The sequence below is a fragment of the Monodelphis domestica genome, chromosome 4 (assembly GCF_027887165.1).
Source record: "Monodelphis domestica isolate mMonDom1 chromosome 4, mMonDom1.pri, whole genome shotgun sequence".
In the NCBI taxonomy this organism is placed as follows: Eukaryota; Metazoa; Chordata; class Mammalia; order Didelphimorphia; family Didelphidae; genus Monodelphis; species Monodelphis domestica.
Window position 1 is genome coordinate 81,156,581 of NC_077230.1, and position 72,089 is coordinate 81,228,669.

General features: G+C 35.8%; 1 long non-coding RNA gene across 1 annotated transcript; it reads right to left on the reverse strand.

Annotated features, from left to right (window-relative positions):
• Positions 1–3,477: 3,477 nt before the first annotated feature.
• On the reverse strand, positions 3,478–20,700 carry LOC103095740 (uncharacterized). The gene is made up of 4 exons (XR_467197.3): positions 20,558–20,700; positions 10,521–10,633; positions 7,508–7,577; positions 3,478–7,142 (listed from the first exon to the last, which is right to left on the reverse strand). It is a non-coding gene; the product is annotated as an uncharacterized LOC103095740 (long non-coding RNA).
• Positions 20,701–72,089: the final 51,389 nt, after the last annotated feature.

Sequence of the window (72,089 nt, forward strand, 5' to 3'; positions counted from 1 at the left end):
CCTTCTTACTTTCCTATTGGGTAAGATTTAGATTTCTATACCCACAGGTGGATGTTATTCCCACTTTATGTCCATTCCAAAGAGAGTAAGGATTGGGCTTTTCCTACAAAACCCTCTCATCTTCTTATCTACTGTGTGATTCCTACATGCCTCCTCATGTGAGATAATTTACTTCCAACTTTCTTTTTTTTTCCTTTTCCTAATGAATTACACTTTCTTATTCCTTGATTTTTAATATGATCCCATCATACTCAACTTACTCCCTGCTGTTTATACAGGCTATTATTGATTACCCAATACTAATAAAGCTGTCAATTATCTTCAATATCTTAAACTCCTAGTACTTTGGTTATCTTTGGTACTTTGAGTATCATAGATATCATAAGCGTCTTAGTTATCACCTTCTTACTATTAATGTAATTGGTTTAACTTCATCATTTTCTTAGACTACCTTAAAGTACCTTGTGCCTTAAATATCTTTTGTAACATATGTACCTTATTTTTACTCATTTATTTTTAGATGTTTGCCATGTTTACATTATTCATTTTCTTTTCCTCCCCTCTTCCCCCCCCCCCCGCCCCAAAGCCAACAAGCAATTCCACTGGGTTGTACAGATGTTGTTACTTGATACCTATTTCCATATTATTTATTTTTGCTATACAGAGATTTTTTAAGGCCCAAACCCCAAATCACATACCCATACATACATGTGATAAGTGATGTCATATGTTTTGCTTTTGCATTTCTACTCCCACAGTTCTTTCTCTCAATCTGGATAGCATTCTTGTACATAAGTGCCTCAGTAGTTTCCTGGCTTGTTGCATTGCTATTAGTAGTAAAGTCCATTACATTGGATTGTCCCATGATGTTTCACTTTTTGTGCACAATGTTCTCCTGGTTCTGCTCATTTCATTCAGCATTTTGTCATGGAGTTTCTAGCAGGTCATATGGAAAGCCTCCAGACCATCAGTCCTTAACTGCACAATAATATTCCATCACCATCATATACCACAGTTTGTTCAGCCATTCCCCAATCGAGGGACACCCTCACATTTCCCAGTTTTTGCCACCACAAAGAGCTTGGCTGTGAATATTTTGTACACATATTTCCCTATTATCTTTTTGGGATACAAACCCAGCAGTGGATTGGCTGGATCAAAGTGTATGCACTCTTTTAAATCCCTTTGCACATAATTCCAAATTGCCTTCCAGAATGGTTAGATTAATTCACAACTCCACCAACAATGGTTAGTGTGTCAATATCCCCTCCAATATTTATGATTTTCCTTTACTGTCATATTGGCCAATCTGCTAGGTGTTATGTAATACCTCATCACTGTTTTGATTTGCATTTTTCTAATTAGGAGAGATTTAGAACACTTTTTCATGTGCTTATTGATAGTTTTGATTTCTTTATCTGAAAACTACCTATTCGTATCCCTTGACCATCTGTCAGTTGGGCAATGGCTTGATTTTTTGTATAATTGACTTAATTCCTTATAAATTTGAGAAATGAGACCTTTGTCAGAGGTTTTTGTTATAAATTTTTTCCCAATTGGTTTCTTCCCTTCTAATTTTGGTTTCATTGGTTTCGTTTGCACAGAAACTTTTTAATTTAATATAATCAAAATTATTCATTTTACATTTTGTAGTGTTTCCTATCTCCTATTTGGTCTTAAATTCTTTCATTTACTTTCCATGGATCTGACAGATATTCTATTCTGTGTTAACCTAACTTGTTTATGGTCTCCCTCTTTATATTAAAGTCTTACTCTGAGCCAGTCTTGGTATAGGGGGTAAGATATTGATCTAAGCCTAATTTCTCCCATACTGATTTCCAATTCCCCCAGCAGTTTTTGTCAAATAGGGTGTTCTTGTTTCAAAAGCTGGGATCTTTGGGTTAATTGGACACTCTCTTGTTACTATCATTTCCCCCAAGTTTATTCCATTGATCGACCCTTCTATCTCTAAGCCAGTACCATGTACTTTTGATGATCACTGCTTTATTGTATAGTTTGATATCTGGTAAAGCTAGGCCTCCATCCTTCACATTTTTTCATTATTCTTGATATTCTTGATCTTTTGTTTTCCCAGATGAACTTTGTCATGACTTTTTCTAATTATATAAAAAGAGTTTTGGTAGTTTGACAGGTAAGCACTGAATAAGTATATTAATTTAGTTAGGATTGTCATTTTTATTATATTAGCTCACCCTAATCATGAGCAATTGATATTTTTCCTATTGTTTAGTTATAGTTTTATTTGTGTAAAGAGTGTTTTGTAGTTGTGATCATATAATTCCTCGATTTGTCTTGTCAATTAGATTCCCAGGTATTTTATATTGTGTAGAGTAATTTTAAATGGAGTTTCTCTTTCTAACTCTTGCTACTGGATTTTGATGGAAACATATAGGAATGCTGATGATTCATGTGAGTTTATTTTGTACCTTGAAACTTTGTTAAAGTTTTAGATTGCTTTTAGGTATACCATAATTTCATCTGCAAAGAGTGATAGTTTAGCTTCCTCCTTGCCTACTTTGATCCCTTCAATTTCTTTTTCTTCTCTAATTGCTACTGCTAGCCTTTTGATTACAATATTAAATAGTAGTGGTGATAATGGGCATCCTTGTTTCACTACTGATCTTATTGGGAAGGCTTCTAACATCCCCATTGCAGATGATATTTGCTGATGGTTTTAAGTAACAAAGAAAATGGAAATGTCAAACAACTGACTGGAGTTTCTCTGATCCAGGACCATCATAAAGGAATAATATAATATATAAAAAATAAAATCTCATTGAAAATCACTTCACTTTTCTTGGTCTTAGCTTCCTCATCTGTAAAATTAGTGAATTTGGACTTTTCAATATCATATCCATTCATTAGGTAATTATTAATTACCTGCTTTTTGTCAGCATTGTGCAGGGTCCTGATGATACAAAGACAAAAATGAGATGGCCCTTCCCTTTAACCTTTGTTCTACTTGACAGATGTAACATGTTCAGAGAGAAGTAAATGAAAAATAAAAACAAAAAAATACAAAGTAATTTGGGGTACCTAGGTGGCACAGTGGATAGAGCACTGAACTTAAAATCAGAAATATTCATCTTCCTGACTTCAAATACAGTCTTAGACATTTACTAGCTGTGTGACCCTAGGCAAGTCACTTAACTCTGCCTCTGTTTCCTCATATATAAAATGAGCTGGAAAAAGAAATGACAAAACCACTCCAGTATCTTTTCTGAGAAAACCTCTACTGGGGCCACAAAGAGTAAGACATGACTGAAAAATGGTTAAAAAAAAAACAAAGATTTAGAAGAGAAGCACAAATAACTGGAAACTTTAAGAAAATTCACTTTAAGGAAGAACTGCTTGAGCTGAGCCTTTGCAGGAAATAGGGGTAACCAAAAGGTAGAGGGAAGAAGGGAGAACCTTTTAGGCATACAGAGGGAAGGAGGGAGAACCTTTTAGGCATACATTCCAGCTTTTGAAAGAAAAATCATAAAGAAAAGAGATAGGATGTTATGTTTGGGGAGCGACAAGTGGATGAGTTTATCTGGACAGTAATAGTACCTGAGGGAGCGAAATATGTCAAATTCTAAGGAGGTTTGATTGGTAAACATATAAATTTGTATTTTATCCTAAAGGCAATAGGGAATCACTGAAACTTTGAGATCATCAAAATGATCTTGTTAAAACTGTGCTTTAGTGTTGTCAGTTTGGAAGTCATGTGGAGAATGAATTGAATAGGTTAAAAGTTAAATATAGGAAGTCTGTCAAGAAGAAATCTCTAAATTCTCTTCCTTCTCTAAATATTATGATCCTGTGAATTCTTAGGCATAATTAAGTATGTTCCCTATTTAATTCTGGTTACTTTGTAAAATGTAGATACATGGCCATCTAATACCAACTCATTTGTAAAACATAGAAGCAAAGAAAGGTTAGTAATATCACTTCACAAAAGAAGGAAAAGCAGTTATGAAAAAAATAAGCCTGCAGAGACCTTGGCATTCAAGTCATCATAGCCAGATTACTCCCAAGAGCATTTATAAATGAAAGTAGAAGGAAAAATAAGCATGAAAATGTAACAGATTTGCTGGCATTTTATAATGATCTATTCTCATTGGCAATAATAGTGGAACCATCACATTTGTACTTTCGCACCTCAGTATTTGATGTCCTATTTGAGAAAGTAATGGCATTTAAATAGATGGAATTGTGAAAGAGGGCTTAAAGTATACACATATGGACAGAAGAAATCTGTGTGTGGAGGCCACACAGTTTTAATGGTACTCAGGAAACAATTCTTAAAATTGCTCAGAGGCAGAAATGTTAAAGGAATTAAGTAGACCCTATTCAATACTTTTGCCATTTTAACCCACAATATAGAAAGAATCGTTGATATTTCTTTGGTTACCTTTCAGGGGGCTAAAAGCACTGACTGTGTGAATATCAATCAAAAGTAAGAGCCCTTACTAAGAATGTTATCCAAATACTCCTATTTGATACTAATAACTGCATCTAATTTCAGAATATTTCAACACCATCTAATATGCTAGTCTCGATGAAACTATCTGAGCTAATTTGATAATAAGATGACTAGACTCAAGAACAGCACCATCTTGTCATTTTCCATGAAAGTCCTCAACATTCAAATATGGAGGTAAGTATTCCCTAGCAGTGACTAACAGAACTTCAAGACCCAACTACAATTCACATCCTAAAAGCAATGCAGTCATATGAGTAATTGATTGCATGAGTCCATTGGTAGGTTACATGTTACACGGGTGCTGCAGACAGAGATCTCTCTAGGGGCTGGGCAGGAATATTACACAATAAATCTCATCCAAATTATTCCTTAAATAGTCAATTAGCCTATACTAGTGGAAAGGGCTCTGGTTTAAGATTTCAACAACTAGAGGTCAAATACAAGTTCTCCCATTTGCTCCCTCTGGGATTATGGGGAAATCATTTCACCTCTGTGCACCACAGTTTGCTCTTCTCTAAAATAAAGGGATTGAATTGTATGACCTCAAAAATCCTTTCCAGCTCTAAATCTGTGATCTTATCTCATACAACCATCATTGACAAGGACTTCAATACCTAGTAAGGTGGACAATTCAATTTCTGACAGTTTTAATTACCAGGAAATTTTCCTTACCTTCACCCAAATTCACATATTCTTTTCTCATTACATATAAGGACACAGAAGTCCACAAAGTTATAGTGACTTGCCCAACATCACATATTGGAAGAGTAGCAGAGTGAGGATTCACCCAGGATGCCTGAAGAATCAATTATATTTCTCTCCTTCTGAGCTGAGAATACACTAGCCTGGAGGTCAACCTCTTTTATTTTTTTATCATAGGGATCATTTTTTTTTCTAATTTGCTATCTGGGATACCCCTAAATGAAAAGCTTCAAGTCTCTCATAATGCCATAAGTACATAATTAATTCAGTCACTGCTTCATTAGCATAACAAGATCTCATTAATTCAGACCAATGTCATGGAAAAAGCTTATTTCAGTTATTAAAGGAAAATCTGAATTATAGGAACTAAAGGGATACAATCTTATTCCTTTCAAATTTATACTATAACTAGCATGAGTGCTTTCAGAGATGGAAAAATAATTGTTTCTACTGATCATTCTGACAATCATTCACCAATGGTACATGGCTAAAGATCATGGAACATTCTCGCCTCAGAAACATTATAATTACAATTTACCGTAAGGATAATGGAGAAAGGTATGGTTGACATAAGTACCCAACAATGTCTTTCCAATTATGGTGGGAGTAATATTTACTGGCTTTTCTGCCATTAATAGTTTTCCCTTAAAAGTCAGGAAAGCTTTCCTTGGAACTTGATTATTCTGATGGACTAAGGCTTAAGAGATTAACATGGATTCTATTTCATGAAGATAATAAAAGAGGCAAGCCATGAAGAGTTAATATATTTCCAGTCAGATGGATGTCTGTGCCCAAGATTACCGATAAAACACATTTTCACGTGAATTGGTGATGCACATGTATGGAGTATTCTTTCCATGTTATGGCTAAGGAATTATTTTTGTTAACTGTTAGATGTTCTATATATACTTCACTTCATTCTCATCCCATACCTGAATAACGAGGTAACATCAATAATAAATTACTTGAAGCAGGACCTACTATAATATGGTGAAAAGAGCAATGGCTCTGCAGTCAAATGACTTGGATTCAAATCTTATCTCTGCTATTTAGTAATTATATGATCACGAGCAAGTTAATCAATATCCCTGAGACTTAGTTTCCTTATCCATAATAGGGAATATGACAATTGTTAGACTAGATGACCCCAGAATTCTTTTCTAGTACTAAGGCTATAATCTGATTTTGAGTTATATTAAAGACATTAAGGAGGGTGTATATATATAATGATGACAAGAGAATGTCAGAACTACAAGCAGTCCTATGAGGACCAAAAAATAAATAAATCCAACAAGAAACAAGTATTTATAATACACTTCCTATATGTCAAGCACTGAACTAATTCCTTACTTTACAAAGAAATTTTTAATGCTTTCAAAGAGCTTATATAGTAAGAGGGGAAAGAATTTGTAACTAAATAGCTATATACATGATATATACAGAATAAAGATGAACTGCCTCTCACATAGTAAGAGCATTTATATGATAATAGTAATAATGACAATGATGATGATACAAGGAAGTTAACTTTAGAAGAGGAGGCCCCATGGTGGGGGGAGGGGGTCTATGTAGTAATTGGTATCATATAGCAAAAGAAGAAGACAGTGTATTGGATTGATAATGTTTAAAAGATTTATAGTAAAAGAATTTTTGAGTATGAAAATGAATATAGCATATGAACAAAATGCGATGCAGAGGAATTATATTCCCCACTCTTACTAATGAAGGCATGGATTCTTCAAAGCATGAAAATGTCTTGACTATCATAAGCTAGAAATAATACATAAGCTTTTCCATGATGCTTGACCCCATTCACTCATCTAGTACAATTGTGTCAAATGCCCTTCCTGGTAATTCATCCTCTAATCTTCCAATTTCAGGCTTGCCCAGCATCAAAGTCCCTGTGTTCTGATTCCACTGTCCCTTTCTCCCAGGTAGAATGAAGAATAAACTGCAAGAATGGAAAAGAAAAACATATAATCTATTTCTTTAACTGCCTTCACTTGTATCTTTTCTTCTCTGCTTCACACAAAGAATGATGTACAATGTCCCTTCCTGGAACAGGTAAAGTCCTAATGATTCAGTCTCATCCAATCATAAAAGGTTTTCTGACACTTTGTTTTCTAAGACAGAAATGAAAATGCTACCTCCCCTCATCCATTTGACTTCTTTAGCTGGAGCAGAGTTTAAGCTGAATCTATTGATCTATGTTACGGTCGATTGGTTCCCCCATTCTACTACTGCCTGAAGAGGCAGCTTGGCGTAATGGATAGCGTATTAGACCTGGAGTCAGGGATGCTTCAGTCTGAATCTCACCTCAGGTACTTCACTTGGTTGTGTGATTCTGGACAAGTCATTTCACCTCTATGGACCTCAGTTTCTCCATCTGTAAAAGGAGGTTGGACTCAATGATATTTAAAGTTCTTTTTATCCCAGAACCAATGATTCCATGATCTCAGATTCCTCTACCTTAGAAAAGCATCTTCCAACCAAGCATCATTATAAACCACTGACCTCCTAGGATTCTTGTAAGAAATAAATACTTTTTGAAGGCCATCAAATCACCATCTATACTATGGACTAACTGCCACCAGGGGGCACATGGCATAATTCCTACCTCTTTGGAAGTCATAGCTGTGGAGGCCTTAGGAAAAAAAATGTTCTCGTCATCAAAGCTATTGCCATTGTAGGATGGTTCAACACCAAAAATGGATATCATTTTTTAAATTATATTTTATTTGATCATTTCCAAGCATTATTCATTAAAGAAATAGATCATTTTCTTTTCCTCCCCCCCACCCCCCATAGCCGACACGTAAATCCACTGGGCATTACATGTTTTCTTGATTTGAACCCATTGCTATGTTGATAACATTTGCATTAGAGTGTTCATTTAGAGTCTCTCCTCTGTCATGTCCCCTCAACCACTGTATTCAGGCAGTTGCTTTTCCTCGGTGTTTCCACTCCCATAGTTTATCCAAAAATGGATATCATTTTGCCCCTATAAATGTCATTAAAACTTTATGGACCCTGAGGCTTTTACGTAAGACTTGGAGCTGAAACATTTTCTCACTCATTAGAATAAGAGCTCCTTAATAACAAGAATTGTCTCTCCTTTTTTATTTGTGTCCCCAGGGATTAGCACACTATTTTATACATAATAAATGCCCTTTTTCATTTATTTGCTCATTCAAGACATTCATTGTCTTATGTTAGCACATAGAGATCATCAAGGCCACCTATGAGCTCTCGATGTAATGACAACCCTGTCTTGAGTCAAAAATCACAATGGACAAAACAAGTGAAGCATTTATCAAGGCAGAAAGTATTGGGTCTTGAATAAATCTAGGGATATAGTCTATTGTGTACAATGAACCTAATGGCCACTATAAATACAATCCAAGCTCAATGTCAGTGTGCACTAGCTAATGCCAGAGATTTAGGGAAATCCAATATTGGGGGATGATGATGAAGAAAACTGATGTTGTATTATATTATTTATTAGCAATATTTCTATGAATCCATTCATTCTCTCAAACTCCAGCCTCTGAAGGTCAGGGAACTTCTCAAGGGTGTCACTCAGGAAGGCAGGGAATCCTACTCTGTTTATCCAAAAACAAAATGCCATTTTTGAAATGCCAGTGAGTGGTGGGTCACTCTAGCAATAGAGCGACTGTAAATCAAGTAAGTAAGGAGGAGCTGAGATTTAAGCTCACCTCCTCATTAAACTGTCCATCAATCAGGACTGCCAGCAGACGTCCCAGTGATGTACTATCAGACCAATGAGAAAGAGGACATACTTCTGTATAAAAAGACTGTCAGACCTCACTGAGAGTCTTCACACAAAGGCACACACCACACGTGATTAATCTGTCTTTTATTAATAGAACACAGGCACGCACCTGTTAATAAACAATGTTATACTTAGGAAATGGCCTCATTTTATTTATTGGTTAAAATTCTGGGAACTGTAATACCCAGCAATAGGTGGAATCCATTTCTCTTTATTTCTGCAATGCAGGGCATAAATACCTAGAATATTTGACATGGAGGTCAGGTTGGCAAGTCATTACCCCCATAAACTCTGCCCACAAATGGAACCATTCTGCCAAAAGACTCTGTACTAGTATTGTTTGTCACATGCAGCTCATAGCCATAAGTGGTCTTTGCCACTTGGGGAGCCAAATGACCTTCAGTGGAGCTGAGATGTAGAGTGAACTTGCTGATCCAGGGCTAGTCCCCAGGCAAAGCTTCAGCAATCATGCTGAAAATCTCCATATCATTATTTCCCATCGCTTCTTTGACTTAGTCCAAAGGTAGGAGGCTTCTGATGATTATTGCTTCAAAAAGAGATTTCTCAAGTAGCTAGCGTTTCTTACATAGAAGAGAATACTGTAAAAGGGATATTAAATGGCCTCCATGGCTCATAGGGAGTGAGGATTTCCCAGTGCATCTCTACCACTCTTCAGGGGAGGGGTCGCCTAATGAGCTGACAAATTCCCAATTCAGCAGGTTACCTTTGGCAACAAACCCTGCACTACAAAGGTAGTGGAGGAATTGCTGCGAGTGTCACAGTATGATATGGCAGAGCCTTAGAGCTTCAACCAATTAGGGGTAACACATTTCTGTTAATGAAAAGGTGCTAGTGGTGATTGTAAATTAATATTTTCCGGTGGCTACACTTGTACTCAAGTGTCAGTATTGATAAAACTTGCCTTTCCCTCAGTTAATGTTAATGGATTCAGCAGCCCTATAAGCCTGATTATCTGTTAGCCAATTAAGATAAGCTTTGGATTTGTCCTAATAGCTGTATTTATTGTCATTGGGAATATTGATATGTTTCACGCTAGACAATGGCCAATATTTCATGTGCGTGGGAACAATCCAGCCACCGAGAAACTATTGTAGAGGGTAAAGGTGGCACTTTTCTACATAACAACAACAACAAAAATGCACATTCATCTTATAAAAAGATGATCCTGTCATTTCTTCCAAGAAGTTCAAGGCATTCTATAGAGGACATAGGATTCAGAGCTAGAAAAGTCCTTAGAAATCAAGTCCAGACACTTTATTTTTCCATATGAAGAAACTGAGGCTCAAAATTAAAACAGTAACACACCAAATAAGTTATATATTTGTTATATGAATATAGCAAATATATATATATATAAATAAGTTATATATATATGTTATCCTTATAGCATATTAAAGGACAAACACTTCATTTCAGTTTAGACAAGGAGTCACAAATCATCAAGTCACAAGATCTTGGACCTCAATTAGCCAATGTTAGTAAGACAGTCCATAAATTAGCGTTTTGTGTACTTACTTGAAAGGAGGCAGGATTTATATTATTCCATAGTGAATTCAGAGTTAACTTATGATGTGCCTCTGCTCAAATCTGCCAGTGGAGAATAGGCAGAGAAGTAACTATACGGTTTTCTGTGTGAGACAAAGGACAGAAGTAGTGGGGAGATTCATCAGAGAAATAGATCAGGGGAGAAATTCTGCTTTACAATATGCCATGGTATTTAGGCTGATGAAGGACTGACTGCCACTAAAAAAGGGATAGGTTGGTTTTGACATAGCTGAGGGCAGAGGAAACTTACCCCAGGGTCCTATGAGGTTTCAAATATTTTAAAGTGGAAGGAAGGGTAATGAGGTCATATCATCTATCACTGAGGGTGCCAAGAAAGGAAAGGGGGCAGCACACCATAGGTCACTTGTGGACATCATTTAAATTTCCCACATTGGAGCTAATATCTGATGGTCCTATAGGAATTGTGATTTGAAAGATATTGCTCTTCTTAAAACATCTTTCATACTGGTGAGGTAATAAATTCCTTCAATATCTCCCACATTTTTTTTTTCTGGATATAATCCATTGATTCTTTGGATCAGTGGTGGTAGTGGTGGTGATGGTTGAGTGAGTGTGTGTTTCTGTATTCAGAATTTCTGGGAAGTTTTTTTTTTCATACATTATGGTTCTTAGGGGGTGTTTTTTCTTTTTCTTTTGTTTTTGTTTTTGTTTTTGTAATTTACCTGATGTCTTCTTCTTGGAGGCTTATGATCCTTAAGTTGTTTATACCCATCCTGTCTAAAGGATCAATGCTTTTTTCTTTGTAGATTTCACATCTCTTTTAATATTATAGCTTCCTTGCTTCTCTTCTTGAATGCCCCTTTCCCCCCATTATTTTTGTAACCCTAAGCTATTATGCTTACTTTAAAGAGATTCACCAATGTATATTTGGATTTTTCTATTCTGAAAATTATTTCTGCAATGCAGAGCATAAATTCTTCCATTTGTTCCCATCTAACTCTTAATTTTTGAAAATTTCTTGAACTTGAATAACTATTTTAAAGTATCTTGCTGCAGTTTCATTTTGTCCTTGGAACTGAAAAGATTCTGTTTCATCATATGTTGGTTAAATGGCATTTTTCTTACAATATTTATTTAGAAAGATTTGTGATTCTTAAACATCTTGATAGTCATTTTTCTTCTAATTATCATAGCATCTCTGAAAATTTATTTGCTTATGCTTTAAGTTTTTAAGTGGATTTCCTTTTTCTTGATATATTAAGGGTAGGAAGCTGCCCTCTACCTTATATTTCCTTTCTATTCACTTTCTGATCCCTTCCCTCTTATTTTTTTACATTCAAAACAAGACTGTTATCTCAGTCTCCTTCCATGTGGGGGATTTATTTTACCTTAACCCCAGTCCCTCTCTCAAGTGGCTTCTGTGGGGATAAAAATGACCCCATTTGAATTGAATCTCCCTCTCCTTCAGGTCCAGTGCACACTAGTCAAGCATGCTAGCCTTTTGCCCCAGTTCCCTCCATTCTTTAGCTCTCTTAACTGAATTAGTATCTGATGATTTTAATAAGATTGGGCAAGTATATTCCACTGAAAATTTCTGGATCTCTTGGGTTCCTTAACCTAGAGGTCACCCCAGGAAACAAGAGAACCAAGTCTTGTCCTTTCTATACCTCCCACTCCAACTCACATGATGTCCCTAAGCAAAACCAATGACCACTGATGAGTGCAACAAAACTATAAGGCAGGGGCAGGTTTCTGCCAAAGACAGTCACAGCAGTGAAATACCTGAATGATTCCCCAAAGCAAAGGGATGGTTTTTGTATCATATTTGATTAGGGAGGCTGGTGGATGTGGGAGGCTGAGTAAGCACATCCAGTTTTGGCATTCATAAGATATTTTATCTTGAGCATTTTGCATTCTTGCTCTGTGAAAACAAGTATAATTATTCTAACTCTGGTAAATATTGTATTGTATATGTCTGTGTGAATGTGTTGTGCATCTGTTTAGATTTAGTGAAGAGAAGGGAAAAGGCCAAGTCTTCCATTTTGTTGGTCATGTGACCTGAAAGTCAGACTCCTTCCACATTTATGGAATGAGAAGGGTTTATAAGAATCATCAATGATCCTCCACATGCTGACAGAAAATCCTAAAAGATATGATTAGTTCCTATCAGGGATTAGGATTCAAGAATAGCCATCATGTTAATCACAAGAAGGCTATCCTACTATGATCTTCCCTGAAAAAATAATTTATTCTCTATAACTTCTTTGTGTATATGTGTATTTTTCCCTTTTTGTTTTATTCCATTGACTTTTTTCATATACTTATAGAAACAATTAAAAAAATTTTTTCTGACCTTCTGGAATCCAAGTTCTCTCCGTTCTTCTTTTCCCTTCCCTCTCCATAGAGGGTAAACAATCTGATATTGGGTTTTTTCACTGTTATTATACAACATAAATTTTCAATATTCCTCATATCATGAAAATATAAATTTATTCACACATACAAAAATAATCCCTGAGAGAAATGAAGTGGAAAGGGTTTGGTTCAGTCTGAATTAAAACTGTGACACTTCTTTCATTTAATTTTTTAATTACCAAATCATATGTAATAACAATTTTCAACATACATTTTCTAAAATTATGAGATCCAAATACCTTCCTTCCCTCCCTCCTCTTTGCCCTTCCTAAGATAGTAAGCAGTTTGATCTAGGCTATACATGTATAAACAAGCAAAACATATCTATATTGTCATCATTGTGAGAGAATACTCATATAAAACCAAAACAGAAACAAACACACAAATAAAGTGAAAAATAGTTTGCTTCAATCTGCATTCAGACTCCATCAATTCTTTCTTTGGATATGGATAGCATTCTTTGTTGTAAGTCCTTCAGAATTGTCTTAGATCATTGTATTATTGAGAATAGCTAAGTCTTTCAAATTTGATGCTCAGAAAATATTGCTGTTATAGTGTACAATGCTCTCCTGCTTTCTGATTACTTCATTTTATATCAGTTCATGTGGTTCTTCCCAGATTTTTTTTCTGGAATCATCCTACTCATCATTTCTTATATCACTTCATCACAATCATATATCATAATTTGTTCAGTCATTCCCCAATTGATGAACATCCTTTCAGTTTCCAATTATTCCAAATTTTCTAATCATTTGCCTCCACAAAAAGAACTGCTCTCAATATTTTGGTAAAAATAGGATGTTTTCCTTTTTGAAGTCTCTTTGGAATACTGACATAGTTGGGGTATTACTGGGTCAAAGTGTATACGTAGTTTTATAGCCCATTGGGCATAGCTTCAAGTTGCCGTCAAGAACAGCTGGATCATTTCACAATTTCACCCAAATACATGTGTCACAATTTTGTCATATCCCCTACAACACTTATCACTTTCCTTTACTATTATATCAGTCAATCTAATAAGTATGCAGTGGTAACTCAGAGTTGTTTAATTTGCATTTCTCTAATCAACAGTGACTTTTTCATATGATTATAGATAGTTTTGATTTTTTATCTAAATACAGCCTGTTCATGTCATTTGACCATTTGTTGTGTATGTAATGAATTATATACTTATAAATTTTACTCAGTACTCTATATATTTGAGAAATGAGGACTTCATCAGAGAAATTTGCTGTAAAAAGTTTTTCCCAGTTTGTTGTTTCCTTTCTAACCTTGGATATATTGACTTTTTTTTCTAATTTTTAATACAATAAAAATTATTTATTTTACATCTTGTAACATCTAATATTCCATGTTCCCATAATTTGCTTATGTTATAACTTTATTTCTAAATCAGATACCCATTTTGACCATATATTGGTAAAGGGTACAAGATATTGGTCTATACCTAGTTTTTGTCATACCATTTTCCACTTTTGTAGTAGGGTTTGTCAAATAATGAGTTCTCATCCCCAAATCTGGATTTATTAAATACTAGATTGCTATGGTGATTTACAATTGTATATTGCACATCTAATCTATTCCACTAATACACCATTTTATTTCTTATCCAGAAAAAGACTGTTTTGATGGTAATTACTTTATTATATATTTTGAGATCTCATATAGTTAACACACTTTCTCTCCCATTTTTTTCATAAATTCTCTTGATATTCTTAAACTTTTGTTCTTCTAGATCAATTTTATTATTTTTTTCTGGCATTATCAAATAATTTTTGTTAGTTTGGGCCAGAATAAGTAAATTAATTATGGGAAATTTGTCATTATTATATTAGCTCAGAATACCCATAAGCAATTAAAATTTTACCAATTGTTAGATATGACTTTATTTGTGTGCAAAGTGTTTCCTAATTTTGTTCATATAATTCTTGGTTTTGTCTTGACAAGAAGTCTCCCCCAGTTATTTTATGCTATATTGAGTATTCTTAAATGGATTTTATCTCTTGCTGCTGGACTTTGTTGGAAGTATATAGAAATGTGCTAATGTATATGGGTGTATTTTACTTTGCTAAAGTTATTAGTTATTTGAACATTTTTAGCTGATTTTATAGTATTCCCTAAGTAAACAATCATAATGGCAGCAAAGTAAAGTGATAAATGTGGGAGGGGGTGTGGTAAAATTGGGACACTAATACACTTTTGGAGGGCAATTTGGAATTATGTGCAAAAGGCTTTAAAAGATTGCCTACCCTTTGACCCAACCATAGCACTGCTGGGTTTGTACACTAAGAGATAATAAGGAAAAAAGGCTTATACAAAAATATTTATAGCTGCTCTCTTTGTGGTGGCAAAAATTGGAAAATTAGGGGATGCCCTTCGATTGGGGAATGGCTGAACAATTTGTGGTATCTGATGGTGATGTAATATAGTTATGCTGAAAGGAATAATGAACTGTAGGAATTCCATGTGAACTAGAAAGACCTCCAGGAATTGACGCAGAGCAAAAGAGGTAGAACCAGGAGAACATTGCACACAGCAACCAATACACTGTGGCATAATTGATTGTAATGGACTTTTCTACTTGCAGTGATGCAATGATCCAGGACACTCCAGAGTTTTAAGAAAGAATGCTACAAGAATTATTCACTATGACTAGGTGGGATTTATACAAGGAATGCAAGGATGGTTTAATATTAGGGAAACCATCCACATAATTAATTCACCATATCAACAAACAAACTCATAGAAATCACATGAGTATCCCAAAAGATTCAAAAAAAGCCTTTTGCAAAATACAAGACTCATTCCTATTGAAAACACCAGAAAGTATAGGAATAGAAGAGCCTTTCCTCAAAATAATAAACAGTACTTATTTAAAGCCATCAGCAAGTATCATCTGCAATGGGGATAAGTTTGCCGCCTTCCCAATAAGATCAGGAGTGAAGCAGGGATGCCCATTATCACCACTATTATTTAATATCATACTAGAAATACGAGCAGTAGCAATTAGAGGGGGGAATCTTGAAGGGATCAAAATAGGCAATGATAAAACTAAATTATCATTCTTTGCAGATGACATGATGGTATACCTAGAGAATCCAAGGAAACTGACTAAAAATAGTAGAAAAAATCAATAATTTTAGCAAAATTTCAAGGTACAAAATAAACTCACATGAATCATTAGCATTATTATATGTTTCCAACAAAACACAGCAGTAAGAGTTAGAAAGAGAAACTCCATTTAAAATTACTCTAGACAATATAAAATACCTGGGAATTTACTTGGCGAGACAAATTCAGGAATTATATGAACATAACTACAAAACATTCTTCACACAAATAAAACTAGATCTAAACAATAGGAAAAAGATCAATTGCTCGTGGGTAGGATAAGCTAATATAATAAAATGACTATCCTAAATAAATTAATTTACTTATTCAGTGCTAAAACCTATCAAACTACCAAAATACTTTTTATAGAATTAGAAAAATTACAAAGTTCATCTGGAAGAATAAACGATCAAGAATATCAAGGGAAATAATGAAAAAAATATGAAGGATGGGGGCCTGGCTTTTCCAAATCTCAAACTATACTATAAAGCAGTGGTCATCAAAAATATATGGTACTGACTTAGAGATAGAAGGGTGGAACAATGGGATAGACTAAAGGAAATGACAGTAACCCACTTGAGAATTCAGTGAGATTACAAAGTATTTTGGGGAAGTGGACCAAGGAATTGTGGGGATTGAAGTCCAGAATTCAAATCCACTTTTTACACAGCTTCAATCATTTTGTCAGGAATATCTAGAGTCCTTTACTTCATTAAATATCAAATTTTTACCCTAAATCTGTAATTCTAGATCCTTTGCCTGTGTAATCCTGACTATGACTCCACATTTGAATTATTTCCTTCTGGCTGCTTGCAATAATTTTTCATTGGCCTAAGAGTTCTGAAATTTTATTATAATGATTCTGAGATATTTTATTTTGAGATCTCTTTTAAGAAGTAGTTAGTATATTTGTTCAATTTTTATTTTCCCTCTTTGTTCAAGGGAATCAGGACAGTTTTCCCTGATGATTTCTTGTAATATGGTGTCCAGATTCTTTCTTTATTTTTTGATAATGGCTTTCATGCATTCTGATAATTATTACATGATCTCTCCTTAATTTGTTTACCAGATCAGTTTTATTTCCAATTTTCTTATATTTTTCATTCTTTTTAACTTATTTTATTGTTTCCAGATTTCTTATGAAGTCATTGGCTTCAATTTGCCCAATTTTAATTTTTAGGAAGCTATTCTCTTCCTTAAGCTTTTGTTACTTTTTCCATATGGCCAATTCTGCTTTTAAAAGAGTACTTTTCTATAGTATATTCTTTAGTCTCCTTTTCCATTTGGTGCATTCTAGTCTTTTGGGAGTTGATTTTTTCATTGATTTTTTTCTCAATGTTGATTCTCTGTGTCATTTATCATATTTGATTTTTTAAATTAATTTTAGTCTTCCGGGGGTTTGTTTTTGGGCCTGACACCTCTTTTGCCCTTCCCTTTTAGGCTTTACATATTTTTGTTTGATGTTGTTGTTCTTGTCCAGGTTTGTATTCTGATCTTCTTTGTCACTAAAATAAAGGAGTAAGATGAGATTTTTCCATTGACTTTTGCTCATCTTGCCACCTTTTTTCTCTCTTTTTTTTCTCATTACCTTGCCTATATATTGAAATTATGCTTTCTTCCTAGCGTAGAGATGGTACTGTTCTAAGCCTATAATATAGTTTGCTCTGGTGCTTGAGTTCTTCAATGTGTTCTTCATAAGGATTGATCTGGTGGGCTTGATATGCTGAAGCTGTTTTGTCCAGCTAGATACTGCTTGCCATGTTACCCATTTCCCTGGTCCCTCAAGAGGTCAGCTTGTCCCCAATTGTATAATACTTTTCTCCACGACACACTAGCTAGGCTGGTTTGACTCTGAAGCTGTATTCAGTGAGGTGGTACCACAAGCACCCTCTCCTATACTGCATTATATGAACTGGTTCCACCAATATGCATCCTGGCCCAAACAGCAAGGCTGCTCCCTTCCTCCACCACTGGTCTAAACCAGAGAGAGCACGCAGGGCATTAACAATGCACATCCAGGAAAAGGAAAAGGGAATTATGGGGATTTTAGTTCCCAGGGTTCAAGATTCCAATCAATACACCATTTAGAGGTGTACTTTTTTTTTCTTTTTTTCCATGTATCTGGATGTTTTAAGATGGGTTTGGGTAAGCTGGGAATGTTCCTTACTCGACCATATTATTTCTTGGAATCAGACATTCTCTACAACATCTAAAGCAATTATATATGGCATTTTTTCTTTATCCTTGATTAGTCAAAACTATGACAATTCTGGCTTAACAATATAGAAAGAAACCAGAAATTCATTTTATGTGGCAGTCCAGAGATTACAAATAGCTCTGGGGTACAAGGGTCAATGGCATGAGGCTGAGGAAATGTTGGTGGAGAAAGGCAAGCAACATGGGGAAGAAAATGGAGAGGAAGAGAGGCACAGAAAGTCACTAAGGTAACCACTGAACAGAGTTGGTGATCCTAGGACAGGATAGACCCACAGCACCATTTGTTTCAAGGTTTCAAGGGGTTTTCTTAGGGTTTTAATTGAAAAGATTACTTCATTAATATATCCACATCATCCCCAAATTATCAGAAACTCCTTGGAGTTAGCTTATGAGTATAACATTTACTGATGTTCTATTTCCACTGGGTACTTTGGAGCTAATCTAAGGCTCACCAACCACAGGCAGTTCAGTTAGCAAGACAAAGTGGCCTTACATTAAGGGATAGCTGACTTCCCCTAATTTAGCACATCGTCTCAAGATGTGGCCTTACTTAATTTATGAGACAGTTTCCATTGGCTCCTACACTCTCTTAATTTATGAGACAGTTTGCAAGAAAGTGTTATTTTCCTTTAATTTATGGGACTGCCTATAAATGATTTCCAGGTTCCCTTTCGTAATCTTACTCCCTAACATTGATACTTTATTCTAGTTACTTAGAAACTTACTATACTAACTATAAGTAGATGATGTTGGTCAGGGAGCTCAGAACAAAATGCAATTTTAACTCAGTGAGTATATGTGTAAAATATCCCAAATTTCTCCACATATCATATTATTTATCAATTCAATTCATAGGTGGTAGAACAAAGAAGACTCTGACCTGTAGCTAGGAAGACGGAAGACCTGAGTTCTAATCCCAAGTCTGTGATTTATTAGTTATATCACCATGGATAAGTCACTAACAGTTCTGAGCTTTACTTTCTTCATATGTAGGGAGGATCAACATGTGCTTTTAGTATGAGACTTGTGAGACTTGAATGAGAGAATGCACATTTAGTTCTTTAAAACCATTAAAGTGATATATAAGTATCAATGATTATAATTGCCTTGTAAACACTTGCAGAAATCAACCCTTCAGCTAGGGCAGGAAGGATCATGATTTGTACTAACCCTGTACTTTAAGGAGATTTATTTGCCTTTGTTAAAACTTCTTTACAATATCTCATTTCAAGGCAGAAAAAAGGGAGGGATGGTATGCAACTTTCCTTTGGTGATGAGATTTAAAGGTGGAACTTTGGGGAAGTTCAGGATTTGCTTTTTTCTTTCTTTTTCTTTTGTAAATACATGGTAAACCATGGATTTCTCTGTTCCTTTGGCTGCTTTTTGTCACTGCTGGTATATTTTTTGTTTGGTTAGTTTCAGTTACATTCAAACCTCTGAGACCCCAGTTGGGGTTTTCCTGGCAAGGAAATTGGAGTGGCTTGCCATTTCCTTCTCCAGATAAATTTGCAGGTAAGGAAACTGAGGCAAATAGGGCTAAGTGACTTGTCCAAGGTCACATAGATACTAAGTATGTATGTAAGACTGGATTTGAAGATGAGTCTTCCTGACTCCAAGCCCAATGACACTCTCTATCTTGCCCCTGTGTCAACTAGGTGCTTGCATTTCTTCTATCTCCTTACAAACACTGCCAAAAATTCCTCCTAAGAGTTTAGGGAAACCTCCTCTGAAGTTAGGTCTTTGTTGTAGCGGATGGTGAAAGACTCCATTAATTTGAAGGCAATAGCTACCACTCTTTGTAATAACTAAGAAACCTAGATGTAACAGGGAATAACTGATTTTAGCTCACACCAAAGAACTTCACTGTTAGTATCTCATTTGATTACACCCTGTAATATTTATTGGGAAAGGAAATGGGATTGGAAAACAGGGGGATAAATGGAAGGTTTGTATGGGGTAATGAGGAGTTAAGGGGAGAGAGGGAACACTGTTTGGCGAGGTAAGGGAGGGGGATGCTCCCTGCTAAGAGGAAACAGCAGGGGTCCAAAGAGGTTTCTTTGTCTTTGAATGACTGAAACTTAAGTTCAGCTCCCTCTATGACCAGAAAAGATAGTCCACTTATCTGACTGCGAATTCAAATAACATAAAGTTTAATAACTAGTTGGGATTGGAGTTTTTCTCAGCTTCAGACCTGAGGCCAGGCCCCAGAGGCTGGCGGAGTGTTTGTCCCACTCCCGTCTACTCTCGTGGTTCTAATTCAGAATCTTAGTAGTACACAGAAAGCAAATAAGAACAATTCTAACCTTTAGAAAGCCTGTGTCTTTGGGCTGAACCAAGAAGATCAGGCCACTCCAGACTGGACTGAACAAGCTCCTCTCTCCTCCAGTACCTGGAAGCAAGACCCACACAGCCAAAAGGAAGCACTAGTCTCCCTACCCAATTGCCCCTCCCGCAGGAAGGAAGTGCTAGTCACAAGACCCAACTGCCACTCCCAGTTGGGCCTTTCCCCCACAAACTGTCAGTCTTGTTTCCTTTCCTCAACCACTTGTTTTCTCATTTTACCTACATTCACAAAAATGAGATTCAATGCTAATTTATTCATTATTTTAGCTCTTCTCAAAGACTTACTCCCTGACATTTTGAAGCCTTTGTGTCTTCTTCCTTTTTCTGTCATCCTCCTAGTACTTATCCTTTTTTAAGTCTTTATACCATCTTGCTACAGTTGGTTTGAAAGCACTCTCTTTAGCTCCTGCCAGCTGGAAATGTCCTACAGTGTCTCTCCAAACCCACTAAATCTCTGCCTCTTTAAAAAAAGAACTGCATATTGTAATTAAAGTAGATGCAATTGTGCTGTGTGTTTTCTAACATTTTCATATGTGCCTGGGATTTCTATTTATTTTAGTGACCACTAGATCTTTTAGAAACGATGCCTCTAAATAACAGCCAGAAGGAAATATGAAAAAAGGATGACAGCATGGAATGCCTCCGCATTTCTGTAAAGAGAACTGACATTTAGGAAGTACTGTAGGTTTTCTTTCACCAAGGATCCCAGAAGAATTCACAAAATAGATTTAGTAATTTTCTTCTTTTCCAGGCATGTAAAGGCCTAAGACAAATGTTTATTGTTGAAACTTTTTTGGACAATAGGGGGGAAGTCCTATTATAGCTAATCTTACATAGTAAAATTGTTAATGAGAAGATTTGGGTTTAAACTCCTAAATGGGGCAATGTTGGAGAGAGTTAAAAGTTAAATACATACCTCTCAAGAACATCCCCCAAAGACACTAATGCATTGCTGGTGGAGTTCTGAATTGTTCCAACCATTCTGGAAATATGCCCAAAAGGTGCTGAAAGACTGTCTGCCCTTTGATCCAGTCATAGCACTGCTGGGCTTGTACCCCAAAGAGATAATAAGGAAAAGACTTGTACAAAAATATTCATAGCTGCACTCTTTGTGGTGGCCAATAATTGGAAAATGAGGGGATGCCCTTCAATTGGGGAATGGCTGAACAAATTGTGGTATATGTTGGTGATGGAATACTATTGTGCTAAAAGGAATAATAAAGTGGAGGAATTCCATGGAGACTGGAACAACCTCCAGGAAGTGATGTAGAGTGAAAGGAGCAGAACCAGGAGAACATTGTACACAGAGACTGATACACTGTGGCACAATCAAATGTAATGGACTTCTCTACTAGTAACAATGCAATGAGCCAGGACAATTCTGAGGGACTTATGAGAAAGAACAGTATCCACATCCAGAGAAAGAACTGTGGGAGCAGAAACCTAGAAGAAAAACACCTGCTTGATCACATAGGTCGATGGGGATAGGATTGGGGATGTAGACTCTAACAATTATCCTAGTACAAATATCAATAATGTGGAAGTAGATGTTGATCAATGACACATGTAAAACCCAGTGGAATTGCATGTTGGCTGCAGGAGGGGATTGAGTGAGTGAAGGGAAGGAGCATGAATCTTGTAACCATGGAAAAATATTCTAAATTAATTAAATAAATAAACATAATTTTAAAAAATATCTATTGCATAGGGTTAACATAGGAGAAATGTTGCTTTGTAAAAAGATGTTTTTTTAATATTAAATGGCTATATGATCATGAATTATTGTTTTTATTTTAGTCCCTTAAAGACTTGCTTCATTTCCTTGTAAAAAAAAAACAAAAAACAACCCCAAGGTAGGCTGTAACTATGGTGACACAAAACCTGAATTTCCTACATAGTAACTTCCTTTCCCTGGGGCTATGGCTATACCTAGAGAACCAAAGACCTCTCTATCTTAATTTTCCAACCATGGTTTTCCACTTCTCTTTCTGAAACATACCCCAGGTTTGTCTGAATTCATTTTTTCCCACTGGGGTGAATAGAATTCCATTGTAAGGACTTGCCAAGATTTAAGTTTTTTGTGTGAAGACATTTTCAATTTTTTTAAATTTTTTATCTGGCTAGAATAGACAAAACTCTTTCTATTTCCCCCAAAGAGAATTGCCTGATCTGTTTTGCTCTGTTTTAGGGAACAAATATGGAACGTAGTCAAGGAATTGGGTTTGGGGTTGAGATTAAATACGTAGGAAGTAGAAGTTTGAACAAGTCAATTGACCTCCCCAATCTTGGATTTTGTCTTCTGAAAAATAAAAGGGTTAAAGAAAGTAAATTCTAAGGGTCCCTCCCAGATCTAATAATATATAAATTCATGAAAGGGAAAGGTAAGCAAAAAGTATAACAGGTGGCGGCAGCTGGGTAGCTCAGTGGATTGAGAGTCAGGCCTAGAGACTGGAAGTCCTAGGTTCAAATCTGGCCTCAGACACTTCCCAGCTGTGTGACCCTGGGAAAGTCACTTGACCCCCATTGCCTAGCCCTTACCACTCTTCTGCCTTGGAGCCAATACACAGTATTGACTCTAAGACGGAAGGTAAGGGTTTAAAAAAATTTTTTTAAAGTATAATTGGAAATAAATTGTTATTAGAGAAAAACTAGAACTAAAAAGAGAATGAGGGGAAAGAGTTTATGATAAGCAATCAAAAAACTAAGTTGCAATTCCTGGTGATGCTTTAATTGTTTTATTAATTTTGTGAGCTTTGGCAAAACATTTAAGGTCTCTTAACTTTAAATTCATCATTTGTAAAAGAAGAATGTTGAAGTAGATGATTTCTAAAGTCTCTTTCTAAACTCCTTAAAGGCAAGATTGTCTTTTGCCTCCTTTTCTATTCCCAGTATTTAGCACAAGGTTTCACAAAGCAACTTCACTCCACACTTTGAAAAGGTAGGAGGTTCATGGATGAAGAGTGTTGCAATTTTTTTTGATTATTTTTTTTGTATTCATCAATTTTACTGATTTTTTTTTCTCTTTTTCCCCCCTTATTTTCTTTTAAGTTACTATTTGTTAAATATAATGATGATTTTTTTTTTGCAAGGGAGAATGAAAGAGATACTGGGAGGATTTCTGACTATAAAAGAAAAAAATTCCAAAAAGCTATATCCTAATAATAGATATAGGAGTATTAAAAATATGTAAAATTTATATTAACTTATAAATCAATAGTATTTGAAAGAAGAGCTCATTTTCAATAAAATTTTTAAGCTTATTAAGTATTTTTCACCACAACTACCCTACGAAATAGGGAGAAAATATTTATTTTTCTAAATGCAAAAACTGAAATAAATTAAGTGATTTATTCAAGGTCACGCAGCCTGTAAGTGGTAAGTGCTGGACCAAAACCCAAGTTCCATTGCTCCAAATCTGGTGTATATCCTAAAACACCACATTGCCTCTATTCCAGCAATCTCAATTCAATCGATCCCATTTTAGGAAAAAAGTTTTAATTAGTTTCTAACCCTATCTTTGGTTCACATGCAGTGCAGAAAGAATCCGTATTAGCTCATGCTGTGATGAGTAGAGCTGAGAAGAGCTGACTCTGTGTGTGTGTGTGCATGCTGGGAAATCATCTCTTGCTATGAAAGACTGAGCAAGAGAAGATCAGAGAAGAGTTCTTAAAAAGAAGGAAAAGAGAGTTCACATTACAATGATAAAATCTGGAAGAAGGAAGGTACTCTAAAAGTTATTCAGTCCAATGCCTACCTGAAACATAAATATTTTGTACAATTTGAGTTTTTGGTCCAGAGTAATCAAAGAATGATAGAAGATGTAGATAACTTCTCAAAAGAATCAGTTCCTGATAAGAGGGACTTTCTTAGAAAAGTGATATTTTCCCCCTAAAATAAATACTCATCTCATAGGCCAAATGTCCTAAGCTTCCTAGTATTTTTATGAAAATATCATGATATTCCAGTAATAATTTTCATACCTCTCAACATCTATTAAAAATCCAAAGTTTTCCTAAACTCATGCCCCAAATTATGGTCAGGGCTTATTCTTTCCCAATCCCCCTTGGCTATCCCACCACTTCTCTCAGAACAGATGGTCTTTTCTCCTCCTTTACTGAGAAATATGAAGCTGCCATCTGCATTAATTAAAACCCTTCTATATCTATTCCTGCCCCCCAGTTCCTTATTCCAATAGTCCCTATGAAAGAGTGGCCTTTCCCCCTTCCAGGGCTAATATCTCTATTAGTACCTTAGGTCCAAAACTGGAGCTTAACCCTTAGACAGTTCCCACTCTGATAATTTCTCCCTATCTACGGCCTCTTTCCTCTCTGAATAAAACAATACTCTCATCTCAACAATCCATAAAAACATTCTTGTTTTGACATCCCCTCGAGCTATCATTCTGTAAATCTTCTCCCTTTCACTGTCAAACTCTTAGAATTATTATACTCACTAACTCGATTTTCTTGCCACTTAACATTATCAGCCTCCTTTATTATAGCTACCACATTTCGTTGAAAACTCCTTCATCCATTGTCTTCCATGACACTGCACTTTCCAGTTCTCTTCTATATGGAACAACTCCTTCTTATTCTCCTTTGCTGGATCAACAACCATTATCTACCCCAAAGCACAGATGCTTTCCAAGGCTCAGTCCTCAGATCTCTTCCTGTATTCTTTCCATTTCTAAGGCTAATTTGTCAACTCTAAGCTGAATTCTTTTTCTTCAACTTCAGCCTGCATAGTTCATAACCAAGCAATACAGGGCAGTCTAGTGTAGGTCTAAGAGCACTGAGATTTACAAGTCAGTCAACAAACACTTATTACAAGCGTACTATGCTAACTTCTGAGGATACAAAAAGAAGCAAAACACAATCCCAGCATTTTGGTAGCTCATGAACTTATGAGGGAGACAATAATCAAATATTTACAGACAAATAACATCTAAGATGAGTAGGAAGTAATTTAGAGATGGAAGGATTAAAAGTAAAGGAATTAAGAATGACTTCCTGTAGAAGGTGGGATTTTAGTTGGGGCTTAAAGGAAGCCTAGGAAGTCAGGAGATAGAGTATAGTAGGAAACATGGTCAGCTCAGTAACAGGGCACACCTGATAGACTTTGCAAGCAATCCAAAACATGTATGATTACATTTATGGTTTATGATTAAGAAAGATAAAGATCACATATTCTTTATTTTTCTTTGTTTTATTTCTTTCTTCTCTTTTTCTTGCTTTCAATATCTTGAGAAGACAATTGGGATAAACACAGTATCTGTGGATGAGGCTAGAATTCAGTAGCAAAGGCAAACCACTTCAGTTCACATCTCCCTTCCCTCCAGTAATAAGTTTGGTCTTAAGTGTTCTTTGGTTCCTCTTTTCCACTGGTGATTGTCCAAAAGATCCTACGGAGATCAAGTTTGTTGTTAAACTCCATTTTATTCCAAAGTATTTTGCCTTAATATTCTTTCCATCTTCTAGTACTCAGTGACACCTAACCTTTTCTTGAAGACACTAATCCTCTCCAAGGTACTCCTCCTCTCATGGTCCTTGCTATTTAGCATCAAGAAGAGAAAACGATGTGTCACTTTTTCCCCAGTGATATATCAGATCTCCCCACGTCATATTTCAGCCACCATTTCACCTCCTTTAAAGTGTTCTCCCTCCTTTTCCATATCCCTGTTGCTGTCATCTATAGATATACAGGTAACTCTTTCCTCCAGAACAAGTGACGCATCTAGCTCACAGTCTTTGGCACAACAACACGTGTGCTTCGAAATTCACAGCTCTTCCAGTCCCTCAACCACTCCCAAAATCCATTTCTTTTGTGACTACTTCATAGACAAGAGTGGTCATACCTTAAAACCTTCCCCGCTGAATTTGTGGTGAGTGAAAGAATTACTTTTTGTGACTCGGAGCCAATCCCTTGGATAACAAGTTAACTAAAATTTCATGACTGGGGAGAGGTTTCAGTCTCTCTCCATGTAAATAGGGTCAGTGATTCTAGGGTTTATATAACTTCCAAGAGATCATCATAGGTTGAGCCCCAAAGGAGAGAGGATATATAATTCTAAAAAAGAAACAAAGGCTCTCCTTTTGTATAATTCCTCACAGGAGGGTTAGTTTATCATCAAAAAAGGTAAGAATTAACAGAAGGGAATTTCTGGTGAAACAGCTAGGTTGTACAGTGGTTAGAGCACTAGCCCTTAAGTCAGGATAGACCTGAGTGAAAATCTAATCTCAGATATTTTTACTAACTTTGTGAACCTGGACAAGTCACTTAATTTGTTTGCTTCAATTTCCTCATCTATAAAACGGATGAGGTTATGCTACACCTTCTTGGAGCAACAGGTGAGAATTGGGTGATAAGTGGGCACCAAAGGTGGATGAGTAGTCCTAAAAAAGTTTAGCAATCCCTGATACCAGAGGTGCTAGGCCTTCCTGAACATACCATATGCCCTAATTCCTAGCAGAATGGGCAACTGGGAACAATTTATTCCAGTGGCCATGAAGGTGGCGGAATTAGGTGCTATGAATTGCTTAGAGCTTGATCACATATCAAAGAAGCCAAAATCATACACTGCATTTCAGGCCATCACTGGTCATCTTAATTATTGTCTTGCCACTAGACTTTGATGACTGGAAGAGTGAGAGGGATGACTCTCTTTCACTCTGCTTCACTTAAATCCAAGTCAGAAAGGAGTAAAGACATCACGCTCTGATGTCATCGGTCTTCTTTGAAAATTAAGGACAAGCAACAACATGAATTCCCAGAGCTTAGAATAGTATCTGCTGCATAGAAAACATTTAATAAATTATTGTTGGCAGATTATTATCTATAACTTGTTCAAGTTCTACTCAATTTTTTTCTGAATCAGTTTATAAAAACCTTCCTAGTTTCTCCTGAATTATACATTTCATTTCTTATGATGCAATAATAGTTCAAGACATTCATATCAATGGTAAAGCTAGTAGACCAATGTAGCCACTTTTTTTAACATAAAATGAACCAATGAGAAGAAAGATTTTTTATTTGAATGAGGGATTATGAACATAGACAAAGTTGAAAATCCTAATGATTGAGTTTCTTTTTTTTTTTTAAGAGTTTTAAATATATTTTATTTGATCATTTCCAAGCATTATTCGTTAAAGACATAGATCATTTTCTTTTCCTCCCCCCCACCCCCCATAGCCGACGCGTAAGTCCACTGGGCATTAGATGTTTTCTTGATTTGAACCCATTGCTTTGTTGATAGTATTTGCATTAGAGTGTTCATTTAGAGTCTATCCTCTGTCATGTCCCCTAAACCTCTGTATTCAGGCAGTTGCTTTTTCTCGGTGTTTCCACTCCCATAGTTTATCCTTTGCTTATGAATGGTGTTTTTTTTCTCCTGGATCCCTGAAAGTTGTTCAGGGACATTACACCGCCACTAATGGAGAAGTCCATTACGTTCGATTATACCACAGTGTATTAGTCTCTGTGTACAATGTTCTCCTGGTTCTGCTCCTCTCGCTCTGCATCACTTCCTGGAGGTTGTTCCAGTCTCCATGGAACTTCTCCACTTTATTATTCCTTTGAGCACAATAGTATTCCATCACCAACATATACCACAGTTTGTTCAGCCATTCCCCAATTGATGGGCATCCCCTCGTTTTCCAGTTTTGGGCCACCACAAAGAGCGCAGCTATGAATATTTTTGTACAAGTCTTTGTGTCCATTATCTCTTTGGGGTACAGACCCAGCAGTGCTATGGCTGGGTCAAAGGGTAGATATTCTTTTGTCGCCCTTTGGGCATAGTTCCAAATTGCCCTCCAGAATGGTTGGATCAGTTCACAACTCCACCAGCAATGAATTAGTGTCCCTACTTTGCCACATCCCCTCCAGCATTCATTACTTTCCTTTGCTGTTATGTTAGCCAATCTGCTAGGTGTGAGGTGATACCTCAGAGTTGTTTTGATTTGCATCTCTCTGATTATAAGAGATGTAGAACACTTCTTCATGTGCTTGTTAATAGTTTTGATTTCTTTATCTGAGAACTGCCTATCCATTTCCCTTGCCCATTTATCAATTGGAGAATGGCTTGATTTTTTGTACAATTGATTTAGCTCATTATAAATATGAGTAATTAAACCTTTGTCAGAGGTTTCTATGAAGATTTTTTCCCAATTTGTTGTTTCCCTTCTGATTTTAGTTATATTGGTTTTGTTTGTACAAAAGCTTTTTAGTTTGATGTAGTCAAAATTATTTATTTTACATTTTGTGATTCTTTCTATATCTTGCTTGGTTTTAAAGCCTTTCCCCTCCCAAAGGTCTGACATGTATACTATTCTGTGTTTACCCAATTTACTTATGGTTTCCTTCTTTATGTTTAAGTCACTCACCCATTTTGAATTTATCTTGGTGTAGGGTGTGAGGTGTTGATCTATTCCTAGTGATTGAGTTTCTTTTAACCACTACTATTTTTTTTCCTTTTTTTTAAACCCTTACCTTCTGTCTTAGAGCCAATACTGTGTATTGGCTCCAAGGCAGAAGAGTGGTAAGGGCTAGGCAATGGGGGTCAAGTGACTTGCCCAGGGTCACACAGCTGGGAAGTGTCTGAGACCAGATTTGAACCCAGGACCTCCTGTCTCTAGGCCTAGCTCTCAATCCACTGAGCTACCCAGCTGCCCCCCACCACTACTATTTTCAAGGAGTCCTGGACAAGCAACAGTAGATATCTCATAACAAATTTGTGCTTAATTTTAAATCTATATCATTTCCCCTCAGAGGCTCTATGATCCAATCAGAACTAAGTACTGAAATACAACTCTAACAATTTCAACAATGTGATTCTTAAAGGAACAATATTCAAGAATCCAAAAGAAGCAATTTTCTGTTAAGATCTAATTAACCCAGGCTTTGTATGCAACTCACAGTCAGATATCTCCACTGACCTGATGAACAGGCCAGAAATGCCTCAATAAAAACAGAATAGAGCATATATTAATCATTAGAATTCACCCTTGTATTTATCATTATCCCTATCTTTGCTGTGAGATTGCTGACTGGCTCCAGTCATGTGCTGGGGTTCTCTCTCAACCTTACACGCTGATGGACCCTCAATTACAGAAATGTCACCCACCTTTTGCCCAATAAATAGTAGTATCTTTCTTTGGCTAGTGCAACATCACAGGCCTACAAAGAGACATATATAGAACTCACATGAAAGGGTCAGAATTAAAAAACAAGTCTTTCTAGTTTAGAAGAATCGATCAGGACTTGTGTTTTGCTTCAGTTGCCTTCTAGAACCCAGGAAAACAAAATAAAAGTTATGGGGAGGTGAAATCCTATAGCTACAGATACATTTAGAGAAGACAAAGGTTTGTGGGTTAGTGGGGGGTGGTCCCTTTGAGTTTTTAACCTTCTTCATTAGCAAAATAAATTTTGTTTTTCTGTTATTTTTTCTAATTTTCTAAATTAGAAATTGCCTAGCCCTTCCTGTTTTACTCCATTGGAGCCAATAGTAAGTATCGATTCTAAGAAGAAAGGCAAGGGCTTAAAAAAAGAAGAGATGAGGGGAGAGGAAGAAGAGCAGGTCCCAGATCCTGTACCTGAGAGATGGGAACGAGGACATGAAAGCACATTTGGTATGGGAGGAGGATTTCACACCAAGGTGAACAGCAAGAGCCAAAGACACATTTTACTATTTACCGAGGGCAGGTAGGAATTCCTGTGGTCTTCACAAGCACAAGAACTGTATCTCTTGAGAAGCAGAAGTGGAGATGAAATCCTGTTTCTTTCTTTTTTTTTTGTAATCTCCCACACAGAATATGTAGTTGTTTTCAAAGAACATAAAGCAAGTCAGCTGATAAATGTGTTACAGTATATGCATTACTAGAAATCAGATCAATAAAAGAATGCCAGGCAGTTAGTTCAACTCTGCCTGCTGGGAATCGGAAGAATATGCATTCTGTAGTGAGAAGCTCTGTGCAGGGTTTCTTCAGGAATCCCCCATTGTGTAGAAGATCTAAATCTAAACCTGACCACATCAACCCAAGTGGGGACTTGAGAGCGAGAGAAGCTCGAGCTTCTGCTTTCCGTGTAGATCTCTCACTGCCTCCCCTGTTAGAGCATCTTCTCAAGGTTACCTTTTGACAGGAAGAAGAAAGATCATTTCCTTAAGACTTCAGCCCTTACCATATCCAGAAGAGATTTCCAGCGGAAGAACCTTGACCAGAACTGATCATAGGATTAAAGATTTAGAGCTAGAAAAAAAATTTAAAAACAGTAAAAACCAACCTTTTTATTTTACAAATGAGGAAACTGAGGCCCAGAAAGGGCAAGTGACTTGCCTGTAAGTGTCTAAGTGACTACTCACTAAGGTGTTATTCAACAGTACCCTCCCTCCCCATTCTGGCCCATATAAACAATAAATACTTGTTGACTGAATTAATAGGTGTCATTCAGAGTTTCCTGCAATTTATTGCAGATGTGTTCCTATGGATCAAAGACAAAGAAAATAAATATTTGTTAATTAAAAATAAATGTAAAAATACCAATAGTCTCAGACTATATTAACCCATCTAGTCACCTCTTTTAGACTAATCCCTCCCAGATTAGTCCTAGCTTTAAGGCAATTATATTTCAGAGAAAGAAAAAGATAACTGTAGAGGAAAGAATATCAAACCAGTGTTCAGCAGATCAGAATTAGAGTCACGCTTCCATAATCAAGTAGCTATGTTACTGAACAATTCACTTTCTTTCTCTGACCTTCACTTTTCTCACCAGTAAAATGATAACAATAATTCCTTTTTGACCTAAGTCTCAGGATTGTGAGGCTCAAATGAAGTAAAGCATGTAGGTGATGGCGGAAGAACTTTGTAACTTTTGTGGTTCAATCATTTTTCAGTCTTTTCTTACTCTGAATGGCCCCATTTGGGGTTTTCTTGGCAATGATACTGGGGTGGTTTGTCTTTACCTTCTCCAGCTCATTTACAGACGAAAAAACTGAGACAAACAAAGGTTAAGTGACTTGCTCAGGATCCAGTAAGTAAGTGTCTGAGGCAAGATTTGAACTCATGAAGAGGAGTCTTCCTAATTCCAAGCCCAATGTTCTATCTACTGTGTCTTCTAGCTGCCCGGTATAGATATCAGCTGCTCTTCTCAAAGCATGAATGAACTGAATTATTCCTTTTGAAGAAGGTGCTGAGAGCTGGTTAGAATGGAGAGGGAGAGGGATGGTGACCATTTGGCCAGTGATGTCATACAGGAGAGAGGAATACTAAAAAAGGGAGGCTCTGTCCAAGCTCCTAGTTTTTCCATGACTGAATGGAGCTGCCTGGTTTCTGGTTTAGTGAGAACACACAGAGGATAGGGACCTAGATGTGGCAGACCTGGGTTCAAATAGAGCCTCGTGTATTTATTAGCTGTGTGATTTAGTTTCCTCATCTGTAAAATGAGTTGGCTGGAATTGATGGCCCCTTGTGGCTCACAACCCATGAACACTGATTTGGAAGTTTTAGCCTCTCCACCTTTATGCATCAAGAAATATTGTTTTCACTTTCTTGAGCTAGTCTGAGAGAGGGATGGGTGGTGGTTGCTGAGGCTCAGCATTTCTGAAATAAAACAAAACCTTGCCAAAATACTAATAGGTTTGTTTGCAGAATTGTTCGGGCTCAGAGGCCGTGCCTCACCATCTGAGAAAATGAGGTTTATAAATGAAATCTGGCTGTGAGAGGAGGGTGGTCCTTGTAAAAGTCCTAGGAATCCATTTATTTGACCTTCCCTACTTACTAATTATATGATATATTTAAAGTTAAATTAAAGTGTGGTTTTTCAACTTCTTTGGCCATTGGGGGAATACACAAGAGCTTCCAGAAGGGTTCTTGGAAAAAATCCTGGATTTCTGTATTCTAAATCTGGCTACTTCTTTCTCTGTCATATTTGTCTCGTTTCATGGGATGTAGAGTTGAAAGTCTTTGGAGACTGACATCTAACTGCTTCCTTTAACAATAAGGAGACTAGAAAAGGTAGGTAATACAGTGGATAGAATTTGAACCTGGAGTCAAAGAAGACCTGAGTTCAAATTCAGCTTCAGATACTTGTTAGCTGTGTGACTCTGAGCAAGTCATTTAACCTTGTTAGCCCCAGTTTCCTTATCTGTAGAGTGAACTGGAGGAAGAAATGCAAACCACTCTAGTAACTTTCCCAAAAAAACTACAAATGGGGGTCATTAAGAGTTGGAAATGACTGAAATAACTCAACAATAATACTCTAAATGAAGATGAGGAAACTGAGGACCAGAGAAGTTGAGGCGTTACCTGGGTATTCTTGGTTAAATAGCTAAGGCTCTGAATGCAGGTCCTCTGATACCAAATTGAATGAAGGGATAAATATTATGACTCCTCACAAGTAAAGCTTAAGGATGATTTTTAGGGAAGGACACAATCTCTTGAAAATGTAGAGCTTCTCTTTATGACATTAATAACAACAAAAATATAATGAAGACATTGTGGGAAAGAGTATAAGAACTGGAAAAGGAACTTTATCCTACAAGAAGATTTAAAAAAATATATTGTTTTTATATTTTAAAAACAAGAATTTAGGAAGAGATAAATTCCTTTAAAGGCAATGATCTGCATGGACCAGAATTTAAGAGATCCTCATGATTCTGGGAATGCCATGAAACTTCTATTAAGCAAGCCAGACAAAAGAAGTAATCTCTGTAGGACTCAGTCTCTGTCTCTTTCTGTGTTACTTTTCCTTTTATCAGCTCTGTCTCTCTGTCTCCATCTTAATCTGTCTCTGTGTCTCTGTCATTTTCTGCCATGGTGTTTGTCTGTCTTTGTGTGTCTCTCTGTCTCTCTGTATCTCTGTTACTGTTTCTGCCCATGTCTGTCCATCTCTGTCTCTATTTCTCTGTGTCTCTAACTCTTCCTCCTTCTCTTGCCTCTCTCATTGTCTCTCTGTTTCTCCACATACACAAAAGCACACAGTTTATTGTTTTACGTATTCAATATCACATTTGAGCAGAAAGTTCACTTTTCAGTAAATTAAAATTTGAAACTGTCCTATCTCTCACTTTGAGCATTTGGACAAATCTATAGCTCACTTGCTCACATGGATCTGTGATTTCATTGATTTGAATGTTCCCTCCAAGGATGTAGCTCACAACTCATTCTTGCCTGCCCATTCTGGGGGACTTTTGACAAGTATCACACAGAGAATCTATAGCATTAAACTACAGATAATTATACTTCAGCCCTTATTGGCCTTAGCTTTCATACACTTGGTGGTTTGACCTATGGTTACACACCTATTGGGTATAAACTGGGAGAAAAGCTTCCCACAGTTCTTTGCCCAGACTCTCCAGTGAATTTGAGGTCATGACAGAATGTACCAGATAAAGTATTGGCTGCCACATTCAGCCACGTGAAATACCTGATGTTCTTCCCAGTAGCCAATCAGCCAGATATTTAATATACATGGAAATGAATTCCATTATGCTTGGCCCTTGGGTCATTCTTGGAAGCAGAAATTAGCTTGGGACATTGCGTACATTGTCCCTGAGTGCTAAAATCAAGAGGACACTGATAGCATCCCCTTGGGACACACTTTTTCTCCTAGCAGAAATCCCTTTCTATCCTAATCTGTTCCTTGCCCATTTTTTGAAACAGTCAATCCATCAATTTAGAAATTTCTCAATATTCTGGGGGATTATATTTTTCCTCCACTCACCCCCAGAATCCATACCTAAGGGGAGCTTGTCCTATGTCCATCTTCTAGCATTTTGCCTTTAATAAAAAAAAAAATCCATCATTGTGAATGAACTGAATCCAGTTCTCAAATGGGCCAATATTCTCAAACAAACTTATTTCTTCTCTGACAAATCTTGAGACACAGTCCCTATTTCAGAAGCATTTAATGGTCCAAAGTGGAGTCGTTTTATGTATAGATTTGTATTATATAGGCATATCTAATTAATTATAGTGATAAAGCCTTTCCTAATACATTGTTATTTTGAAATTAGAATTCCATAAAGTCTTAAATCATCATAGCAAAGAAGAGAGGGCACTAGACTTTGATTAAAGCAAGAGGAAATATAACTTACAGGCAGCTGGATGGCAGCTGATATAAAGCTAGACCAGGAGTCCAAAAGACCTAGCTTCAAATCCTGACTCATATACTTAATTATTTTTGTGATCATGGGCAATAAAGTCTTTTAACTTTGTTCAATCCCAGTTTCCTTATCTGTAAAGCAGGGTTAATATTAACACCTATCTTCCAAGTTTGTTATGAGGATTAAATAAAATAACACAGGTAAAGAGTCTCATGAATCTTAAAGATCTATAAAATGGCAAGCATCATCATCATCATTATCATTATTATTATTATTATTATTATTATTATTAATGTTAGGAGTCAGAGCATTGAGTTTCAGGTTTTAACCCTGATGCTGCTATGTGACCTTGGGTAAGTAATTGCATTTCCCATGCCCCAACTTTATCTCCTCCATTGGATTGTTTGAGAAAAAGGCACTTTATAAACCATGGATGCCTCTACAAATGTGAGCTATTTTTATCATCCTTACCTTTAAACATGAATTTTCTGCATGTGAGTTCTAAACAGACAGTAAATATACCATTGGTCCTCAACCCACTTAGGGCAGATTTTCAGAGCCAAAAACTGACTACTGCTTACACTGATGTCTAGGGCAATGACAAAAGAAAAGAGTGTTTAACCTCCACTTAATGGGGTTCCGGCATATTCCCCAAAGAGCAGGCCTAGATGACTTTCGGGAATTCAGTTCTAAGAATGCCCCTCCTGCTGGGGGAATTAATTGGTATTTTCTCTTGACTAAATGCAAAATACACGTCATACAGGAAAGGAGAGCGTGATAGAGGCTTGGGGAGGCTGCCCTGCAAGGGATGTTGGGAAGGGCCGTGGCTTTTGCCAAATGTCCTTTCCAGACTCTTACCACAAATGCTAAAATGCAGCACAGCTAGGGGGTAGAACACTAATGCTATGTGACATGCAGAGACTACATTTGCATCCCTGCTGACTGACCCATCAACTCCTTAAAGGCCAGGAACAATGGAATGCCAGAAGTAGGCTGAGTGCAAGGACTCCACTCTCCCTTCACCCCCATTCATCTTTTCCTAGTCCAGCTGTGATGATGAAGCAGGATGAGAGCTATACAGACTCCTGGCAATAATTCCTCTTCATGGTAAAAGTCTGCAATCCTAGCAATGTTTAAGGGAGAAAAAGGTTATGCTTGCCTGGGGTTTGTGACTCTTGGAGGATGCATTGCTTGGCCAGGTAAGAGGCAGAGCAGTAGCGACAGACTCCATCCTTAGTGCAGTCCTCAAGCAGTTTCCCAGATCCCTTTTGGCAGAGGTGTGCACACTCCCTCCTTTGCATACTATGCAGTTAGATGCTAAACTCACAGAGCCCAATACTAGCCTTCTTCCAGGTAAGAATAAGAGATTCTGGCTGATATATTAATTAATTCCTTGAGGAATCTCTAATGTTTGGATTGGATGATATTCTTAGCACTCAATGTGAGTGAGGGAAAGATGTCTGGTACATTGATTTTTCCGGGAAAATCTTAATTCAGATCACAGCCTGTGGTATATAATAAGCACTTAATAATTGTATGGGGATTGATGGGTGAATACCTTTGCAATCACTTGTCTCAAAATTTCAAACTTTTTTGTAATAACATCTCAAACTTAACAGTAATGCACTTAAAGAATTGCATACTGAAGGGATTAATGAATTTAGTTCTAAATTTAGTCTTTGAAACAGTACTCACACAAATTCTAAAACTTTGCTTGGCAATAATCATTCCTTAATCTTCCTTTCAAGATGGATACTTTGGGTTGAGAGTGGGCAAACCTGCCTTTGGGAAATTGCTCAGTGCTTTTAATAATTGCAAATTTCTCCTTATAACCAAGGTTCACCATTTCTAATATCAATTTTCTTCTGATATTATTATATGGCTACTAGTTGTTGAATAGTACAGTCTCTGAAAAATTACACGTATTTCTCCCAACTGGGAAAGGAAAGGTTCATGGTGGGTATGAGTATTGTGCGGCCATTTCACCTGCCTACTCCATAAAATTAAGTTGCTCCTAATCCCCCTGAGGATCAAACAGAAAATCTTCAATTGTCAATGCCCACATAAGCTGCCAAGAAGAAGTCATTCAGATACCACGGAACCACAGTGAGGATAACGCAGGATCTGGCTTCATCCGCACTGAAGGACTGAAAGGCATGGACTATGATATTCTGGAAAGCAAGGGAACTAGGTCTACAAGCAAGAATCAACTATCCAGCAAAACTGACTATATTCTTGTAGGGGAAAGTATGGTCATTCAACAAAATAGAAGAACTCCAAGAATTTGTAAAGAAAAGACCAAAATTGAGAAAATTTGATGTCCAAGCACAGAATTCAAGAAAATCATCGAAAGGTAATTTAAAAAGAGGGAAAAAAGAAAAACAAAACAAAACAACTCAAAAAAATTTTTTAAGAGATTCAATAAGTTAAAATGATATGTATCACTATAAGAAAAGTCATTGGCAACTCTAAAAAACTGTTGTTATCACCTGGGTAGCTAGAAGAATTACACTTAGAGGGCACAGTGACAAATTGTATAGGATGAAAGGACAAGACATAAATAGATATATAGATATATGCATACATAAATACATATACGTGTGTGTATATATATATATATATATATATATATATATACAACTAGAGCTAAAAAAGAGGTTAATACTAAAAGAAATGGGAAAAGAAACAAATGGGGGTAAATTTATATGTCAGAAAGAAGCTCATGGTGGGAGGGGAGACAACATGAATACACTGGAAGGGTAAAGAGGTCAGAGATAGGAAATATTCAACTCTTACATGCTTTGAAACTTACCCAAAGAGGGAAGAACAATCCAATCCATTGGGGCAGTTCCAATGAATAATGTTTGAAAATGACCAAATAAAATAATGTTTAAAAGGAAAAAATATTCTAATAACTTCCCTCTGTTGATTCTTTTCAAATTTATCCTGAATGGAATTTCTTGATATAGTTATTTTCCTGTCCCCCATTAAATTGCAAACTGCTTGATAACAGAGAGTATCTTTGACCTTTTTTTGGATCTCTACCAGTTAGCACAGTGTCTTATACAGAGTAGATAACTAGTATTTATTGAATGACTGACATTTGATCATTGAAAAATTGCCCAGAAGAAACGGCATAAAATATAGCATTAAAATTGTATAATTGGGATGCAGCTAGGCTACTCACTGAATAGAGTGTCAGGCTTTAAGTTGAGAGGATCTGGGTTCAACCTTGGCCTTAGACACATCTTACCTGTCAGGCCCTAGGAAAATCACTTAACCCCATTTGCCAAATTCTAAAATAGAAGATAAGGGTTTAAAAAAGAAAAGATGTATGATATGAAAAGGAAGTGAGTGAACATGCTACAAAAGTGAGAGATGATGACAAGGCATCTTGTATCCTTGATTAGTGCTCATAAAGCCAAAAGATGTAGCAAAAAACCTTTAACATGTTAGATATATAAGGGAATATCTGCATAGAATTTAAGGAAGGTCATGGAAAAAAGTTATATATGATAGAAAGACAGGGATGTTTTAAAATCTGTATTTTAAGAGAGTGCAGTAATTATTCCACTAAGAAAAAAGATAGGTTCATTGAATAACTAAAATTTTCTTATCCTTTATTGGGATAGGCTGTCACCTGATCTTTGTTTGACTTCAGGGTCCAAACAACTAGGATTCCCAGTGCTACTTAAACAACTGAAAAACATTAGCATATTTTCCCACTCAATTATCTTTTAAAAATAAAATTAAAACTATTTTTAAAAGTGAAGCATAATGCAAATATTAATAAGCACTTTACTTTGTAAAGTTAATACATAATTAATATAAAATAAAAAACTAGGTGCAATTAAATACCTTTCTTACTAATCCTTAAATTAAATTAACAAATAATGAGTAGCTTAAAAACTGATGATCAGATATGTATGCAAATCAAAGATGCAAAGAAGAGTTCAAAACAGAATATTGTGAGAAATTGAAGGAAGGAGAAATCACATAACTCAGGGGAGAGTAAATAAAGGCCACATGTAGTAAGTGGGTCTTAATATTTTGGCTCTTGGAGGAATGGAAGGATTTCAGTAAATAAGGATCATGTCAAGAAGATAGAGAGAGTGAATGTGGGATAGTATATTCACGATCATGGAGAGAGAGAAAGGACAAAAATTGGTAAGGGTAAGAAGTACAGCTTGGCTTGGTTGTAAAATATGTGAAAGAAAATGAATTAGTAGAAGTTAAAGATAAAAAAGTAGGTTATAGAGGGGTTAAATAGGACTTCAATAAATGAATAAGGAAGGAGTTTATGATATAATGGAGATACAAAATGGAGAGGGAATGGCACTAAGAATTCTACAATTCCTCAAGTGTGGAAGAATAGCTTTGCCATTTTTGAAGTGTGATAATAGCCAAATTTTTTATAATGCTTTAGCAGCTTTGAAGCACTTTATATGCCCAACCCCCTGTAAACATCATAATAAATTTGCCAGATAGTATTAATACCTTTATAGAAGTAAGGAAAAGTAGCCTTAGAGATGTGGTTGTTTGTCTATGTTCCTATAACCAACAAGTGTCTATTTTGGGAATTGAATCCAGATCTTTTGGAATACAAGACCTGTTTTCTATTCACTAAGCTATACTCCATTAATACTAGTACTAAATATCTGGTACTGGCTAAGAATTAGAATGATGGGTCAGTGGAATGGATTAAGGGTAAATGAATTATCAATCTATTCTTTGATAAACCCCAAAGCTATATATTGTATAAAGTATATCCTGGTGAAGAAATATTATTGTACTTTAAGAAATTATAAACAGGATGATTTCAGAAAGAGCTGGAAAGACCTACATGATCTGATACAGAGTAAAATAAACACAACCAGGAGAACATTGTACATGGTAACAGCAATATTGTGGAATGATCAACTGTGAAAGACTTAGCTGCTCTCAGCAAATCAATGATCCAAAGCAATTCAGAAGGTCTTAGAATGACAGAGGAGGCTATCCACCTCCAAATAAAGAACTGTTGAGTTGGAATGCAGATTGAAGCTTATGGCTTTAGTGTATTTGTGTTTTGGTTGTATTCTCTTACAAAAAATGAACAATATGGAAATATGTTTTGCATGGAAATACATGTATAACACAGATCTAATTGTTTACCAGTTCTGGAAAGGTGATGGGAAGGTGGAGAGGGAGATAGTTTGGATTATATAACTTTGTAAAACTTATGTGGAAATTTGTTATTTCTTGTAATTGTTAAAATAAAATCTCTTTATAAAAAATACTACTCTTATTGCAGATAAGTCCTAGGCCTCTGATTTTTATTAATATAGGAAACAGACAAATGAAATATCCTCTACAAATGCAAGCTGACACCTTTTTATATAATTGATAGTCTTATAAAATTGTCTAGTATACTGAGAGGTTGTGACTTGTGCAGAATCACAGACTCAATATATGTAAGATATAAAATTAGAACTCAGGTCTCCTGGATCCAAGGAGAAATCTTTCTCCACTGCAACATGTTGCCCTTTAAATTACTAAATATAATTATCCTTTATTATTATCTATAATTATTTCATCTACCCCTAGTTATGCTCAGATTTGGTAGAATATTGCCTTGGATCAAGTCTGTATCTTTGTATTTAATGATGTCATGCTAAGAGAAATAACTGACTCTGGGTTTTCAGTATTGCTCCAGGGAGCAATTTTTTTTATCCTCTCTAGTTAAAATTTTAATTCTTTTCAAGCAAAAAAGCAAATATTCTTGCCAAAGGTTCTCTCTCTTTCTGTTTCTCTCTCTCTCTCTCTCTCTCTCTCTCTCTCTCTCTCTCTCTCTCTCTCTCTCTCTCTCACATTCAGTACTTTGGTTATCTAAACTTCAAATAACACCACAAAATGAAGACAAGAGTGAAAGAATTAACAAGGAGACATACAACTTTCAAGAAGGGAAAACATAAAAGGTAGGCAGAGAACATTTGGGGCACTGGGGTATGAAGGTTGCACAGATAGCAGGAAGCTACAGCAAGGACTGAGGAGCAAGCGAAGGATGAGCTCTATTCCCCCAACATGGGCTGTGCCAGATTCTGAATCTGAGTCCAAGTCAACATCCAGACCCTGGGACACTGCCTGGATGACTAGAGGTCCAAGCTAATGCACACCCCTTGGAATTACAAGAGAACCTGCAGTGAAGTCCAGAGTTGAAGCCCAGGACAGTCTGTGCTGAAGTAGCCTGATAATCTTGCTGAAAATTCAGGGAAGAGACCCAGGGCAAGGCAATCTACTGTGTGCCTATAAAAGCCTATGTATGCCTAAGCCTGAGGCTAGAATTTGACCTAGTTGCAGTCTCAAGGGTTAATTGATCCAGCAGTTGGAGGTGGCTTTCAGAGCTCCCAGCCCTCAGGTCATCATACCATCTAGGAAAAACAAAAACTGGCAGAAACCCAGAAATAAGGGTAGCATCAAGGAAGGAAATGGAAGTTTAAGAGTTAGTACCCTAACTTCCCAGAGAACAGAGCCTACACATAAAAAGGTTGGGGAAATAAGCAGACAACAAAATAAGTACCTAACTACAGAGAATTTTTATGGAGACAAAGAGCAAGGTACACACAGAGAAAGGGACAATGAAAACAAACTAAACATATGCAAAGTTAAAAAATATGAATTGGACACAGATCCTGGAAGAGCTCAGAAAGGACTTCAAAAAGAATTAAGAGAGGTAGAGTAAAAATGAGGAAGAGAAATGAGAGCAATGCAAAAAGAAATGAAAAAGGAAGTTCAAAAGCTGACAGAGGAAAATCAGGCCTTGAAAATTAGAATTGAGCAACTAGCAGCTAATGATTTCATGAAACACCAAGAAAAAAATAAAACAAAATCAAAAGAATGAAAAACAGAAGAAAACACGAAATATCTCTGAAAAAAAGCTAACATGGAAAATAGATCCAGAAGAGATAATTTAAGAATTATTGGTCTACCTGAAAGCCAGTATCAAACAAATATCTCAGATATTGTAATACAGGAAATTATAAAAAAAAAAAAACTGCCCAGATATTCTTGAACAAGAAAGTAAAAGAGAAGTTGAAGGAATCCACAGATCACCTCCCAAAATAAATCCTCAAATGGCAACTTCCAGGAATATAATAGCTAAATTCAAGGGCACTCAAGCCAAGGAGAAAATATTTCAAGAAGCCAGAAAGAAACAATTCAAATACCATGGTGCTACAATCAGGATCACACAGGACTTAATACCTTCTACATTAAAGGATCAGAAGGCCTGGAATATGATATTCAGGAAGGCAAAAGATCTAATTGTGTAACCCAGAGTCACTTCTCCAGCAAAACCAGCAAAACTGAGTGTATTCTTTCAGGGGAAAATGTGGTCATTCAAATGAGATAGAAGATTTCCAAGCATTCCTGGAAAAATAGACCTAAACTTCCTCTCTTTCTCTGTCCCTATAATAAGAAACTGTCTCCAAATGACATATGGGAAAATTCAAAGTCAATTTATCCCTTCTTCTTCAATAAATTGACCTTAGCGATTGTCTTTTTGCCAAACATAGAATAGTTTTTCTCTTTACCAAACCATCTATTTTTCTGTTTTATTTTCTTTTTTGAAGACATCTACTCCTTCCCAACAGGTATTTGCCTACAATTCTCCAATGTGTCAACAAATAAGTACATACTATTTGTTGAGAAAAATGCCTTGCATTCTTATCTGATTGTTCTCCTTATCACCAAGCACAAAGATTTTCTTACTAAACTTTTTTCTTTCAAAATGACCACAATCAATTAATTTTTTTAATTTATGCATCTTCTAGATACTGGGTATTGGGGTACTAGGAGTACTAGTAGTACTAGGAGAAAAGTACTTGGAAAAAAGTTCCTTTTCTCAGTGAGATTACATTTTTCTGTGCTTCCATTAACAAAAACAGTTACCCCAACATAAATACAAAGTGACTTGGAAAGATAAAGAATAATAATATATAAGAGGACTAATTGCTTATGAGTTAGTTCCCTCAGGTGGTTCTTCAGAGCCTTACTACTACCTCATCAGGCTTAGCTGTAAATTCTTGTAGTTGAACCTCTGATTCTCAGAAATTTTGACTCTCAAAGGGCCTTTATATCTCATTGAAGTTGGGTTTGGTATCTGATATGAGCCTTGAAAGAAGGTGATAATTCTGTCATGCATAAATAAGGAGGGAATGAATTATAGGCATGGGAGAGGTCGTGTCCTTATGCACCAAAGCTAATTGGATGGAATGTCAAGTTTAGAGATTACTTGGACTTAAAGAGAGCATGTGGATTGCCCTTTACAGAAATTATCTATAAATTCTTTTTAAATCATCAAATATTCATCAATGACTTTATATATACTAGGCATTGTGCTCAGTGCTAGGATTATAGAATAATAAAAAGTTATATATGTTACAGGAATTCAATGAGTCCTAAGAGCATGAGCAATTCATTGCACCTATTCCAAAACCATATGGGTAGGCTTGGTGAAGCTATTTCTGGTATTGCTGGTGATGACTATTTCTAAGTCTACTAATCACATAATAAAGAAAAAGAATTTTGATAGGTCCATGCTGGAACTTGAAGAGCATAAAAAACTTTCCTTATTCCTATTCCTGTGTCTAAAAATGAGGAACTGCTATGTGCTTCCAGATGGGGATAGGGCTCAAGGAAGACACTCAGGTCCTCTCACCCTACTCCTGCTGCAATCCATATCGAGTCTATAATTTTCTACTCTTAGATGAAGGTGTATTGGAGATGAAAGGGAAATATGGGAGTCAAATTTCAAAGGACCAGAAGTACATTGACAAGAATCTATAGCCAAGTCTGGTGATATGACCTGTGGGACCCAATTCATCTAGGATTGACCTGAAGCCAAGACACTGTGAGCTGTCCTGCTAAATGAAGATAATTCCTCTAGTGGTTATGTTCAATTGAGAAATGACATTGTTGGTGTAAATGCTTACTAGTAACTATGTTAACTTTGAGCCTACTCTTCCTAAGAATGAAGATAGGATACAGGAGAGTAGGCTCCACACTCTGTTTGATGAATGTTTTATAATTTATATTCTTATGATAACTTACTAGTAAATATTATTTTGCAAAAAGAGATAGTAACTATAACTGTTGGTTGATATTGGGAAGAATACACTGGAAAGAAGGCTTTAACTGATAAAATTAAAGAAAATTAATCTCACTTCATCAGGGTAAACTTTGGACCATAATGGGGAAATATAACTTTGCTTCAAACATCTGATTCAGTGCAAGGGGAGCTTGGGGAAAGGATCACCACTCTTTATATTAAAATATGCTACATATTCTGTATTTATATGAAATGTTTTGATATTACTTCTTGACTATAGAATGTAATCTCCTTAAAGAAAGAGATTTTCTTTGAGATAGAGTGATGATTAAACAGATAGATAGATAGATAGATAGATAGATAGATAGATAGATAGATAGATAGATAGGGAGTTAATACCTCATTGCTTGGTACATAGCCTGACAGTAATACATTCTTAAAATGAATGCTTTTTGGTTGATTTTTATTAATATAGTTGGGAATAGTGATATTTAGTATTGACACTAGTACCTGTTTGTCATAGTAGGTGATTGGTAAGCTTTTGATTTGCTCTAATTGGATCATAAAAATGTTAAGTTCTGTCCAGTAATTCATATTTCTAGTGTTGCCAGTTTCACTTGATTTATTTTTAATATAATTGTTGTGTAATTAGTAAATTAATAACTTCATAGATTGTAATTTTTCCAAATACTAATTACAAAATAATTTTATTTTTAAAGCATAATTGAATAAAACTGACTAGAGCATAAATTTCTAGGCAGAATCTCACCTTAAGAAGGCATAGAGAATTCACAATATAGATCAGTGTTACATAGGCCCATAGCTTGGCAGAGGAGGCTGAATCATATGGTTGTGGTAGGCATTGTTTGAAATGATTCAAGGCAGATGTATCAAAAATGTAGCCAAAACACTCCTGATGGCAACCTGAACTAGATACATCATAGCTTGGAAATATTTGACAAAATAGCTAAAAATATAATAAAACATAAGTAAAACAGGTAGACATACACAGGGTAAAGGTTAGAGGGTAGAAGAGAATTTACTGGCTTGCAAATAAGACATAAATAATTTTATATGAGGTTATCTAAGACACTATGTACCCACACAGATCTTTACATACAATTTAGTGGCCCTTATTTCTCTCTGAGTTTGACACTACTGACTCAGGAATGGGGCATAAAAAAAAATAAAACTTTGCTTTGGCATCAAATTGTGATGGAATACTACTGTGTAGTAAGAAATGATGAGTACGTTCATTTTTAAAAACATGAAAAGACCACCATTAAATTATAAAGAGTTAAATGAGCAAAATCAAGAGAACATTATATACAGCAACAAAAATACTGATTAAAGAATAACTGTGAATGTTCACTGGCTCTGGAGAAAGAACTGATCAATAGAAACAAGTAAGGCATCTTTTTATTTATACATATATATTGTCAAATAATATCTTTTTTTAGGAATAGAAAGGCCTTTCCTAAAAAGAATAAACAGCATATGTCTAAAATCATCAGAAAATATCATCTGCAATGGGTATAAATTAGAAGTCTTCCCAATAAGATCAGGAGTGAAACAAAGAGGCACATTATCACCTCTATTATTTAACATTATACTAGAAACACTAGCAGTAGCAATTAGAGAAGAAAAAGAAATTGAAGGTAATAAAATAGGCAATGAGGAGACCAAGCTATCGCTATTTGCGAATCATATGATGGTATACTTATAGAATCCTAGAGAATCAACTAAAAAGCTAGTGAAAATAATCAAGAATTTTAGCAAAATGGCAGGATACAAAATAAACCCACATAAGTCATCAGCATTTCTATATATCTCCAACACATCTCAGCAGCAAGACTTAAAAAGAGAAATTGCATTTAAAATCACCCTAGACATATGAAATACTTAGGAATCTACCTGCCAAGACAAACACAGGAACTATATGAACACAACTACAAAACACTTTCCATACAATTAAAATTAGATCTAAATAATTGGAAAAAGCATTAATTGCTCATGGATAGGATGAGCTGACATAATAAAAATGACAATCTTACCCAAATGTATTTACTTATTTAGTGCCATACCCATCAAACTACCAAGAAACATTTTTATTGAATTAGAAAAAATACTTAATAGAGTTCATTTGGAAGAACAAAAGATCAAGAATAGCAAAGAAAATAATGAAAAAAAAAGTAAAGGAAGGTGGCCTAGAAGTACCAGATCTTAAATTGTATTATAAAACAATCATCATCAAAACAATATGGTACTGGCTAAGAGACAGAAAGGAAAATGAGTAGAATAGACTGGGGGTAAGTGACCTCAGCAAGATAGTCTTTGATAAACCCAAAGATCCCAGCTTTTGGAACAAAAATCCACTATTTGACAAAAACTTCTGGGAAAATTGGAAAACAGTATGGGAGAGATTAGGTTTAGATCAACATCTCACACCCTACACCAAGATAAATTGGGAATGGGTGAATATAAATATAATATAAATATAAAGAAGAAAACTATAAGTAAATTAGGTGAACACAGAATAGTATACTTGTTGGATCTTTGGGAAAGGGAAGATTTTAAGATCAAGCAAAAGTTTGAAAAAATTACAAAATGCTAAATAAATAAATTTGATTACATTAAATTAAAAAGATTTTGTATAAACAAAACAAATGTAAGGAAAATTAGAAGGGAAACAACAAATTGAGAAAAAATATTTATAACAAAAACCTCTGACAAAGGTCTCATTACACAAATTTATAAGGAGCTAAACCAATTGTATAAAAAATCAAGCCATTCCCCAACTGATAAATGGGCAAGGGACACGAATAGGCAATTTTCAGATAAAGAAATCAAAACTCTTAATAACAACATGAAAAAGTATTCTAAATATCTTGTAATCAGAGAAATGCAAATCTAAACAACTCTGAGGTATCAACTCACACATAGTAGATTGGCTAACATGACAGCAAAGTAAAGGAATAAATGTTGGAGGGGATGTGGCAAAATTGGGACATTAATGCATTGATGAGGTTATGAATTGATCCAACCATTCAGGGAGGCAATTTGAAACTATGACCAAAGGGTGCTAAAAGACTGTCTGCCCTTTGATCCAGCCATACCATTGCTGGGTTTGTACCCCAAAGAGATAATAACGACTTGTACAATAATATTCATAGCTGCACTCTTTGTGGTGACAAAAAATTGGAAAATGAGGGGATACCCTTCAATTGGGGAATGACTAAACAAATTGTGGTCTATGTTGGTGATGGAATACTATTGTGCTCAAAGGAATAATAAAGTGGAGGAATTCCATCTGAACTGGAACAACCTCCAGGAATTGATGCAGAGTGAAAGGAGCAGAACCAGGAGAACCTTTTACACAGAGATTGATATACTGTAGTACAATCAAATGTAATGAACTTCTCTACTAGTAGCAATGCAATGACCCAGAATAATTCTGAGGGACTTGTGAGAAAGAACTCTATCCACATTCAGAGGAAGAACTGTGGGAGTAGAAACACAGAAGAAAAATAACTGCTTGATCACATGGGTCAATGGGGATACGATTGGGTATATAGACTCTAAATGATCAACCTAGTGCAAATATCAATAATATGGAAATAGATCTTGATCAACAACACATGTAAAATTCAATGGAATTGTGGGTCAACTATGGAAGGGGCTTGGGAAGAGAGGAGGGAAAGAACATGATTCTTCTAACTATGTTAAAATATTCTAAATTAACTAATTAAATAAAATTTCCAAAACAAAAAAAAAAACTATCTTTTTTAGTGTGAGAAGGGAGGGAGGCAGGGTAATACCTAGAAACTGTATCAATTCATTTCATTTTAAAATATCTTTCATTTTTTGACTTCCAGTTAAGATGGCGGCTTAGAGAAAGCTAAAGTTCAGATCTCCGGAAAAACCTTCCCGACCGATCTCAAACGATAAGCTCCTAAGGCGCCGAAATTCAAAACGATCAACAGCACAGACCCTGGGAACCCTCCTCCTGGACCTGGACCCGGTTCAAAAGGTACGGCTCCCCTCAAAAGCCAGAACCCGAGATCCCTCGGACCTCAGGGGTAGGAGCGCAGAGTCCAAGGCTCCGGGAAGCCGCAGCCCTGCCGGCTGGGCTCAGAGAGCAGAACCCTCAGGGCCTTCTACAGTCCCGGTGAAAGTTACTGCCTGGGGCTTCCGCTGCAGAGAGCTGGTCGAAACAACAGCAACCCTCAGGGCGGGCAAGACAGCCTCACAGGCTGGATCCTGCTATCCAAGTCTCAGTGAAAGTCCTTGCTCTCGGAGCTTGGGTTAGCTGCAGCCCATCCCCCCACAGGCCGACGAAACAGCCTCACGGCCAGCAATTCTGAAGGCAACTTCATGAAAGCAACGTGGTCCAACCCTTCCATTCCAGTTCCAGTGAGGCATATTCAGTTTAACCCAGGGAAAGTCATAGAACCATCTGCCCAGGACTAAAGCCTCTGAACACCAGACAGAGACAAGAAAAGCCAATCCTCCACATTCAGAGATGGAAAACTCCACAGAAGCACAGAAGCCCCAAAATACCAAGAAAAATAAGAAGAAAGGGGCGACTTTGGACACATTCTATGGAGCCAAAATACAAAATACAGAGCAGACAGAAGATAATATAAAAGAAAATGCTCCAAAACCTTCCAAAGGAAATGGAAACTCTCCACAAACCTATGAAGAATTTGAATCAGAAATGACCAAAAAGATGGAAGCCTTCTGGGAGGAAAAGTTGGAAATAATGCAAAAGAAATTCACGCATCTACAAAACCAGTTTGACCAAACTGTAAAAGAAAACCAGGCTTTAAAGGCCAGAATCAGGCAGCTGGAAGACAACGATCGTGTAAAAGAGCAAGAATCAATAAAGCAAAGCCAAAATACCAAGAAATTAGAAGAGAACATAAAATATCTCACCGACAAGGTGATAGATCTGGAAAATAGGGGGAGAAGGGATAATTTAAGAATAATTGGACTCCCAGAAAAGCCAGAAATAAACACCAAACTGGACATGGTGATACAAGATATAATCAAAGAAAATTGCCCAGAGATTCTAGAACAAGGGGGCAATACAGCCACTGACAGAGCTCACAGAACACCTTCTACACTAAACCCCCAAAAGACAACTCCCAGGAATGCAATTGCCAAATTCCAAAGCTATCAAACAAAAGAAAAAATCCTACAGGAAGCCAGAAAAAGACAATTTAGATATAAAGGAATGCCAATGAGGGTCACACAAGACCTTGCAAGTTCTACTCTGAATGATCGTAAGGCATGGAACATGATCTTCAGAAAGGCAAGAGAGCTGGGTCTCTAACCAAGAATCAGCTACCCAGCAAAACTGACTATATACTTCCAAGGGAAAGTATGGGCATTCAACAAAATAGAAGACTTCCAACTTTTTGCAAAGAAAAGACCAGAGCTCTGTGGAAAGTTTGATACCGAAAATCAAAGAGCAAGGAATACCTGAAAAGGTAAATATTAAGGAAAGGGGAAAATGTTATCTTCTTCTTTTACTCAAACTCTCTTCTATAAGGACTACATTTATATCAACCTATGTATACTAATATGTGGGGAAAATGTAATGTATAAATAGGGGGTAAAGAAAGACCAAATAGAATAATCATTCTCACACAAAGATTCATATGGGAAGGGGAGGGGAAGAAAACTCCTATAAGAAGGAGAGGAAGAGAGGGGGGGGGGATTTACTTAAACCTCAATCTCAGGGAAATCAACTCTGAGAGGGAAAAACATCCAGATCCATTGGGATCTTGAATTCTATCTTACCCAACAAGGGTAAGGAGAAGGGAAAACCAAGGGGGGGAGGGGGAGAGGGAGAACAAAAAGGGAGGGAAAGAGAGGGGGGAAGGGGAGGGAACAAAAAGGGAGGGACTAAAAAGGGAAACATCAAGGGAGGGGACAAGGGGGACTGTTTCAAAGTAAATCACTGGACTAAAAGGTAGAGCCGAAGAAGAATAGGTTAGAATTAGGGAAGGCAATCAAAATGCCAGGGAGTCCACAAATGACAATCATAACTTTGAACGTGAATGGGATGAACTCACCCATAAAACGTAGACGAATAGCAGAATGGATTAGAATCCAAAACCCTACCATATGTTGTCTTCAAGAAACACACATGAGGCGGGTTGACACCCACAAGGTCAGAATTAAAGGATGGAGTAAGACCTTCTGGGCTTCAACTGATAGAAAGAAGGCAGGAGTGGTAATCATGATATCCGATAAAGCCAATGCAAAAATAGACCTGATCAAAAGGGATAGGGAAGGTAATTATATTTTGTTAAAAGGGACTATAGACAATGAGGAAATATCATTAATCAATATGTATGCACCAAATAATATAGCACCCAAATTTCTAATGGAGAAACTAGGAGAATTGAAGGAAGAAATAGACAATAAAACCATACTAGTGGGAGACTTAAACCAACCATTATCAAATTTAGATAAATCAAATCAAAAAATAAATAAGAAAGAGGTAAAAGAAGTGAATGAAATCTTAGAAAAATTAGAATTAATAGACATATGGAGAAAAATAAATAGGGATAAAGAGGAATACACCTTCTTCTCAGCACCACATGGCACATTCACAAAAATTGACCATACATTAGGTCACAGAAACATAGCACACAAATGCAGAAAAGCAGAAATAATGAATGCAGCCTTCTCAGATCACAAGGCAATAAAAATAATGATTAGTAATGGTACATGGAAAACCAAATCTAAAACCAATTGGAAATTAAACAATATGATACTCCAAAACCGTTTAGTTAAAGAAGAAATCATAGAAACAATTAATAATTTCATCGAGGAAAATGACAATGGCGAAACATCCTTTCAAACCTTTTGGGATGCAGCCAAAGCAGTAATCAGAGGTAAATTCATATCCCTGAATGCTTATATTAACAAACAAGGGAGAGCAGAGATCAATCAATTGGAAATGCAAATGAAAAAACTGGAAAGCGATCAAATTAAAAACCCCCAGCAGAAAACCAAATTAGAAATCCTAAAAATTAAGGGAGAAATTAATAAAATCGAAAGTGATAGAACTATTGATTTAATAAATGAGACAAGAAGCTGGTACTTTGAAAAAACAAACAAAATAGACAAAGTACTGGTCAATCTAATTAAAAAAAGGAAGGAAGAAAAGCAAATTCACAGCATTAAAGATGAAAAGGGGGACAGCACCTCTGATGAAGAGGAAATTAAGGCAATCATTAGAAATTACTTTGCCCAATTATATGGCAATAAATACACCAATTTAGGAGAAATGGATGAATATATACAAAAATACAAACTGCCTAGACTAACAGAAGAGGAAATAGAATTCCTAAATAATCCCATATCAGAAATTGAAATCCAACAAGCCATCAAAGAACTTCCTAAGAAAAAATCCCCAGGGCCTGATGGATTCACCTGTGAATTCTATCAAACATTCAGAGAACAGTTAATCCCAATACTACACAAACTATTTGACATAATAAGCAAAGAGGGAGTTCTACCAAACTCCTTTTACGACACAAACATGGTACTGATTCCAAAACCAGGCAGGTCAAAAACAGAGAAAGAAAACTATAGGCCAATCTCCCTAATGAATATAGATGCAAAAATCTTAAATAGGATACTAGCAAAAAGACTCCAGCAAGTGATCAGAAGGATCATTCACCATGATCAAGTAGGATTCATACCAGGGATGCAGGGCTGGTTCAACATTAGGAAAACCATCCACATAATTGACCACATCAACAAGCAAACTAGCAAGAACCACATGATTATCTCAATAGATGCAGAAAAAGCCTTTGATAAAATACAACACCCATTCCTATTAAAAACACTAGAAAGCATAGGAATAGAAGGGTCATTCCTAAAAATAATAAACAGTATATATCTAAAACCAACAGCTAATATCATCTGCAATGGGGATAAACTAGATGCATTCCCAATAAGATCAGGAGTGAAACAAGGATGCCCATTATCACCTCTACTATTTGACATTGTACTAGAAACACTAGCAGTAGCAATTAGAGAAGATAAAGGAATTGAAGGCATCAAAATAGGCAAGGAGGAGACCAAGTTATCACTCTTTGCAGATGACATGATGGTCTACTTAAAGAATCCTAGAGATTCAACCAAAAAGCTAATTGAAATAATCAACAACTTTAGCAAAGTTGCAGGATACAAAATAAACCCACATAAATCATCAGCTTTTCTATATATCTCCAACACAGCTCAGCAGCAAGAACTAGAAAGAGAAATCCCATTCAAAATCACCTTAGACAAAATAAAATACCTAGGAATCTATCTCCCAAGACAAACACAGGAACTATATGAACACAACTACAAAACACTCGCCACACAACTAAAACTAGACTTGAACAAATGGAAAAACATTAACTGCTCATGGATAGGACGAGCCAATATAATAAAAATGACCATCCTACCCAAACTTATTTATCTATTTAGTGCCATACCCATTGAACTACCAAAATACTTCTTCACTGATTTAGAAAAAACTATAACAAAGTTCATTTGGAAGAACAAAAGATCAAGGATATCCAGGGAAATAATGAAAAAAAACACACATGATGGGGGCCTTGTAGTCCCTGACCTAAAACTATATTACAAAGCAGCAGTCATCAAAACAATTTGGTACTGGCTAAGAGACAGAAAGGAGGATCAGTGGAATAGACTTGGGGTAAGTGACCTCAGCAAGACAGTATATGATAAACCCAAAGATCCCAGCTTTTGGGACAAAAATCCACTATTCGATAAAAACTGCTGGGAAAATTGGAAGACAGTGTGGGAGAGACTAGGAATAGATCAACACCTCACACCCTACACCAAGATAAATTCAAAATGGGTGAGTGACTTAAACATAAAGAAGGAAACCATAAGTAAATTGGGTAAACATAGAATAGTATACATGTCAGACCTTTGGGAGGGGAAAGGCTTTAAAACCAAGCAAGATATAGAAAGAATCACAAAATGTAAAATAAATAATTTTGACTACATCAAACTAAAAAGCTTTTGTACAAACAAAACCAATATAACTAAAATCAGAAGGGAAACAACAAATTGGGAAAAAATCTTCATAGAAACCTCTGACAAAGGTTTAATTACTCATATTTATAAAGAGCTAAATCAATTGTACAAAAAATCAAGCCATTGTCCAATTGATAAATGGGCAAGGGAAATGGATAGGCAGTTCTCAGATAAAGAAATCAAAACTATTAACAAGCACATGAAGAAGTGTTCTACATCTCTTATAATCAGAGAGATGCAAATCAAAACAACTCTGAGGTATCACCTCACACCTAGCAGATTGGCTAACATAACAGCAAAGGAAAGTAATGAATGCTGGAGGGGATGTGGCAAAATAGGGACATTAATTCATTGCTGGTGGAGCTGTGAACTGATCCAACCATTCTGGAGGGCAATTTGGAACTATGCCCAAAGAGCAACAAAAGAATATCTACCCTTTGACCCAGCCATAGCACTGCTGGGTCTGTACCCCAAAGAGATAATGGACACAAAGACTTGTACAAAAATATTCATAGCTGCGCTCTTTGTGGTGGCCCAAAACTGGAAAACGAGGGGATGCCCATCAATTGGGGAATGGCTGAACGAACTGTGGTATATGTTGGTGATGGAATACTATTGTGCTCAAAGGAATAATAAAGTGGAGAAGTTCCATGGAGACTGGAACAACCTCCAGGAAGTGATGCAGAGCGAGAGGAGCAGAACCAGGAGAACATTGTACACAGAGACTAATACACTGTGGTATAATCGAACGTAATGGACTTCTCCATTAGTGGCGGTGTAATGTCCCTGAACAACTTGCAGGGATCCAGGAGAAAAAAACACCATTCATAAGGAAAGGATAAACTATGGGAGTGGAAACGCCGAGAAAAAGCAACTGCCTGAATACAGAGGTTGAGGGGACATGACAGAGGATGGACTCTAAATGAACACTCTAATGCAAATACTATCAACAAAGCAATGGGTTCAAATCAAGAAAACATCTAATGCCCAGTGGACTTACGCGTTGGCTATGGGGGGTGGGGGGGGGGAGGAAAAGAAAATTATCTATGTCTTTAACGAATAATGCTTGGAAATGATCAAATAAAATATATTAAAAAAATATCTTTCATTTTTTAAGAGAAGATTTCTCATATGATGTCAAAGTTTGTTATCTTGCAATTTCCACCTATTGGTCACAATTGTCTTTTAGAAAAAAAATACTTTACTAAATATTGGAATACCTTCTCCATGTATGTTCCTCTCCAAGTTAACTATCCTATGTTCTGTTAGCAATTTCTTATACATCATGGTGTTAAGTCCTCTCACAATGCCACTTGTCTTCTTGTAGAAATAATTCAGCTTATCAATAACCATCTTAAAATGTGGTTCACAGTGCTGAATAAAATATTCTAGGGGTTGTCTGGCCAATGGAGAATAGAATGAAATTATTAATTCCCGTCAATTATGCTTCTGTTTAAAGCAATCCCAGATTGTATTCTCTTTTTTAGGAGCATCACATTGCTAATTCATAATAAGTTTGTATATCACTGAAAATTGATGTTCTTCTTTCCTCCTGAACTTGTACCTGTTCTATGGTCTCCTTAAATTAATGACTGGAATTGAAGAAATGGAAGGTCTACTTATGAAATTTGCATGTGACAAAAAGCTGGGAGGTAAAAGCTAACAAGTTCGATGGCAGAACATTGATTCAAAAATAGCTTGACAGGGTAGAATGATGGGCTTAAACTAACAGGTTAAAACTTAATGGGAAAAGTATAAAGTCCTGCATTTTAGGTTTTAAAAAAAAATCAACTGCAAAAGAGCAGGATGGGGGAGATCTGGCTTAATAACAGTTCCTGTGAAAATTGCTTTGTTGTATCTAAGCTAAATATGAATCAAATAATGTTATATGGCTCACTGAAGAGTCAATGTGATCTTAAGCTCCATTAATAGAATTTTAGGGTTTGGAACCATGAAGGAAAGAATCTCATTTAAACAAGAGTTGATCAGAGCCCATCTGAAACATTGTCTTCATCTCTAGCATCCTTGTTTTAAGAAGGAAATACACAAACTAGTCTATAGCAAAAGAACTATAAAGAGAGGGCATACAGAATCTGAAAACCATGTTATATGACAGATGGTTGAGAGACCTGGGAATAATTAGGTTAGCAATGAAAAGCCAAGAAGGAGGTATGAGAACTTAAAGCATCTGATGGATTTTTATGGAAGGAGGAATAGATTTATCTTGGTTATCTCTAGAGAAAAGAATCAAGACCAATGAGTGAAAAGTACAGAGAAGCAAATTTAGATGATGTAAAGCAAAAACTTTCTAACAATAAAAGCTATTTGAAAATGGAAAGGACTGTCATATGAGGTGGGGAGCTTTTGGCAATAAGGTAGGTTTAAACATGAAATTGTATGACAATTTTTTAGGGATATTTTAGATGGAATTCTTAAATTAAACTGTGGGATTGGACATTATGATCTTGAACGTCCTAAGATAAGAGATTTAGAGCTAGAAGGAAAGTTATGGCTCACCCTCTTCAATTTCTTCATTTTATCAGAGAGAAAACGGAGGTCAAGGCAAATGATTGGACTTACTCAATGTTACAAAGGTATAAATGTGAGAGTCAGTCAAATCTGGGTCTCCTGACTCTAAAACCAATTTTTCTCTTTCTGTTATTCATTGTTACCATTCTTCACTTAACACTGCTTTTCACCGCCAACTCTGATACACAGCTTTTGCCACATTGAATAAAAGTAATTATGTGACCTTTCCATTCCTATTGCTGTGAGATGTACATGTTTATTACTATTTAATTGTATTCAATTCAGCAAACATTTAAGCATCAACCATTTTGCTAGGTACTAGGTGCTGGGGATCCAGAGATTATAATAGCAATAATAATTATTATTATTTATAATAATATAATAAATAACATTTATATAGCACTTACTTCATACTATGCATTGTGCTAAGCAATTTATAAATATTATCTCATTTTGTCCTCATAATAACCCTGAGAAATAAGTCTTATTTTTATTCACATTTTACAGAAGAGGAAACTGAGATAAAAAGAGGTTAAGTGATTTGTCCAGAGTCACACAGCTAGTAAATGTTTGAGGTCAAATTTGAACTCGGTTCTTCCTGACCCCATGCCTCACACTTCATTCAATCTCAAACTGTGAGGGGTTTATAGTATTTAGGGAGCACCAATTTATAAACAGATAATAAAAGTTAATTTTAGCTGGAGAGCATTAATAGCTAATGGGACTAGGAAAGGTGAACTGTAGAAGATGGCATCTAGGTTAAGGACGAATTCAAGGATCATAAAGAAGAAAGGTGTAGGTGGAGTCCAGTCCAGATAGGAAATGGAATGCTGACCTAAGGAAACCTTGGCAAATAGATGACACTAACAATAAAGGTGTAAGGAATGTGAAATGTTTAACTGGCTTCAGTTGGTATAACTCTGACAATGTGTAGGGACATAAAGTTTCCAGCTTTCACATGAAAAATTTAAATGAAAAACAACCAGGTTTGGTCAGAAGCACTAGCAGGAAAAGAATCCACCAGATCTTTTCTTATGACAACATGATTCTGACCATAAGACAAGACCAGACCCAAAGGATACTTAGATATAAGCAGAACTAATTAAACAAATGAAAAGGTGTCATGACAATTTGTGCCAAGATTAAATTCATTTTATCATAGGGTTTCCATAATATAAATAATCATAAACTAAATCATTTATATTTTATTTTTTATCTTAATTATGAATACAAAAACCCTTTGAAAAACAGAAACTTGGTCTCAGGTTCCTTAAGAAGAACAGTTTTTCAAACAGATAAGAGAATCTAGAAATGAATTAGCAATCTTTATAGTCTAAGCAAAATGTGTTCTTAGTAATATTGAGACAAAAAGGACCAATATTGCAACAGTTTACATATCTATGCCCAGAATTAGAAATCAAATGAAAAGAGAAATCCAAAATGGAAAAGGGTCTAAGTTATAATTGTGATATAATCAAATAATCATAGATCAATATCTGAAATAGACTTTAAACTCCATGTAGCCCAATCCTCTCATTTTACACATAAAGGAAAATGAAACTCAGATTAAATAACTTGCTCAGGGTCATAAGGGGCAAATCCAGCATTTGAACTCATGTTCTCCTGACCTCAATTTCAGCATCTTTTTATTGTACCAACCTGACAGTTGGACTCATCCCTGTAAGGAATATTTTCTTTACCATACAAGCACAATATGAAAAGAAAGGCATAATGGGTATCTATTGCCTAATGAATGCTTTTCAGCAAGGTTAGCTTCAAGGTTTTCTTTCATTAATTGTGATGCATTTCTCAAGTTCTTTAACTTCTTGCTCCTACAATCCATTCCCCCTTCCTTATTCTGAAATACTTTAATATTCGTTTCAGTGACACCTTAAACACATTATGTCTCTGTCAAAACTTTGGAAGTATTGTGAATGCCTAGACCCAAAATTTCATTTATAAATTTTATACTTTTAGAGATTAAGGGGTTCTTTTAATTATTTAAACCAGATACACACACAGACATATTGCTCCCTACTTAAATTGGTCTAAATCATACTTCAACTTACCCACAGCAATTTAGCCTGTTTTGTCTAAAATGCTCTTTCTTTATTAAACTACCTGTGAATTTTGCAAGTCTTCTCACACTCAATTTAATAAAGAATATCCATCTCCTTTTGTCACTCCTTGAAGCTACAATTTGGCCAAATACCCCTTTACAGGAATCTGCCATACTACTTTACACCCTCAGGTATCTTGTCCCTTCATCTCTACGCAATTTTCTCTTTATCCTTAGTCAATGCGTTTACCCATTCTGTTTGGAGATGTAGACCTTGGCAATTACAGAAGGCATGTTATTAACTCTGCCAGCTGCTTCATCACCTGCACTCACTGCAAGCCAATTTCAAAGATCTTTGTTCTAGAGGGCGCATTGCTTATTCTAATTAGGGGGCTTATCATTGGGCTGCAGCAGATTCTGTCTTTGTAAATGATCTTTCCTACTTCTCTACACTCAAAAAAAAAAAATATGAAGCTTTGTCCTTCCCTCACAACCTAGCCTGTGCCATTCTTCTCTTATTTTTCCAATTTCTGTTATTATTTTGACTTCTTAAGCCCTTCTTCTGGACCTTCTCGCTATTATAATGATAATATAGTGCTAAGAACGTGAAAGAAAAGTGATAACACACTCACTTCTTTTTCATAGAGATCAGCTAAATAAATTTTACATGGAAATTTCTATTTATTTTTCTCTAGTCACTTTCCTTGTTTCATTTCATAGGTCATTTTTTAATGTCCCAACTGTGAGTAATCCCTATTACTATGTCCATATCCTCCTCCTTTAATCCGTATATATCCATTATTTCAGAGCTCATCAACTGTTAATTGCAATACCTCTCTAACTGGTTCTAAAACCTATCTCTCTAGCCTCAGGTTCTTATGCAAGTTCTAGTAAATGTTTCCAGATGTTCAGAGAACATGACTTTTTTGGATCTGGACAATTACCTCAAAAATAACTTGTCTTAAATCAATCCTCCTAACTTCCCCTATATTAAACAAATCTACTTCTCAACTTCTCTAATTCTGCCAATAGTATAATCATTCTTCCAGTTACCTAGGCTTGCAAGAATTTTTAATACCTGGAACATGAAAGAAAAAAATTCCCTAGGAATAAAAAGGAATGGAATTAATTTAGTTACCTATTGATAACACATTTATATTGGTCTAGATTTTTTCCTCCCATGAAAATACTAAATAATACTACTAAAATAACAGAATAAATTATTCAAATAAGTATTAATAATAGTTACATTTTACCCAAAAACAAAAGTCACTTTCTTGAGTTAATATCACTTCCCTTTACAATTATTTCCTGGGATAAGTCTTTCTGTTAGTGCTAGAGAACTAAATTCAAAATATCAGTCTTTACCTGGTAATAGTGGTTCCTAGTATTATAGTCATAACAAATAATCTGGCAGTTTCCACAGAGCTACCTTTTTGTTTTCAAACATATCAAATAATAGCAAATATCATTAATAACCTCTTAGACAGTTTTATTGACTCAAATCTTTTCCTAATATGAAAACATTTTACCATGCCTCTTTATTTGTTATACTATCGTTATTAACATATTCCTTTTGTTTATGCCTTCAAATCTGAAATCCATAAGCTGTCATTTAATATCTGTCAGCTGGCCCTAACTTAGCCAACATTTTTCTTTCTCTATTTTCTTACTCCTTCACTCTAGTTCAATTTCTGTATATAACACTCCTCTTTTCTACATTCAACAACTCATAGATAATGCAGGTTTATATCTTTAATCCTGGTATTTCTTTTATAAATCTTCCTTTCTTTTCAAATTGCGTCTTTGCTACTGAAGGACTAGATGGCTGCTGCAGTATTAGTTCACATCTATCATATTTCTCTACAATATTAATTATTATTATTTTATAATTATTATTCACATCATTATTTGTCTTCAGTATCTTCCTACATGATTTGCAACAGACAATCTTTTGACAAGAAAAAATAGAAGAGAGAGATAATGAGGCTGGTAGGTAGCACAGGAAATAAGAGTTTTGGTCTTGGGGCCAGAAAGACAAGCTCAAATTGAGCCTTATATATTTATTTGATATGTGACGATTGACAAGTCACTTAACCTTCATCTGCCTCAGCTTCCTCAACTGAAAAATGAGGTTAATAATTGCATCTACCTCCCTAAATTGTTGTGAGGATAAAATCAGATAATATTTTTAATGACTTGCAAATCTTAAGGTGCTATCTAAATGTCCACTAGCAATTAATGAAGGAGGGAAAATACAGACAACTAGATGAAGGTCTAGTGAGCATTAATTAAGTTTCCTCCCACTTTTCCATCTATTGGCAAAGTACCAGCCAGTTCTAGCTTCCACAGTGACTCAATATAGTCTGTCCTGATATGAACAAATTGTGATCTAATTACAAAAACTTCTACTAAGCATCAGCAGTTTTTAATTGTCTATCATAATTGCTAAACAATAAGACAAAACGTTTTCCCTAAAACCAGGCACAAGAAGAATGCAGCTTAAAGAATACTGGATTATTCCTCCTTCTTTCAGTGATTAATTGTTAGAGCTGGTGGAAGCTAATCGACCTCCCTAGATCACGTCTCCTTATCTGTAAAATAAGGTTTTGTTAGATCATCTCTATGGTTCCTTCCATCTCTGAGATTTAATGCTTGCAAGTGTCAGTTTCTGGAGGTGTCAAGGTTTTACTTTAAGAGTGGGGCCACATCAATTGGGGAACGGCTATAAAAGTTGTGGTATATTACAGCAATGGAACAATATTGTGTTATAAGCAGGATAGTTTCAGGAAAAAATGGGAAGATATAAATGAACTGATGCAAAGTGAAGGGAGCAAAACTCAGAGAATATTGTTAACCCTAATAGCAATATTGTATAATGATCTACTGTGAATGTCTAAACTATTCTCAGCATTACAATAATCTAAAATAATTTCAAAGGATTTTTGATGAAAAGCCTCTCTATCTCCAGAGAAGAAACTGATGGAGTCTGAATGCAGATTGAAGCATACTTTTTTTTAATAACTTTAAAATTTTTTCTTATTTTTTTCTTTTTTTTCTGTTTTCTTTCCCAAAATATCTAATTTAGAAATATTTTGCATGACCACACATGCATTACCCATATCAAATTGAATTGCTGTCTCAGGGAAGAGAAGAAGAGATAAGGAGGGAATTTGGAATTCAATTTTTTAAAATGTTACAAATTATTTTTACATTATATATAAATATAAATATACACTCAATGTGTGCTGGAACCAGCTCATATAGGTGAAAAAGTTAATTATTTATAAGCATTTATACCTCAGAAAGCAGCAAACACTGAAAAAAATGATTTATTGTTTTGTTCACTGCCTATGAATAAAAATTGAAGAATAAAATGTTAATAATTCATATTACGCTTTAAAGTGTGACTTACACATTTTTTGAGAGACAGTTGTTAAAGCATTTCTCAGAAGACCGCCTTATAAGGTCTCAGACCAAGAAAGGTGGAATGAACATTTGAGGGCCTAATATTTGACAAAAAAGGGGTCTAGCAGGCTTGGAAGGGTTGGGGGAACTCAGCAATCACTGGAAGTTTATGACTCACAGATAGAGAAATCATAGAAAAGGATTAGTTTCACAAGATTTGTTTTGGGCTGAGAATTATCTCCTCTGAGTTCCCTCTGCAGCTTCCCTCTCTTAAAACCTGGAGTTGAAAATTTTCTTAATTGTTTATTTTTTTATTTGACTTGTCAGTAGGGTGTGAATTTGCATGAATGTAAGTGTTGCTTCTACTTAACTATTAATCTCTCAAGCCTCAAGGCAGTCTGCTTCTCCAGAGCCTAGGGAACTGGTAGGGGGGAGGGAGAGGAGAAGCAAAGAATGGTAGAAAGGGAAGCTTCTTCAGAATCACAGGAACATAGACTCTGACCAGAAAGGTACTTTAAGGACTATCTTAGACCAACATTATCATTTTACAGAGGAGATAATGGAGAGCCTGAAAGGACAACTGATGGCAACTGAGTCAAGTGATTCTTAACCTTTTTGTGTGTGTGTCTATGACTTTTTGGCACTCTGGTGAAGACTATGGACCCCGTCTCCGAATATTCTTTTCCAATAATTGAAGAAAATGCAAGGTTTCCAATTAGAAACGAGAGAAAAAAGATGCATTTTTCAGATCCAAATTCAAGGATGCAGCCTATCAGTAAATCATTGAGGGTATATGGATGCCAGGTTTAAAAGCTCTGATCTAGTCAAACCTCTTATTTTACAGATGGGTAAATTGAGAGGAAAGAAAAGGTAGTATTTCTAAGGATACAATATCAGTAGTTAAAGTAAACCCCCCAGATTGGATAAGTAATTCCAAAACTCCTTTTTCTCCTATATTTAGGAGGAATGGGAGCAAGGCATGGGAAATGAGGATAGAGAAAAAAATAAATGTTATTTTTTCTAAGATAAAACCACTTAAATTTCACATAAATATTCTGCATTTTGACTGGGGTTTTGATGGTAGGGGAGCCTGAATAACTTTTGATAGTTTTTAGAACCTCCACGATCCAGTCAACCTTTCTAATTTCAATTTCAGCAATGTCTTTTCCTATGTGCTATCCAACCTGACTTATAATTCTTAATTTAAAAATTCTTTTTTAACTATTTATTGGGTTTTCTCATTTCTGTCCTTATTGCATCACATATTGTATATTGTAGCTCAAATGCCAGCTCCTCCAAGAAGTTTCAATTGATTCCTTCAGTAAGAAATAACCTCTATTTGTACTCCTAAAGCACATTGTCTGTACTTATCTAATTGTTTTCATCATGTACACTATCTCCCCTATAGACATGAGAACTTATGCCATTGTATTATTTCCCAATAACCCACCACATTTTCTCACACATAGGGTACACTCCAAATATATCTGTTGAATTCAAGATAGATTTTCTTCCTTCATTTTTCCTTTTCAAACCTTTGTATGTCTCGTAGATGAGTACTATCCTGCTTTGTATCTTTGTCACATGGGCACATGTCTTATCTCCACTACTCTTCTAGTTTGCTTGAGAACAGGCATTATATCTTAGCCTTTTGAACTTGTCTCTTCCCTATCCCAGCATCCTGAAAAGTGCCTGTGTCTTAAGATGTCTGTGGAACTGAAGAAACTAAAAAGATTTTATTATTTTATTTCCTCTCACTTTTTTCCTAATAACTGATGTCTTAAAGATTTTTTTTGAACTATAAGTTCACTGACTTAGGATGTGTGTTCAAAAATCACCTACGTTATTTGGTTGGAGCCCCTGAACATTTTACAACATGTGGGAGCACCCTTTATTTATCACCCTGCTAGATCATTTTTTAAACCCACACTATATGTCAGAAGGGAAACCAAATGGGAAAGTGTAGATGACCCTATGTAAACCAAGCACCACTATTGGACAAACAACTCGAAGAAGATGTTTGACTTACAAGAAGACTTTAGTTATCTGATTTAGGAGAGACATAAGCAGTAAACCAACCTAATGTGTCTCCTGAAATTCTGGATTTGATTGGAAGCAAAAGTGCAAAACATAATTATAAACAATGATCATGCTACCTCCTCCTCCCTTAGCATTAGTAGCCTGAAGTCCTATCCCCTTAATCTCACATTTTCTTCTGATTGTTCAAAATCAAGAGATTCTCCTAGAAGACTCATCTGTATCAAACTTGCCAATTTTTTTTTGAAATTTTTTACATATCATTTTCATGAAGGGGATAAATTTGCCACAAAGGAAAAATGTTCCCACTTCATTCTAGTCAAAGATGTTTCAATAAGATTGCTATTCTTTTTTCTACTTTTTTTTTTTTCAGAGATGAATGAATCACTGCCAAGATAGTTGAGCATGCTTCTAAACCCAGTTGCACAACTTCATTTTTTTCACGTCAACTGGGCTGCATCAAGATCCCGGCAATGCTGACAGGCATCATCACAAAAGGTTATTACTGTCATTACTCAATTCTTGTGGGCTTGGCAAGGAAGGCAACTACATCTCCTTAACTCTGAAACAGGAGTCCCTTTGTTGGAAAGGAGAGAGAACATTCTTATAGCACTATAACTGGGTCAAATAGAAGGATTTCCAATATTTTGCACAATGGAGAGAAGGTAGAAATGTCCTGAATCACTGGGACAATTAGGGGCTATGAAGGAAGAAGCAGAAATATCTTGTAGACTACCTTGTAGTGTCTGCCTTAGGATATTATCAGTAAATATTTTAGTCAAGTCTACTTCCATTATTCAGGAATATACAGTATATGATAACTAAAGGATTGGCTGATGAAGCAGAGCAACTCCATACAAACTAAAGGACTGAGAGACTTCTAAAAAATCCTCATCCTAAAAACTTCAAAGCATGGGACATGTGCTTAGAAGCCTGAGTGTTTGGATAAAAGTTCTCCTCTGCCTCACTCTGCAAATAGCCTAAACCCTCTACAAGTTTCAAAGACATCAGGGAAAGGAATTTTGGAGGTCAGGTGGATCTTTTAATAACACCATGGAATTCTGTAATCCTATCCTCTTGCAGGGTATTTGATCATCACATAATACAACACTTGGTTATTCGTGGCTGATATGAATGATAAGATATATACAAATGTTCTTAAAGAGGAGTGGAAAATCCATAGGTTTAACTAGCATCTCAAATGCCCTAAGGGAAAAAAGGGTTTTTAAATCACTCAATAGAAACAAACCAACCTTCTTAAGAATTTTGGAGAATGGGATTGTCCTACAAGGAATGTGACCATATTAGTAGTACTATCCCTTAATATATTTAAGTTCATAGATTCTGTTTTCAAAATGTGTTTGTTTAAAGAGTGGAATCATAGCAAAGTATATAGAATGAGAAAGAGCTGGTTTCAAATTCTACCTTGAACAATTACTAACTGTATGATCCCTAGGCAAGTCACTGATCTACTTTGAGCCTTGATGTCCTCATTTGTAAAAATAAGAGAGTCAAATGGATGATCTCTAAGTTTCCTTAAAGTTTTAAGTCTATGATGCTAAATTTCCATAAACTGGTATGAAAGACTTGAGTTTCCCAGGGACTAATCAGCCCAAGATCTAGGCATAATTTATGTATAGAAGGTATTATGTAGCTTAACTTCCCAGAAGTGAGGATTGTTTATAGTCAGAAAAAGTGATGAAACAAATTATGGTATTCAAATATAATGTAATACTATTGAGTGTGTGTATACATTATGTATGAATACACACATATATACACACATATATGTAATGGAATACTATTGTGCTGAAAGAAATGAAAAGATAGCTTCAAAGAGAAATGGAATGAATTGTATGAATTGATGCAGAGTAAAATGATTAGAACTAACAATAATTCTATTATATTAGCAATATTTGTAAAAGACAAGAAATTCTGAGGATCTAAGAACTCTAAGAAAATCAACTATAATTTTGGAGTACTGATTTTTTTTTAAATGCTATCCACCTCATGACAAGAGAATATAGACTAATATATAAAATGAGAAATATATTTGGGGACATTTCCAAAATAGGAATCCATATTGCTTGACTATGCTTAGATGATATAAGAGAGCTTGCTTTCTTTTCAGTGGGTTAGGGGAAGGGAAGGAAAGAAAAAATATGATTAAAATTTTTTAAAAAAGATTTATTTTAAAAAGAAGGAATATGGATCTTTACCTTAATATATTGTCTTAATCATTATCCTTTACAATCTTCACTATAAATCTGACAATGATGACATTAAGAAAACTCTGATTTCTTGAAAGTACTCTGATAACACAGCAGAATAGCAAGCTAAGAGATTTTGATGTCCAAGATGCTCCCAAAAATTAAAGTTATAACGACCTGAGGACCAGTCAGGTAAAGTTCAGAAGGCTCACTCACAGATAGTTGAATGCTAGTTATCCAATTATTTTCACCACAATCACTAAAGAAAGAATCAGCCACAACCCAGAAGGCTCATGATCTTCATTAGCGCCTATACCACTGAAATCACATATTCCAGATGAAGAAGCTGAGACTCAGTGAGGTCAAGTAATTCACAGGTCCTTTGGGCCACATAGATCCTTATGTCTAGCACTCTTCTTGACAAATCAAAACTATAACTCATTAATAAAGAAGTAAACTTTATAAAGATGTAAAATCAAGTAAATAGTTTTTAACAAGCTTTTTAAAAGTTTTAATTCACTTGAGCTAAAATAAACTATTAAAATCAGCCTCCTCAGTTAACAGATGAGGAATTTGATAAGGAAAGAGATATGGGAGTAACCTCATGTCAAATTCCAAACTTCCACTGTATCACACTAGCTTCCCCCCCCCCACTAATCCTTAACTGTCATTAATCAAAGTTTAATCTAATCTAGATGAAGAGTTTCTAATTCACCTTGAATCTTTACTTTGGAGTCAAACTCCTTCCAAAGCTTATTTCTATCTCTACAACATCTAAACAAGCTTGAAATTTAAAAAAAAAAAAGAAAGAAAAAGAAACTACTCATTTATGACTAGCTACCTATTTCTTTTCTTTTTTTTCCCCCCTAATGTAAGAAGACAAAACACAAAAAGAAGATAAAAGTAGATGAGGAGAATATACCTGCAGGAACAGCATGGTGGAGAAAGGAGTATGGCAGGCAGCTAAGAGAGAAAAAGAAAGAGTAAACATGGCTGATCAGAGTCCTTTCATAAAATAGAGGTCTAGAAACTGTCCAATGAGAAGAAGAAATGGCAGGAGAAGGGGGAAGGGAAGATATATTGTAGAGTGAGAAAGGCAAAAGGAAAAAGGAAATTCATTCCACTCTACACGCGCTGCCCTTCCTGGTTGTTTCAACTGTCACCAAACACAAAGTATCTCCCAGAATGATTTCATCACTTCTAATTTCATCACCAAAATATTAACTCAGGGCTTGCCTAACTCCTCTTCCATTAGCCTCTCCTCTGCTCTCATTGGGAGGCTGGAGTGGAGTGCCAAACTCTTCCCAATGTCTTCCTTTAATACAGGGCAGAAGCTGACTAACTTTTGAAGCCCATTTCAGCCTGTATTAGCTCCCCTTCCTGTGGAACAAGATGACCACCTACCAGATATCCTCTGCTCTTTCTCCCCCATGCTCTTTCCTATCTCCTTTTGTGTATTGTCTTCCCCCAGTAAGCTCTGCTACTATTTATTTTTATCAATGCCAGATGATGTGTGGCAAGGAGACAAAACAGTTATTAAAGACATGTCTTGCATTAGGGATGGAAGGACACAGCTGACTCGCTTAGCCCATCATTTGGAATCTTTAAGTAATAGAGAATCTCTACATCATTAGAATTTGAGTTCTTTGTGAGCTTTTAAAAGCTGTATTTTGGAATTTCCTTATAGCCAGAGAGCTTAGCACAGTGTCTTGCCATTAATAAGTACTAAATAAATATATATTGACTGGTTAGCTAAATTATCTTAGGTAAACAAGACTACTTTACAAAGGAATAATAATTTAATATCTTAATAAGAGTGAAAAAAATGGAACAGACTTATTGGAGTCAGGGTTGGGGTTGGTTGAGATATCCAACTAAGTAAGAATATGCCGATCCAATTAAAATGACCTTTCAAAATCAAGAATACTAGTAACATTAAAAAAACAAAAACAAAAAACAAACAAAAAATTAAAACAAAAACAAAAAAAGTTATGACAGAAGTAGCTTCCTGCAAATAGAGTTAGATTATGTTTTCCATGGTAGCTCAGGAAAGGATTGGGGAAAGGGAAACAGACAGAGTGACAAATAGAAGAAGAGAAATAGGAGAGTGAGGGAAATAGATAAAGAAGGGAGGGGAAAAAAAGAAAAGGGAGAAGGAGAGGGAGAAAGGGGAAAGGGAGAGACAAAGAGGATGAAAGAGAGTCAGAGGATGGAAAGAAGTGCTGTTTATTTTATATTCTACCTGCTAGGGAAAGAGTTGAGAGAAATCCTTCAAAAGACTTTTATATTATAACCTGGCTATTGTTATTGGAGAACACATCTCTCCTTTTTCATTCTAAAATCTATGCCTGCTCTGATAGATCTGGAGTCAGAGGACCTTATTTATAATCTTAATTCTGCTTCTTACTACCTCTGTAACATTATCAAATGACAACTTCCCACTTCTTCTCTTGGTTTCCTTATCTGAAACAAGAGGGAAGTGTGGATTAGATATCCCTTGAGACCCTTTCAGCTCCAAATCTATAATCTGATAAGACTCTGAAAAGTCATTTCTACAGGGCCAGACAACTGACTAGATTTGTGTTTCAGTAGAAGGGTCAAAGTTTTCAAATCAAATAAATTTAGCAGCTGATATTTGAATCCAGCAGCTGAAAAAAAAATCTTATCCCCACCCCTCCTCATTCCAATTACCTATGACTTTACATTTGACCTTCTTTTTCAGAACTTTAATTTTAAAAGCCAAGTTTATATTACAGCATAATGATGTGAAATGTCTAAAAAAAAAAAGATAACCTAATAAGATTTTCAAAGAGAAAACTAGGGTAGTTTTATTACAGGAACAAGTGGAGACTTAGGACATCTCAAGAAGATCTAGTGGAAAGGAAATAAGGAGAAACAATTTTGTTCTATAGTCCCAGTGTTGCTGAAATCTTAGTTTCAAACTATAAGTGAAACTTCATCTTCACTTCTGAAAGAAAAAGATAATGGCCATCAGTATTCCTGAAAGAAGATTCTTCTTTTTCTCCATTTTTTCTTTCTATTCCTGTTGACTACAGAGACTCTTCAGTCTCTTAAAAAGGGAACATATTTATGCACACTCCAAGTTTGTTTTAAACATACAAAGTGAATTAGGAAATTATCCAGATAATGTCAAAAGAAAATTCCATTTTATTTTAGTTCTACAAATATAGACTGAGTACCTCACATGAACCAAGAATTATGGCAATCTATTAGAGTGATATAAAAGCCTAAGTATGAGTCCCTGCCCTCTAAAAGTTTACTATTCATTTCTGGAGGCCAGACAGATTAATGAAACCATTCAACAAAAACATATGACAGTTTCTAATTGGTTGAAAAAAGGTATAATAGAAATAATAGTGCAGTAGAAAGGCAACTGGATTGGACTGCAAAGATAATGGTTTAAGTAAGTGTTCCAAGGTTAACCAACTGTGAGACTATGGGGGAATTACTTAATGGCTCTGAATAATAGTTTCCTAATATACAAAATGAAAATCATAATTGTCACATTTGAAAAGCAAAAGATGGTGATATGTCTTCAAAGCCTGGAAAACATGGGTTTTGGTCATGCCTCTGACACTAAATGACTCATCTGCAAAAGTTGCAACCAGTCAGTGCTCTGGGAAATTCTCTAAAATTTTAAGTTTCAAAGAATGTGTAAAGCTGCATTATTACAAGAAATGTCCTCATCTGGGAATTCCTTAAATTAATTAAATCACAGGTCTAGTTTCCTTGTTGTGGTTCCTCAATTATTTTCAATCATATCTAACTTCATTATCCCATGTGGGGTTTTCTTGGCAAAGATATTGGAGTGGTTTGCCTTTTCTTTCTGCAATTCATTTTACTTATGAAGAAACTGAAACAAATACGGGTAAGTGACTTGCCCAGGGTCACACAGTTAGTAAATATCTGAGGCCAGATTTGAACTCAGGAAGATGAATCCTCATGACTCTAGACCCTGGAGTCTATCCACTGAATCCACTGAGCCACCTCACTGAACCAATTCCTAAACCTATCCTTAATACTTGTGCTATCTATCTATATTTTTAACAGCGTTGTTGTAAAGAAGAAACGTTAGAAACCATAACGTACTTTAGAAATGATAGCTATTATTATAAAGAAGGAAAGAAACTAGAATAGAATATTCTTAGAAGCTTTCATAAAAGTGATGGTGCTTGAAATGGACCTTGAAGCAATGGTATTATTGGAGAAGTGGGAGAGAAGGACTGACATCAAATTTTTACCTTTGGTAGATATATAGTTTATGAAATAAATTTTATTGATATGTTATTTTTACATCACTTTTATGTTTCCATCTAATTGAGGCCAACTCAATTCTAGGTTTGTTTGTTTGTTTGTTGGATAGAATTAATTGGATAATTGGTTCAATTTTCTACTTCATGTTTAGGCTCTCATAGCTATGTTTGCATTACACCAAAATAATGGTGTGCAAAATGAAAAATTCTCTCAATTAGTGGTTAGGTCTATAGGTTGTAAAAACACCACCCAAAACAAGCCTGACATGTTTTTTTTTTCCTCTGAAGAAATTGAAATATAGATAGAACTCCCTACCATTTTGTGGCATCATGTGGATACAAAGGGAAGAAATAAGTAATTGCGATGTTCCAGGCACTGTATTTTTTTTACTTGATTCTCATGACAGTCCTGAAAGGTAGATATTATTATTATTTCCATTTTACAATTGAGGAAACTGAGATAAATGAGGTTAAAGTGACATGCCCAGAATCACAAAGCTAGTATATGTCTCAGATTGGAATATGTATGTCTTTCTGACTCCAAGACTACCACTGTATCTACTGTATCACTTACCTGCCTCATACAAGGCTATAAAAACACAGAAGAGCTAAAGACATGATTTCTCAAATTAAGCTACACTTCTAACTGGGAAGTTTACTAAATGTTCTCTCTCCACAGTCCTGGCACTAAGGATAAGTCATTTCAATAATGACTTTTCCTTGAGATTTTCCACTTTGATTTTCCTGCCTACTAACCATTAACCCTGGATAAATCTGAAAGTTTATTTCTTGGACTCCTCCTCCCAAGATCCTAAACATGGCAGGGAGAAATTATGAAATGATAATGGTTGGGTCCACTGCATGTTTATATTCTCTTACCTCTACCAGGCCCTCATCACTACATGGAAATCTGCAATTCATCTCATGTTGATTCTCATTTTTATTTAATTCCCCACATCAGCTCTTCCAAATCTTCTTTAAAGACCAATAACAATCCTATTACTCTCACTTTTGGCAGATGGCATCTTCTTTTACTTTATTAAGAAAACTGAGGTTATTCCTCTATGTTCATTTGGACATTCAAATGATTTTCCCCATCCTTTTCCTTATTCTCTAATCTCCTTAAATCAGACATTTTTAACCTGTTTTGTATTTAATAAACCTTTTGGAAATCTAGTGAAATGTATAAGACCCTTTCTCAGAATAATTCTTTTAAATAAATAATGGATATGCCAAATTACATATAAAGGCTAGTGAGAGAAAAGATGAGTTCACAGATCACTTATTCCCCTAAATCTAACTGTGTATTTCAAGTTAAAAATCATTGACATACAGCAGTATTCTAATGTGGATTTAGAAATCAGGAGCAAGCTCGGGTAATATAATTTTTAGGATCATGGAAATCACATATTAAACATTGGCCAGAACTTCAGCAGCCATCTAAAATTCTCATTATGAAGTTAAATGAAGTTTAAAGGAGGCCAATGTTTCCCCATTGTCAACACATCTAATAAATGGTAGAGCTAAGGTTCAAAGAGAACAGATCTTCTGGCTCCTGATCCAGCACATATATGAGAGATTAGGTAACAAAGAAAGAAGGTCTAGGATCAAATCACACCTCTTCCTTATTTATAAAATGAAGGGACTAGACTAGATGGCCTCTGAGGTCCTTTTTAGCTTTAGAAATAGGATCCTATGAATTATATTAGCTGACTAGAGTATAATAATGATTCAATAATCTGCTACACCACACTTCCTCTCTGAAAGACAGTATGAGAAGATCTGAAATAACAGCTTTCTCCTACTTGTCTTCCCATGCTGGTTAGATTAGTGTATGCTATGTGTAAGAGCTCAGGAGCAACAAGGAGCATGACATAGATGGACAGCAGTACCCATGAATGGCCATTTATTAGAATGCTGACAACAGAGAGGGTAATAATAGGAAGAGTGGTCCTACAAAAGGCACAGGCATCCAATGCTTGTCCTCTCCTTATTCTTTGTGCTAACACACATTTACCCTCATTGTCTGCTCACCCATTCTATACTTAAATAGTGTCTGATCTCTCCATCCAACACTTATTACCGATAATCTTCCAATTTCCTGGAACTCTTCTACATCCCTATATTCATGCCACTGGAACCAGCTGTTCCTAGCATCAGTAGCTCCACATCCCTTTATATATTTCATAGCCATCAGTCAGGCCAGTCTTTTAATATAACCATAGAATTCTGGAATAATATCTAATTGTGAAACATTTGGCTATCACATACATCTGAGTACTCATGACTTACAGGAAAAGCTGTGAAGGGAACACTATCCTGTTCTGAATAGTACTATGTCTACTTCTCCACAAGCTAAAATTATGATGACTTTTGCCCTATCTCTGTGCTTTATGCACACTGAATCTCCCATACCTAGACTGGATTCCCTCCACACTTTTTTTCTGTGGTAATCCTTCCCTTCCTTCAATATCCAAACTCAATCACTTTCATGAAGCCTTCTCTATTGCTTTCCCTCCATTCCTCCTACCTTTAAGTCATCTTCTCCCCCCCCCCCAAATTTCTCATAGAATGTCACCTAAACCTTTCCTATACACTTACCAGATTCTCCTTTGTATCACAGTTCTATTTTTTATATATTTTTCTTTTTTATGTTTATATTTCTTTTCCTTATTTGTTCAGTTCAATTTATTCCATTTCACTCAGGCAAGATCTAC